This window comes from Schistocerca nitens, chromosome 7, assembly GCF_023898315.1.
Source record: "Schistocerca nitens isolate TAMUIC-IGC-003100 chromosome 7, iqSchNite1.1, whole genome shotgun sequence".
Classification (NCBI taxonomy): Eukaryota; Metazoa; Arthropoda; class Insecta; order Orthoptera; family Acrididae; genus Schistocerca; species Schistocerca nitens.
The window spans coordinates 179,399,619-179,471,707 of NC_064620.1; positions in this window are offsets into that span (position 1 = coordinate 179,399,619).

Genomic DNA, 72,089 nt, shown 5'->3' on the forward strand with positions numbered 1-72,089 from the left:
AATACATTGTTTGTTCTCTATCAAAATCTTCCATTTGTATATATATATATATATATATATATATATATATATATATATATATATATATATCAGTTCATGATATCCAGTATTACAAATTTACTCTTTCTGGCGGACACACGTCCAGATCGTCCGCTCTGAAACTTCTGCCATCTCTCTCCCCAGATCCACCACTGCTGGCGGCTCACCTCCAACTGCGCAACGCTACGCGCTGTTAACAGCCAACTGCCCAACACTACAATAGCAAATTCCAACAATGCAAACCAGCCACAGACTGCACACAGCACAGTCAGCGATTTTCATACAGAGCGGTAAGTGACGTTACCAACGTAAAAACCTGAACAGCCTACTTACAAACAGTGTAATGCACTCTAAGAGGCATCTGTCTCGGAGCTGTCCTTGAAGTAACCGATTTGTGACAGTTCGTTGCGTCACTGCGATGCTGGCTGCCGCTCAAATTGCTGCTGCAGATATAGTACGATCCGTCACAGACATACGCTGAACACGATTATGTTCCCTGTCATTAGTGCCACGTGGCCGTTCGGAACCCGGACTCCTTGCGAGTATACGTTCTTGTGACCTCCGCTGCCAAAAATCATTTACAATGGTTACATTCCAGGCAAGTCTTTCTGCAATATTGCAGAAGAAACATCCCTCTTCTCGTAGCCCTATCACGTGAAATTGTTCAAACTCAATCAGGTGTTGATTATGGCGTCCTTGCCCTTAAAGTCATTCTTGACTAACACCATCTCACCACGTCCATTCTCTAACGTTACAGCATGTATTTAAAGCAAACCTGATTTCATCCTCACAGTGGTACTACGAGAGGCACTTATGTGACTGGCTTGAGACTTGAAAGACATCATCTTTCTGGTGTAGAAGAACATCTAATAACTCTCGTTAATGTCCCACAACTCCTTCTTGATGTTGCGATTTTTTCCAGCAGTGTATACACGGTGTGCACATGAAGCTCCCTGATTTCCAGATGCAATTAAAAACTATGAGGCGTAGATACTTGTGGTTTGTAGTATCACGTAATGCAATTCAAAACGTTTTGCAAAGGTTTTATGCTAAACAATTCCTTTCAATTTGTTTCAGATCCTAAACAGTTACTAGAAATGACTACGTCTTATGAGAGAGCCCATTGCATGGCGTGGTACGCGAAAAATCAATCATTCATTAATATTCAAAGAAATTTGCGACATAAATTTCATAGGGAGAAACCAGATGTCAGAACGATTAAGGCTGAGTATGACTTTCAGTGGAAAAAGTTTAGATGAACCAACGTTTGTAGGTCTTACATCCTTAAGCGAAGTTTATTGGTTCAAATGGCTTTGAGCACTATGGGATTTAACATCTTAGGTCATCAGTCCCCTAGAACTTAGAACTACTTAAACCTAACTAACCTAGGGATATCACATACATCCATGCCCCAGGCAGGATCGAACCTGTGATCGTAGCGGTCGCACGGTACCAGACTGAAGCGCCTAGAACCGCTCGGCCACCGAGCCGGCGCGAAGTATATTGTAAGAACTATACGTTAGACGGCACATCACAGTTTTCAGAGTCAAAATTGGGAATTTTCTTCTCACCTGCAAGATACCGATCTCCAGTGACTATCCCAAAGTCAGCTTTCCTCTATTCGGCAGACAATAGCCACTTTTTGCTATCTTTTCTCTTCACTCCGTAAAACATCTGCTGAGTTAACGTCACAGGATTTCCTAACTATTGTCCATCTGCAAGGCGGAACTGTCGGGAATCATAAAGGCTCTTCTTGAGCGTGGACACAACTTGAACGCTTCCTCTCACTGTCCTTTCTCAGAAGAGCGCAGCAGGGTTCTTGACTGTTTCCGCTCTCAGCTCAGTCTGTCTTCTCCAAGTGCTTCCAGACATCCTCTTACTCCCATTTAGAACGCAAATCTATTTTAGTTTACTACAGGAACTGTTAATCGCTCTCAAAGTTAATATCAGTTCCATACTCTGATTATAACTAATTATTCAAGTCGAGGGTGGGTCTCTACTACGAACTTACAAGAATTTGCCTATTGTGTAGACAGTTCCGAAAAACTGTCGTGTAAGGGCACACATTCCATAAAATTTAAAATTTTTGCTTAGGGAGTGGCGTCCAGTGTGCAAGTGCATCGAGAAAATTTGATTCCCAAGTGACGCTGGGTTTATATACTCGCAAGATACACACTTTGGGATGTATGTTGCAAATTTTATGTGTTTATTTACTTATTCATTACCTAGCAAACAACCGCTCACTTATCCATCAGTGTTGGTTGCGAATTTAACTTTAACGTTCCACAAACGTTCTATCTCCTGCTTCATATTCCTCAAATTTTGTCACTGAACCTTAATTTATCTGCTTCCATAGCAAAACTATACAACTGTAATGACATTTCGTTGATTAGCTTCACCAGTGGCTTGCACCATACACTCACACATTCAGTGCTTTGACGAAGACAATGGTAATCTAAAATGCATTCCCCAAACACTATGCTGATTAACTCATTCACTCCTTCATTCTAAATGATACGTGTGACATTAATTAACTACGAAATAGTACCAGAGATCAAATTTGATAAAATGAAAAGATGGACCACACAAAATTCATATAAAACAGAAATGTCATCACAGTTCATTACGAAAATATGACATCGTAATCTACAAAAAAATCATATACAATACATGGTTAGAATTATGAAACCTGAGTCATAACAATCAGTCATAAGACTAAATAACGTTTTCACAATAAATTTTCCAGTAAGTGCAACTTCATGAGTAGGTGCGATAATCATTTTTGTATGACATGACCTATGCTACTGTTCATGATTAAAGTACACGTCCACAAATATAAATTTTAGCTACTCATTTATCATCCAGTGAAGCTCATACACAACTTTGTGTCCTTCCTTTAAATAACATCATTACTATCCTCATATATGCTAATACATCTGAAACACTTGTTTACACTTGTCTTTCAAAAGTTGTCTCGTAAAACACTAACAAGAATTTATGCCGGTTCGAGGCACAACTAGTCTGTCACACGAGATATCACTGTCAGTGTTCAAATATGAGAGGGCTTCAATGAATCGGCGATCACTCTTCATTCACAGACTGTTCAGCTTATCATTCTGGATGGTATTCAGATTGGAACGAGGTAATCCAGTTGCGATGGAGTATCGTTCACACTGTACCTGTTGAAACGCGTATGTACTCGATGGCAGCGATGGCGAGGCATGGTAAAATCTGTGACCAGAGAGCCTAGTCTGCGCTTGACCGCGCGAGAGTTCAGTGAGTCGCGAGTTTGTAGTTGTTGGAGAGTAGTAGCGCATGCGAGATGACGTAGTCTGCGGTAGTAGCGCGCGAGAGAGAGTCGTAGTTGTGTGTGAGGAGTCGGCGGGCGTCGACATGGCACTCTGGTCAAGATTCACGACAAGGTATATTTTTTAAATAACGTAATGAAGCAGCATTGCGCACATTTGATAATGTAATGTAAATTAACTGTAACTAATTTGTTCAAGAATCGCCCGAATAATAATTTTTGTTTTCAAACCAAGCATTTTAACAAAAGAAACATTTTATTGAAAGAAATATTTCCCTTGGTATTCCTTAAAGAAAAGTTTCCCTTAAATTTAAAATTTTTGCAATGCATTTCCTTCGAGCTATGGCGAAAAATAAGAGCAGATGCAGTTTTACTGAGGTAAGAGTTTGAGTTTAATTATTGAACAGGGCCTAAAGATCGACATTTCGGTCTATTTGCATTTTTATTGTGACTGAGATATTATTATCACTGAACTGACTTTCATTTTTGTGAGGAACTTATACTTGGGTCATATTACTATTATATTTTCATTTAATTGTCATTGTCATTAAATTTAATTGCTGTGAGGTTACACTTGGTTCTATTTCTATTCACATTTAAAATATTGACATTAAAATTTTTACGGGGAGGTTACACTTAGCACGATTATAATTGTCATTCAAATTTTTGTCACTTTTCAAATTTTTTTTTGTGGGGAGGTTACACTTGGCGACATCCGGTCCAGGATCGTATTTCGTTGAGAATCTTCTGAAACGTAGCCAGATATCTGCTCTTATTTGCTTAAATATAATTAGCATTTGGCGCAACGCTTTTACTAATTTTGTGAATTTCTTTCCTCAGATCATCGGCAATTCTTTGCTCTGTTGTATTTTTGTTTGTTGCTTTTGCATTGTGCTTATGTTATTTGTGAATAATTGTGTCTATTGTAAAAATGCCGCGAAAGACTGTGAATAGTGTATCGCGAGGTATTATGAATGAAACTACCGACTTAAACAACTTCACCGATAGTACTTGCGACACGCAATATAATGATGACAATCCACCGTTTACTGACAATCATCGTAGTGATGAACAGACGAATTCAATTGTGTCGTCTGTTAACTTAACGACAATTGATGATGCAGGGCGTCCTATTGTAATGAGCGCTGCCCAGCTTAACTCACCCGGTTTGGAAAATTCAAATAACGTACAGACAATTTTTTTTAATGAAAATGGACAATGTACTGAAAGTACGACGGAACTATTTAATTCCGAAATAGTGTCTGACAGTGTACATCCGACTGATAAACCTTTTTGTAAATTACAGAATGACCAAATGGTCACACAAAACGCGACAGTTGCAAATACACCGTCAAACAGTACAGAGAATGGAGTAGGTAATGTTACCTTGGAACAAATTATGGCAATATTGCTACAAAATAGCGAAGATAATAAACAATTTAAATAAAGTTTCAGACAACAGAGCGAAGATAATAAACAATTTAATGAAAATTTCAAACAACTTAGTGAACAGGTCAAACAACAGAACGGAAAACATGACAAGCTTAATGAAAAATTAGACAATAATTCCAGACAGCTTAGTGAACAAATTAGAGCCATTGCCACGCAGTGTCACGATACTAAGGAACAGTTACGCGAGGAAATTGAGGCTTGTTCAAGAAAAAGCAGCGAAGAAATTAGGTCTGTTGCTCAAGAATTAAGGGAAATGCAAACAGCTACAACAGAAACACTTCGAGACGAAATTAGCGGAGTCGCTAAACAATGCTCTGAAAAGGCTACACAATTACGCGACGAGTTTAATTAAAGCAATGACAGCAGAACTTTCGCGTACAATGGATGAAAAGATCGACGCGAAATTCGACCAACAGAACTCTCAAATTAACGAACGTCTTAGTCTTCACATACAAAACAGTGATACGCGTTTCCGCAAATTTATTCAGGATCAAAATAAAGTCAAACGTCAAGTCATGGAAACAATCACTGCTCAGAGACAAGAAGACAAACGTAAAATGTTTGATAAGGCAAAAACGTATGTAGACAACAATATTGCTACAGTGTCCGACGAAATTAATACCATCAAACAGTCGAACACAGAATTACGTGACGAAATTTCCGATCTTAAATCGAAAACAGACACATACACAACAGATTTTCAGACAGTGACCGACAGACTTGAACAATTAGAACTAACACAGGATTCCGATGACATCAAAGCTGACGTTAAAAAACTGAACGAAACTACACGTAAATTGCAAAAACAGATTAATAGTACTGACACTAAAAACGATGATTAGGTTAAAATACTGACTAAAAAATATGATGAACTGGCCAGTCGTACTGACGTTATCGAAAGTACTAATGACAATAAATCAGACGATACTTCACCGGTTTCATTTAACCAAACACCGGAATTTCAAAATTTACAGCAGACAATTAATGAGACCGATTCATCTAATAACACCTTACGTAGAAAATTGTCAAGTTTACAACAAAAAGTAACAGAGATGAAAAATATTTCAGTTAATAACACATCACAGCAGACGCCACTTTTCGAACATTTGCCAGACTCACGCAGTGCGTATAATTTAGGTAATCAACAGAGAGTATATGACTTAGATTCTGAACAGACGCATACAAATAGATTTTCTTACAATCCTGATCCTGTTCCATCATACAGAGACGATAATTTTGATTACAAACATTTTCTCTCAGTAAGAAAATTTAAAGTGTTTAAAAATGACAGAACACAGATTCATCCGCTAGATTGGATACAACAATTTAGCTTTGCTGTTCCACCGACTTGGCCCATAACACATAAACTTGAGTTTATTTGTAGTTTTTTGGAAGGCGAACCGGCAACTCGTATGAGACCGATCGCGAGACAATGTTACTCGGTAGAAGAATTTCAGAATGCTTTTCTATCAGCGTATTGGTCGAAGACGACACAGCGCGGAATTAAAGATCAATTAATTAGTTTACCAAATTATGAGAACTCAAATTTTCCCAGTGTGACGCAATTTTTTGAGCACATGGTGCAACAAAACCAGTACCTAAGTGAACCGTACAGTGAATCTGCACTCATTCAATTATGTATTTCTAAATTGCCACGATCATTACGTGTGTCTCTTTTGACGGGTCAGCAAAAAGAAAATATTTCGGCATTCAGGGATCTGCTGCAGCTTTTAGAAGTGCAGCAAACAGACTATTCCTTCGTAAACAAAAATTTTTCATATGACAACCAAGGCCAGCAAACTTACAGTAATTACGATCAACCACGTAATTTCAATAGTAAAAGGAGTAGACGCTTTAGGAATGACAACCAACCGAACTGTAATAACAGACAAAATTCTAATTATCAATACCGTCAAAATTATGAGCAACAGGAAGCATATTTTGGTAACAATAGACGTTTTCCACCACAACAGCATGAAAGCCAACCGGTTAGCATACCTAACCAACAATGTAATGCACAAGGTCAACAAGGCTTTAATGTTTCGCCGCATGGACGTATAGTCCCTGGTACAACAAATACACTCCTGGAAATGGAAAAAAGAACACATTGACACCGGTGTGTCAGACCCACCATACTTGCTCCGGAGACTGCGAGAGGGCTGTACAAGCAATGATCACACGCACGGCACAGCGGACACACCAGGAAACGGGGTGTTGGCCGTCGAATGGCGCTAGCTGCGCAGCATTTGTGCACCGCCGCCGTCAGTGTCAGCCAGTTTGCCGTGGCATACGGAGCTCCATCGCAGTCTTTAACACTGGTAGCATGCCGCGACAGCGTGGACGTGAACCGTATGTGCAGTTGACGGACTTTGAGCGAGGGCGTATAGTGGGCATGCGGGAGGCCGGGTGGACGTACCGCCGAATTGCTCAACACGTGGGGCGTGAGGTCTCCACAGTACATCGATGGCGAGGACCATTCGCAACCGTCTCCATGAAGCTGGGCTACGGTCCCGCACACCGTTAGGCCGTCTTCCGCTCACGCCCCAACATCGTGCAGCCCGCCTCCAGTGGAGTCGCGACAGGCGTGAATGGAGGGACGAATGGAGACGTGTCGTCTTCAGCGATGAGAGTCGCTTCTGCCTTGGTGCCAATGATGGTCGTATGCGTGTTTGGCGCCGTGCAGGTGAGCGCCACAATCAGGACTGCATACGACCGAGGCACACAGGGCCAACACCCGGCATCATGGTGTGGGGAGCGATCTCCTACACTGGCCGTACACCACTGGTGATCGTCGAGGGGACACTGAATAGTGCACGGTACATCCAAACCGTCATCGAACCCATCGTTCTACCATTCCTAGACCGGCAAGGGAACTTGCTGTTCCAACGGGACAATGCACGTCCGCATGTATCCCGTGCCACCCAACGTGCTCTAGAAGGTGTAAGTCAACTACCCTGGCCAGCAAGATCTCCGGATCTGTCCCCCATTGAGCATGTTTGGGACTGGATGAAGCGTCGTCTCACGCGGTCTGCACGTCCAGCACGAACGCTGGTCCAACTGAGGCGCCAGGTGGAAATGGCATGGCAAGCCGTTCCACAGGACTACATCCAGCATCTCTACGATCGTCTCCATGGGAGAATAGCAGCCTGCATTGCTGCGAAAGGTGGATATATACTGTACTAGTGCCGACATTGTGCATGCTCTGTTGCCTGTGTCTATGTGCCTGTGGTTCTGTCAGTGTGATCATGTGATGTATCTGACCCCAGGAATGTGTCAATAAAGTTTCCCCTTCCTGGGACAATGAATTCACGGTGTTCTTATTTCAATTTCCAGGAGTGTAGTAACGCACGGCAGCAAAGGAACAACTACGTACAGAAAACACAGTATTTCAATTCCTATCGCAACGCACCGTATAGGAATGACTATTACGACAGACGTAAAAATAATGAGGACAATTTTCAGCGTACATCTAATAACAGTCGGTCTTACCAACAGCAAAATCATCCGCAAGAACATATTCTCATGAATGAACCCGACAGTAGGTATCATCCAGAGCGTAACACGTCTGGAAGAAGTAATAGAACAGTTCAGATAGTAGAAATGCCACAACATCCTCCTGACAATAATAACACGTCAGATAGAATTTGACTAGATACAGTACAGGTCGTATCTTTCAATAACACAAGCACTACTTTAGACACGCAAAACGTTATTCACGAAAATGTTATTACTTTTGACGACATCCGAGACACTCTTTTACAGGAAAGACCAGTTGTTCAGAAAACTATTTCACACCCTGTCATTGAAATTAAAATTGGTTCATCGAAATATTCAGCAGTAATCGATTCCGGATCAACTATGTCAGTTATAAATGAGGAAACTTTTAACGAGTGTAACAAAGAGAATACGTATCCCACATTACCTTTAGGCAAAACGAAAGTGAAAGGAGCAGTATCGAGTAAAGGAGTAGACGTTAAATTACAGACGCATTTATCATTTTGTTTTGCAGGTCATACTTTTCACTCAAATTTTTGGATTGTTCCTTTATTGACAACAGACGTTATTTTAGGTACTAATTTTCTCGTACAACACGACGCAATTATTGATTTTCAAAATTCCTATTTAATCTTGAAGGATGAAAGTGTGCAATTGGCTTTAGAATTTCAGGACTCATTATCGGCAGAAGAGGAAACAATTAATTGTACACAGGTCATTTCCGTGTTACGTAACATAGACTGTAATTCCGCATTGTTCACAAACACGTACGTACATAACTATAATACTCCAGACGAAGCTGACTACGACGTAATGCAGATGATTTCCGATAAAGTTAAGCAAAGCAGTGCAGATACAGACGACGAGCGCACGCAATTACACGAAATTCTTTTACAGCAAGCTCCAGTTTTTGACAACATTCCTGGTACTATGTCCGGATTTATGTATGAATTTCAAGTTAAAGAGCACGATACATTTAAAGCAAAGCATTATCCCATTCCATATATCCACCGAGAACAGGTTAAAAAAGAATTGCAAGATATGCTCGATCAAGGAATTATTGAACCAGCAGTTAGTCCGTACATAAACCCGCTACATATTGTTAAGAAAAAAGATGGCTCACTTCGCCTCGTACTTGATTCACGGCACATTAATGACATTATTATTAATGAAACAGATTGACCACAGACTTTAGAGGAACTGCTACAAAAATTTCACGGTACAGCTATTTATTCCACATTAGATTTGAAATCGGGATTTTGGCAAATTCAGCTTCATCCGAATTGCAGAAAATACACAGCATTTCTCTGTTTTGGCGACTGTTATCAATTTTGTAAATTACCGTTCGGGTTAACTATTTCCTCTGCAGCTTATATTGGCGGTTTGAACACAATACTTCCGACAGAACTTACGGACAGAATTACGACATACGTAGATGACATTCTTATCGCAGAAGCTAACTGGTCTGAACACAATATGATTCTTAAACAACTGTTACAAACTTTTCGTACACAAGGACTCACAGTTACTCTCAGTAAATCGCATTTTGGTAAAACTTCTATAAAATTTCTTGGACACGTAATTTCAGCAGAAGGCATTGCGCCTGATCCGGAAAAACTTCAGGCTCTACGTGACATTACTGTTCCTACGACAAAGAAACAATTACGCAGTTTTTTGGGCTTAATTTTTTTCGCAAATTTATTCATAACTCTGCTTTAGACACACCTAGATTACGCCAATTAACAGGTAAAAACACTATTTGGTCATGGGATAAGCAAGCACATTCTGAATTTGTGAACCTGAAACATGCTTTGTTGAATGCTCCACTTTTATCGCACCCAGATCTTTCTAGAAATTTTTCCATTGCCACCGACAGTTCCAACACCGCTTTAGGGGTACATATTTTTCAGGAAATTGAAGAAGATGGCTCAACAGTAATTAAAAACATTGCATTTGCAAGTCTCATTTTGTCACCTGCTGAACGAAATTATTCCGTTACAGAACTTGAAACATTATGTGTTGTTTGGGCATTTATGAGATTTCGGCACTTTCTTTATGGCAGACATACCACCGTTTACACAGACCACAGAGCGATACAATTTTTACTTTCGGCTAAATTCACTCACGACAGATTAAGCAGATGGAACTTTATTTACAAGAATTTAATTTTACGATTGTTCACATTCCCGGCACACAAAATGTTGTAGCAGATGCATTATCTCGTTCTCTCAGCAACAATCAGCAAGACGTCGCAACCAACTTCTGCAAAGCAAATTTCAGCATTATGTACATTCAGCAAGTTGCATTTGAAAATTTTATTTCGTCGTCATTACAGGACATAGCAAAAGAGCAAAACAAAGACAACGTGTGGAAAGAAATTAAACACCTTTGGCAAGATAAGAATAATGTTACGATTAGAAACCACTGCACTGTACACAATGACATTCTGTTTCGCCGCTCTCATCCAGACAGCAACAATTGGTTATTATGCATTCCTGACGAACTGGTTAATAAATTAATATGGTTTACACATTTAAGTTACGCACATTACGGAGCCAGAAAATGTTTTCTTATACTGAGACAGAACTGTTATTTTACCAACATGGGAAAACGTATACGACGAGTTTTAGCGTTATGTAAAATTTGCCAGAAAGCTAAGTCAGACACAACTTCACATATTCCTCCATTATATCCCATTATACCTGTTAAATTAAGACATATGGCCGCAGTAGACATTTTTGGTCCAATTCCCAGAACTAATAGAGTTTTTTGCTACATCTTTGTCGCTGTTGAACTCACTTCAAAATTTGTTACTTTCACTCCGTTACGCAAAGCTACTGCTAAAACTGTTTCGAAAGCATTTGTAAAACATTTTCTGTTTCATGTAGGGCATGTGTTGAAAGTAATTTCCGACAATGGATCACAGTTTCGATCTGCTATATGAACACGTATGTTACGAGCTAGAAACATTTCTCCGGTCTATATATCCAGGTACCATGCTTCTTCGAACCCTTGTGAACGATTAATGAAAGAAATTGGTAAACTGTGTAGAATCTACTGCCACAAAGGACATATTAACTGGGACACACACATAATCTCATTCCAAGATGTAATTAATTCCATTCCAAATGAATCCACTATGCTATCTCCGTCTGTGATACTGAAAAACGTTGAACCACCAAACAAAATTAAAGAATTAGTAAACTTTCCTACATCTCGTCGATTACGACACCACGAAATAATTGACATTGCGCTGAACAACATCAAACGTGCCGCAGAGCGCCGGAGAAGAAAGCAAAAACAGGTTTGTACGCGCCGAGACTTTCACATTGGACAGAAGATATTAATACGTACACACTATTTATCCAGCAGAATAAAAGGTAGGTGCAGTAAATTTGAACTTCTATACGCAGGTCCATATCGGATTCGCAGCATTCCTCATCCCAATGTTGTACACGTCGAAACTTTGAGAACCAGAAAATCGAAAGGAAACCAACACATATCCAATATTAAACCCTTTATTGAATGAAGACACCTTATGATGTAACTTGCTATGATGCCATTTACTAATTTTTATGATCACTTATGCAATTATATTCACGTGACTAATAATTGATGATTATCGTATTTTTTCTTGGGAAGTGCCCGGCAAGGTAAGGTTAGCAGGTCGCTCTTCTTGTCGTTACACATCAGACCGTGCATATTTTCCAGAGGAACTTACACATTTTATGACCACTTATGCAATTATATTTATGTGACTAATTATTGATGACTATCGTATTTTTTCTTGGCAAGTGCCCGGCAAGGTAAGGTTAGCAGGTCGCTCTTCTTGTCGTTACACATCAGACCGTGCATATTTTTCCAGATGAACTTACGCATTTTATGAATAATTATGCAATTCTATGTAGTGACGTATTACTTTTATCAAATTCTCTCTCCATTAAAGTCTTTAATTCTTGCCTCTATTAACTACACTACATACAAGCTGAACACAACGAACGTCACATTTTGTCTTTTTTATGTACGATTGTTTTCATGTTTTGTTTGTATGCACTGTGAAATAGTTAAGGTATAGCAAACACAAGTTGACTTTGACATTTTTTTTTGCCCTATGATATCTCAACATCGTGACTGTTTTACATTTTTCTTTTTTTGCTGCTGCATTGTGATATTCTCTGTACATTTTTGCCTTTGAACACTGTCTATACTTTTGACATATTACGTTTTCTGTCATGTTATGCTGTATGCTTAATTATGTCACCATTAACCAGTCTTTATTTAGTGGGTATATGATTTAAATGCAAGACATTAATCTTTGTTCATCAATTTCAGAAAGAAATGATGCGTAAAGGAAATAAATTAAACAGAAATGGGAATTTCAACTACGAAATAGACGAAAGAAGATACAAAAACCTTATGAGGAAGAGTAAATTGATCAGAATTAACAAGCATTAACAAGAATATACTATACACATCGTAGAATAGCAGTCTTAACTAATTTTTTCTTTCAGAATACAAGGCGATTGATGCAGGCTGTCAGACAGAACTACACATCTTAGTTTTAGTGATGAAATATGCTAGAGATAAGGAATAGTTGTGTAATGAATAATGAAGTGATTTTTTTGCAGATGATAATGATTGCTGATGAAGAGTAATTGTGAAGAATATGCTACTATGACTAATGAAGTTTTTCTTTACAGATGATGATAATAATGAAGTTATGATAATATGGATAATGAAGTTTTTCTTTACAGATGAGGATGATGTTGAAGTTTATGTATTTATGCTATGTAGTTATTTAAGTATTTGTTGCAGTTTGTTTTGACAGTATGTTTTATATCGTATGGTATGATGACTGAAGGTTTTGGAAAGGACAGCTATGGAACACATTTTTATACACATTTCACTACCTGTTAATTCGAAGTTCACTACTTTTCAGCACAGTCTGCGTTTCTTCTTTCAGCTCAATAATCCATTTTGTATTTTTTTTTTCTTTTCAGGAGAAGCTTTTCATGATACTTACTAAACCTGTTACTTATTATACCTGTCCTAGTACTTGCATTTTTATTTTTTACCCATTTGTGTCTATCATTTATAAATGTGATCACATATACTTCCTTGTTTCATAACCTTGCTACAGCTGACTCATGACGAATGACGTTACACATTTTTCATTTACAGGAACAACCCAGAAGCAAATTTTTTGTTTTTTATTTCTTTTTCACTTCTTGCTTTCCCTTATAATTACCCAAAGCAATGCATTGCTAGCACAAAAACAAAAAAAAATGTATTACCAGTCCCAAATAATGCTACTAGTTTAAGAGAATTCTGAATAATACTGATCAGCTCTGAATAGTATGTCACTTCAGTAATGACTTCTTAATGATACAAAAAAAATTATAAAATAATGCTTTGTAACTGGCGAATAACTGCCACTGTTTATTGTAATGAGACTACTTATAATGCCCATGATTATTAATGCTATGACTGTAATTAACTGATTTTTTAATAATGACTTCTTAATGATGTGTATCACCTGTTTCAAATAATGCTACTCCTTTAAGAGAGTTCTGAATAATACTCAATGATGAACAATGTTTTATACTATTCAATACTTGCTGGCCATTAAGTGACGATAATTAATGTAACTAAATGAACTATGTTATTAATTATGCCATTAATTAGCTCCTGTTTTCAATGATGACTTTTGATGTTTTGGTAACTGGCCAATGAGTGCCAATAATTTGTATAACTCAATGAATTATGTTAATGCTATGCCAATAATTGACTCTCCTTTTCAATGATGACTTTTGATGAACATTATTCTGTCGTACTAAATATGCTTAGTGACTGGCCAAGGACTGCCACTGTTTATTGTAATACGATTACCCATGATGCCAATAATTTAATTTTATGAACATTATCCTGTAATACTAAATACATGGTACAGAAATGTTCAATAACTGGGCTATGAATGCCGCAAACTACTAATGTAATCAAGACTAGTCTGTGACTTAATGTCCTTCACCTTCTGACCTAACTACCTGGAATCACTGTAATATCCATTTGTCCTGTCCATCCTCATAATCATGGAGCACTACATTTGGTTTTTGCACTAATTCTACGCTGGTATGCCTTGTAAGAGCGTGGTGTTGACACGACATGCTGTCCACCACCGTGAGCGATGAAGACGTTATTATGGTCCCACTGTTTGGTGTACCTGATGTACTGCCAAAATGATAACAGGAAATATTACTACGACATTTCAGTGTCTTGGATACGCTGATAAATACTTCTGGGAAAAGATCTGCAAATTGTCTCACTTGGTGTTGTACTCCTGTGGAAAGATATGGACTTTCAGTGCAGCTGCGTGCAACCTAAGTGCTACAACCATGATGCAATCCTTCCTATCCCTTCCCTAATTCTTGTAAAATGAAAAAGTCATATACAGTGCGTGTGCACTTCCTTTCTTTTGTTAATAAGATCAGTTATCCTGAAATTACTAAAGACTTATATAGTGCATGTGCACTTTATCACACTCCTTGATTTGTTTGTTTGTTGTAGAAAAATACTAGAGAGTACTACAGTCCGTGTGCACTTTTGTCATTTGTCAATATAATTTGTACTCATTAGGTTTCTTTGTCGTTAAAATATTAGAGAGTTTTTCAGTGCATGTGCACTTTATGCCATTGGTACTCATTACGTATATATTTTGTGACTTTCTGATATGCTCTGTCCTACAGTGCGTGTGTATTTTTGCCGTTTATTAATATTTTCTGATTTGATGATATATTCTCAACTGCACTGCATGTACACTTATGTCACTTGTCAAAATGATTTTTTACCTTTATGTTTATTTGTTATGAAAATGCTAAAGAGTTTTTCAGTGCATGTGCACTTATGTTATATGTTAATATGTTTTCTACTGAACTTCAGTGCCTGTGCACTTTTCTCATTTTTTCAATGTGATTTGTACTCATTCTGTATACTTTTTGTGATTTCCTGATATGTTCAATACTTCAGTGCGTATGCAGTTATGTCATTTGTTACTCATTGTATATACATTTCGTCATTTGCTGATATGTTCTCAACTGCAGTGCATGTGCACTCATGTCACTTGTCAACATGATTTTTTGCCATTCTGTTTATTTATTCTGAAAATGCTAAAGAATTTTTTCAGTGCGTGTGCACTTTGTTATCTATCAAATAATTTGTATATACATTTTTCTGATTTGCTGATATGTTTTGTACTTATATTTTGTCTTTGTCTGAAATGTTTTGTACTCGGTGCATGTGCACCACATTTAATTCATGTACTACATCTGTATATATGCTGTAATTGTAAATTTAATTAGTTAAGAAAAAATTTTGCCGCGCTTGGCAAGTCCAAATGACTCACCATCGCTGCCAAATTTTTGCCCCCCCAGTGGAGGGTTATGAAACGCGTATGTACTCGATGGCAGCGATGGCGAGGCATGGTAAAATCTGTGACCAGAGAGCCTAGTCTGCGCTTGACCGCGCGAGAGTTCAGTGAGTCGCGAGTTTGTAGTTGTTGGAGAGTAGCAGCGCATGCCAGATGACGTAGTCTGCGGTAGTAGCGCGCGAGAGAGAGTCGTAGTTGTGTGTGAGGAGTCGGCGGGCGTCGACATGGCACTCTGGTCAAGATTCACGACAAGGTATATTTTTAAATAACGTAATGAAGCAGCATTGCGCACATTTGATAATGTAATGTAAATTAACTGTAACTAATATGTTCAAGAATCGCCCGAATAATAATTTTTGTTTTCAAACCAAGCATTTTAACAAAAGAAACATTTTATTGAAAGAAATATTTCCCTTGGTATTCCTTAAAGAAAAGTTTCCCTTAAATTTAAAATTTTTGCAATGCATTTCCTTCGAGCTATGGCGAAAAATAAGAGCAGATGCAGTTTTACTGAGGTAAGAGTTTGAGTTTAATTATTGAACAGGGCCTAAAGATCGACATTTCGGTCTATTTGCATTTTTATTGTGACTGAGATATTATTATCACTGAACTGACTTTCATTTTTGTGTGGAACTTATACTTGGGTCAGATTGCTATTATATTTTCATTTAATTGTCATTGTCTTTAAATTTAATTGCTGTGAGGTTACACTAGGTTCTATTTCTATTCACATTTAAAATATTGACATTAAAATTTTTACGGGGAGGTTACACTTAGCACGATTATAATTGTCATTCAAATTTTTGTCACTTTTCAAATTTTTTTTTGTGGGGAGGTTACACTGTTCTCCAAAGTTAATTGTGTACACACTTATTATTCAAGTTCAGATTCTCTAAATGTAAGTGACTTTGATTGTGATCTGCAAGTTCACGTCTTTAATCAGGTCATGGATGGGTGGTTAAATGTTTGTCTTAGAGGGACTAAACATGTCATTAGCTGTCTTTTCATTGATGAAGGGTTAGTGACCTTCGGAATTTTAGCTCTGATGGCCATGATTAGCGTATTTAGTGTACAGTCAACAGGTTAGGTAGGAGGTCTTTTGTCACAGCAGACAGCATATCAGCGTGCGACGTTTTTACCGCAACGCGCACTTGTGGCTCCTGCTGCTGCCTTTAGCTTCCTGCGGAGTCGACAAGGGGTTGGGCGTCTCGGCAGTGCTTGCGACTAGCGGTCTGTGCGTGACAGCAGTCACGTGCCGGATGGCCGTGTTCGACGCAGTGATTTTCACTTCCACGAAGTCCAAGGCCAGTTAAGCAAACAGAGTTACCTCTCGTCAACGAATATCCTCCTATTTCTTGTTCTCGTGTGGCTTGTGCGATTTGGGGCTACAAACAATAATCAGATACACAATTTTCATGAGACAAATGCAAAATTTTTCCATCATTCTACTCGCAAATATTCATATTTCATAAATACAACTCGCATACTCTGTTTTTTTAAAATTCATCACAAAAATTACTAATCACATCCCAATTAAATATATTTTTCAACAAAATGAAACTAAATACCTTTGCAAAATTTATTGTTGTTTACTTAGAATTTATTTTTTTACACAAAAATTAAGCTGCTTATATTTACAAGCATCAATTAATGAAACTATACTTGTTGCTTCAAAAGTTTTGTCTTGACACAGAAATGATGCTGATAATATTCCATAAGTTCAAAATTTTTCTTATGACATGAAGTTAAATATTTAAATATTGAAGTTACATGTGTCTCCTTCATTGTTCTTTTTATATCAGTCATACATTCACATTCATCAGACATTGCGTAGGATTCAGTTGGTATGGAAACTGGGATATATTTTCGTTATTAGTTGACATGCACTAAGGTAGACCCGACAAATCCTTCGGTAGCTAGTGGGTCTCTTGCTATTACCCATGCTAGTTGCAAATTCGGTCACCTCAAGTCTGTTGTGTCCACCTACAATTCCTGAGTTACTTACTCTTAACCTTCTGCTACATTGAAACGGTCGTCTATTAACTCAACTACTGACAATCAACGTCCCTTTTTATTGATTCAATATGGACCCTTCATGGCTGGAAATCACAAATGTGCAACAAAAGCAAACATACCATTTGTCCCAAAATACACATGAAAATCATCCTTTATAATTACTGCTATTATCTATTATTTTATTTTAACTGTGTCTTTTACCTTATCTATTTTTATTCTTGTTTTACTCTCACTGTGTTCCATCGTTATTTATTGTATGTTTCCATAGGAATTGATCGAGGAAAGCCTCCATTTTGTAATTCCTCCTCTTTCAATTTATTTTAATTTTGGTTCTGTGAGTGAATAATCGTCTCTGACGGCTCACATCACGTCAGCAGTAGCTGGGGATACGTAAAAATGTCACATCTTATTCTCATTAACTCAAAACAAAAATAGTCATTTAAATCGACGTATTGCCCGAAACATCTTCTAATCTTACACAAGATCATGTAACTTACATTCACATAACTCAGCAGTCTGGTTTGGGCCTGCTAAATTTCATAAAACAGGCATCCCCAAGGACCACCTTCATCATTACTGTCGAGTGTAGCATTGTCATTTCGATCGTCGCAACTATCGTTCACTCCAATCACGAACACACTCGACCGTCCCCTCACTTATGACACCTCTTCATACTCGCTTGTCTCATCTTCCTTTCCAGATACATTAACAGTGCAGAAAAACTTACCCGCAAGATATGCATTTCACGGTACTAACACCTCTTCCTCTTTCTGAGTTCAACATCTCACTCATTATAGAGTGTTGCTGACTCAGTTTTTCAGGATAGCAGATGGGAAGTTGTGGTACAGAAAATCACCAGTGTGTGTGTGTTTGTGTGTGTAGTGAGTGAAGTGTTATGAAACAATATGTGTATAGTGTGTGCAGTGACTGATAGTGAGATATGAGTGAACAGTGTGGCATTACATTATTTAATAAGTTATTTGTAAAAAAAATGTATACCAGGAATAAATCTAATGATTATCTCTAACTAGAAGTCTGTATACGTATGTGTATACGAATTAGCTTATTTTCAATTGATCTAATCTTGTAAATACTTTGACATGTCCTATATTCATGTCAAAAAGATATCTACGGATCAATAAAGCTACTACTACTACTAATATTAAATTACAGCTGACGAACTCAGTTTATTCGTCTCAGCGACGCTCTTCCATACATCTTCCCTTTCGTTGTTACCTTTAGAATCTATTTGAGCTCTATAAGTTGTTCTAGCACACCTGCAAATTCTCCTAGCGACACGTCACCCTGTCATCTTGTTCTTCGGCTGGCAAAACAGGAGCTTCGCTTTCCGTGACATAATCTATTTTTATAGTGAGACCTAGTGTCGCGATTTGCCTTACGTTTTCCGTACTTTAGTTTTAGAATTACGGCCAGGCTTACTTGTAGTTAATTCCGCCTCATCCTCGATCCTTCCGCCAGTCAAATATTCTTCCTTTCTAACGAATAACAGACCTGATAAATAGGCTTCCGTAATGGTTTGTTTCTGTATGTATCGTAAGTTAACTTCTTCTCCATTTAAGTTTATCTTTGCTAATCCCGTCTTCAAATCCAGTGTTGCCCGATACCGCTTAAGGAAATCCAATTCCGATATGGTTTTCACTGTCAAATTCTTTGTGATCAAAATGTTAGAGGTCAGTATCTTCGACTGACATTAAAAATCTACCCATACCTGTCGTTTAATATAGGAACGTTTCCCGTGCGCTGCATCCTGAGTCCTCGTTCCTTGCATCTTGAGAGACAGCCACCATTTCTTCTCATCACGCGTAGCATGTAATCCCGGGTCCAGCACCGAGACATGGCTGCACGAGTCGAATATGCACTTAATCTCTTTTCCTCTTATTACTATGTCCGAGGTCGGATATGTCATTATTTCTGTCTTGTTATGTCTTACTTTCCCTCCCTCTGTTAATGCCCTTCTCACCTCCGCACAATTCACAAAGCTGTTGATAATGTAACTATTAGTTATTGGGATTCCTAATCGTATCACACTCATAAACCCTACATGTCATGCCGTGGCTCCACGTTTCTTAAATTCTGGTATCATTTCGGTTCTCTGACTTCGATTATTTCTACTCGCCCTAATGGTCCGTAATATTTTCTGTCATACCACCTTTCGTCGTTTCCTTTTGCATCGTATCTACCGTTATCTCTGTAGTTATTTGTCGTATCGTACATCCGGTTATATTTTCTATCGTTACTCCTATCTTCTGTTCCGTTACTCGCTTCCCGACATTGGTGGTTGCTCTTCCTACCCTACATATTCCAATTTCTCTGCGGAGAAGGTCTCGCTCCCCAATGCAGATTATCTGCTTGCCGGCGAACAGGTTGAAAATTTGGTTGTACAATGTGCACTGGCCTGTTGGCTTCTCCACTCCTGTCATACCCTAATTAACGCAACAACTCCTGGAATCCCTTTACGTCATCCACATACCTACCAGAAATCTGAATTTCCTTCTGATTTCATTCAGTAGCCTACTCACACAAGTCTGTAGCAGTTCGGAAGGCGGATACGGCACTATCTTCCCTGTCATGTCTTAAGTATTACAATGGATCTGACCGCCTCGATCCTACGGTATTTTTGGTCATCGTTGAGTTATTTTAACTTCTTCTTGTTTTTCTTTTGACCAGTACACCTCGAGAAATGCACTTGTAAACTCGAAGAACGTGCTACATTGATTTGCTGTTGTTCTCATATTTGTAGCAGCACCTCCTCTAAAATGTTTGCATAAAGGAACGGATTTTCATTGCGTGCGTCCAAGATCTCAGCATCATTTTGCACAAGTCTTCTATTCATAATGAAAATGATTCTCATCACCCGGAAACAGTGGAAATTTGTGTATCATCATAAAGTGTTTTCGATACTCTTCCTCATCTGCATCGCAGGATCCGGTATCTATAGGTACATTAGTAATTTTTGTCGTATCGGAGCGCGATGGATATCCCCTAATTATACATACTCTTTCGTTAATTCGCGAATTTCTTGTTCTTCCCTGTCCCTGTGAACCACCTCCGTTCTTTTTCGTTATCGCTTGCAGAATATTTTCTGCTCTCTTTTTGTTTAGTCAACGCATGTAATGTTTCTCAGTTTCTCCGATTTATCGTTTCTTGTGCGCTTTTGAACTGTATTAGATCTCCGCATGTTCACTAACACCTATCGGTACTGTCTGGTCAGAAGCGGTCTCATAGCTATTTGCTAATAGTTGCACGACGATAGCTAACACTCCCACCTGATTTACCACTCTGTCCACGGTCTCCGAAACAGTCTCCACCACCTTTTGCGAGTTAGCATAATCTGCTCTTCACGAATTAATCTTTTCAATGACTTTAATGTTAACACCCACTCTCGAATTTACATTTACTTCTTCCCTTCGTTTCGCGTTCTGTAATGTGATCATTCATTTTCTTATCTATGGCACCGATCTGATCATACAACGTTTTTATTAACTTATCGACTTGTTTCTAGTTTCCCTTCTCTCATCGTTTAACTCGTGCCTCATTCTTGTCTTACCTTAAAAGTTTCTTTGCACTTATCAAGTAAATCTGCATTGTCTTTAAATCGTCGTTCATTCGTCATTCGTTCATTCTGTTCTTCAATGTTCTCTTCGATACACTTAAATTATTCGTTAGTCTTCTCATGACTTTTCTTTATCTAATCCTCATTCTGCATAAACTGCTGAAGCAAAAAGGTCCGTACTTCAAATGCTGTAGGTGGCGGTGGTGTTAGTTAACGACTAGCATTACTCTGTTCTATTCTTTTTGGTCCTGTAACAAAATTTCGTAAGCCTCTGTGCCTCCTGTTTCTATGTTCTATACTTCTTTATGGATGGTTACCTGATCTCGTTCTTCAAACATATTGCATTCCTCTTAATTAATCTCTTCCATCGGTTTGCAGTTCTTTGTACCCTGAATACTCTCCCTTGGTACTTCAATCTCTAAATTTCCGTTACACTGATCTGATTTATCTGTAATTTCTGTTTCTATGTAGTTCACTCACTCGGGCTCTTTCCTCACTCGCGTAATTATTGACATGTTGTTGTTGTTGTGGTCTTCAGTCCTGAGACTGGTTTGATGCAGCTCTCCATGCTACTCTATCCTGTGCAAGCTTCTTCATCTCCCAGTACCTACTGCAACCTACATCCTTCTGAATCTGCTTAGTGTATTGATCTCTTGGTCTCCCTCTACGATTTTTACCCTCCACGCTGCCCTCCAATGCTAAATTTGTGATCCCTTGATGCCTCAAAACATGTCCTACCAACCGATCCCTTCTTCTAGTCAAGATGTGCCACAAACTTCTCTTCTCCCCAATCCTATTCAATACCTCCTCATTAGTTACGTGATCTACCCACCTTATCTTCAGCATTCTTCTGTAGCACCACATTTCGAAAGCTTCTATTCTTTTCTTGTCCAAACTGGTTATCGTCCATGTTTCACTTCCATACATGGCTACACTCCATACAAATACTTTCAGAAACGACTTCCTGACACTTAAATCTATACTCGATGTTAACAAATTTCTCTTCTTCAGAAACGCTTTCCTTGCCATTGCCAGTCTACATTTTATATCCTCTCTACTTCGACCATCATCAGTTATTTTACTCCCTAAATAGCAAAACTCCTTTACTACTTTAAGTGACTCATTTCCTAATCTAATCCCCTCAGCATCACCCGATTTAATTTGACTACATTCCATTATCCTCGTTTTGCTTTTGTTGATGTTCATCTTATATCCTCCTTTCAAGACACTGTCCATTCCGTTCAACTGCTCTTCCAAGTCCTTTGCTGTCTCTGACAGAATTACAATGTCATCGGCAAACCTCAAAGTTTTTACTTCTTCTCCATGAATTTTAATACCTACTCCGAATTTTTCTTTTGTTTCCTTTACTGCTTGCTCAATATACAGATTGAATAACATCGGGGAGAGGCTACAACCCTGTCTCACTCCTTTCCCAACCACTGCTTCCCTTTAATGCCCCTCGACTCTTATAACTGCCATCTGGTTTCTGTACAAATTGTAAATAGCCTTTCGCTCCCTGTATTTTACCCCTGCCACCTTCAGAATTTGAAAGAGAGTATTCCAGTTAACGTTGTCAAAAGCTTTCTCTAAGTCTACAAATGCTAGAAACGTAGGTTTGCCTTTTCTTAATCTTTCTTCTAAGATAAGTCGTAAGGTTAGTATTGCCTCACGTGTTCCAACATTTCTACGGAATCCCAACTGATCTTCCCCGAGGTCCGCTTCTACCAGTTTTTCCATTCGTCTGTAAAGAATTCGCGTTAGTATTTTGCAGCTGTGACTTATTAAACTGATAGTTCGGTAATTTTCACATCTGTCAACACCTGCTTTCTTTGGGATTGGAATTATTATATTCTTCTTGAAGTCTGTGGGTATTTCGCCTGTCTCATACATCTTGCTTACCAGATGGTAGAGTTTTGTCATGACTGGCTCTCCCAAGGCCATCAGTAATTCTAACGGAATGTTGTCTACTCCCGGGGCCTTGTTTCGACGCAGGTCTTTCAGTGCTCTGTCAAACTCTTCACGCAGTATCTTATCTCCCATTTCATCTTCATCTACATCCCCTTCCATTTCCATAATACTGTCCTCAAGTACATCGCCCTTGTATAAACCCTCTATATACTCCTTCCACCTTTCTGCCTTCCCTTCTTTGCTTAGAACTGGGTTGCCATCTGAGCTCTTGATATTCATACAAGTGGTTCTCTTCTCTCCAAAGGTCTCTTTAATTTTCCTGTAGGCAGTATCTATCTTACCCCTAGTGAGACAAGCCTCTACATCCTTACATTTGTCCTCTAGCCATCCCTGCTTAGCCATTTTGCACTTCCTGTCGATCTCATTTTTGAGACGTTTGTATTCCCTTTTGCCTGCTTCATTTACTGCATTTTTATATTTTCTCCTTTCATCAATTAAATTCAATATATCTTCTGTTACCCAAGGATTTCTATTAGCCCTCGTCTTTTTACCTACTTGATCCTCTGCTGCCTTCACTACTTCATCCCTCAGAGCTACCCATTCTTCTTCTACTGTATTTCTTTCCCCCATTCCTGTCAATTGTTCCCTTATGCTCTCCCTGAAACTCTCTACAACCTCTGGTTCTTTCAGTTTATCCAGGTCCCATCTCCTTAAATTCCCACCTTTTTGCAGTTTCTTCAGTTTCAATCTGCAGCTCATAACCAATAGATTGTGGTCAGAATCCACATCTGCCCCTGGAAATGTCTTACAATTTAAAACCTGGTTCCTAAATCTCTGTCTTACCATTATATAATCTATCTGATACCTATTAGTATCTCCAGGATTCTTCCAGGTATACAACCTTCTTTTATGATTCTTGAACCAAGTGTTAGCTATGATTAAGTTATGCTCTGTGCAAAATTCTACAAGGCGGGTTCCTCTTTCATTTCTTCCCCCCAATCCATATTCACCTACTATGTTTCCTTCTCTCCCTTTTCCTACTGACGAATTCCAGTCACCCATGACTATTAAATTTTCGTCTCCCTTCACTACCTGAATAATTTCTTTTATCTCGTCATACATTTCATCAATTTCTTCATCATCTGCAGAGCTAGTTGGCATATAAACTTGTACTACTGTAGTAGGCGTGGGATTTGTGTCTATCTTGGCGACAATAATGCGTTCACTATGCTGTTTGTAGTAGCTAACCCGCACTCCTATTTGTTTATTCATTGTTAAACCTACTCCTGCATTACCCCTATTTGATTTTGTATTTATAAACCTGTAATCACCTGACCAAAAGTCTTGTTCCTCCTGCCACCGAACTTCACTAATTCCCACTATATCTAACTTTAACCTATCCATTTCCCTTTTTAAATTTTCTAACCTACCTGCCCGATTAAGGGATCTGACATTCCACGCTCCGATCCGTAGAATGCCAGTTTTCTTTCTCCTGATAACGACGTCCTCTTGAGTAGTCCCCGCACGGAGATCCGAATGGGGGACTATTTTACCTCCGGAATATTTTACCCAAGAGGACGCCATCATCATTTAATCATACAGTAAAGCTGCATGTCCTCGGGAAAAATTACGGCTGTAGTTTCCCCTTGCTTTCAGCCGTTCGCAGTACCAGCACAGCAAGGCCGTTTTGGTTAACGTTACAAGGCCAGATCAGTCAATCATCCAGACTGTTGCCCCTGCAACTACTGAAAAGACCGCTGCCCCTCTTCAGGAACCACATGTTTGTCTGGCCTCTCAACAGATACCCCTCCGTTGTGGTTGCACCTACGGTACGGCCATCTGTATCGCTGAGGCACGCAAGCCTCCCCACCAACGGCAAGGTCCATGGTTCATGGGGGAAGAATTATTGACATACCCCAACGGAAAACTGCAAATCCCAAACATTTCTGTCATTCATAACACAACCTGACACAATTTGCTTCAATATTCGTGCGTACGCTTACCTTCATTCTCTATGTTACACATAACACACATACACAGATCAAAATTTCGCCTGCAAAATCTCAATGATGAGTCTTCTTCTCCGCAACAATAAACAAATACATAACCAACCTCTTCGGTTCCTCGCTAGAAACATAACATAAAATGATTATGTGCTAGCCTTTAGTATTTAATAATTTTAAAGGTGAGATTGTATAACTTTCAATCAGATTTTTACTTTTGCAAATACAACTGTGATGTTGGGAGTTCCCAGTGAAAATATCCTAGGCAAGTTGTGTTTGGAAGCATAGGAGAAGATGATGTTCCATCAATGTAGAATACATAGTTTATGGAATCAGGGGAAAACTGATATTAAACCGCAGAAATACTGAGTGATAGTCGTGGAATTGATTAGGACAGAATAGAATTACGCAGGGTAGAAGGTTATTGAACGTAGTTCGTCACACCTTTGGATGCAAACTGTTCACGAGTTTGCTAAGACAAATCTTCAGAATGAGGCTCTGAGATCGTCATTATAAACTGACTTGGAGTTCCCTACACCATAGTAGTGGCTCGGTCTGAATGTATCTGTTGGCGGTTGAAGTAATGCGACTTCAGTCAGTAGCGACCCCCAGTGGCCCTCTCCTGCAGCTAAGTGCTGTGTGGCTGAATATTTTCTAAATTTATCAATGGAATGGTTGTGAAGGGGAGCCTGTCTTTGAGCAGTAGTTGTGTCGATCCATCTGTTTTCTCTCTGTGCAAGAGCTTCTGACAAGGAAACCTCAATTTGCCACGTTTTTCGAGACCGGATTAATTGATTGGCTAGGCTCTTAATCTTCTGAGCTCCAAAAATGGTCCTCAGAGGGCTGAGCTATGTTTTATGTGATTAAATGATGTTTTCCCTTTTACTACACACTGAAAAAGTCGTTTCTCGCTATTCCTATTTCTCTCATTGGCCAATGAGGCAGCTTCAAGGGAAGCTCTGTCAGGCTGTCACTATAAGAAGTTCAGGTGAATCTATGTCTGTCAATATTACACCCTCTTGTAAGAACAACGCGTTCGACGACATCTCACGGCTTCCAAAGGCGTAGCTGTGAGTTTTCTTTTCACGCGCAGAAAAATGATCTCCAGCACCCATCCCAAAGTCGACTACTCTGCCTTTAGCGGATGATAGCACCTTTTTTAATAACATTTCTCCTCACTCCAACTCATAAAACATTTGGCTGAGCGAACGTCACAAGATGTCCTAACTGTGTGGGGCATTGTTGGTAGCCACAAAGGTACTTGCTGGGCCTGGAGGCCACAATGAATGGTTCCTCTCTCTGCCCTCTCTCAAAAGAGCTCAGCGGAGTCACAGACTGTTCTGGCTCTAGGATGCAACCATGTCATCCCTTGTGCTTCCAAATATCCCCTTATTCCCAACTAGCATACAAATCTGTTTTAGATTACTGGAACTGTCAGTCGCTTGCTCATTCTGATTGTAATTAATTATCCTGGTCGAGGGTTGTCTTTGCTGTGAATTTACATGAATCTCGATATGTTGTGTGACAGTCCCAAAACACTCTCCCTTAACACTACACTAGGCTTGTTTATCTTGCTCTAGATTACTGGTGTGCATTCTGGGATCTTAATTCGATAGCACTGACTGAGGACATCGAAACAGTTCAAAGAAGGGCAGCTCGTTCTGTATTATCGCAAAATAGGGAAGATAGTTTCATCGATATGATAAGCAAGCTGGGGTGACAATCATTAAAATGAATGCATATTTCCTTGTGAGGAGATATTTTCACGACATTTCGATCAACAACTGAATGTGAAAATATTTCTTTGTCACCTGCCTACATATAGAACAATGAACATCGTAATAAAATAAGAGAAATCAGAGATCCTACAGAAAGATTTAAGTGTTCATTTTTTCCCATATGCTGTTACAGAGTGGAACGGTGGAGATATAGTCTGAAGGTGTTTTGAGGGACCCTTTGCCAGGCACTTAAGTGTGACTTGCAGAATAGTCATGCAGATGTAGATATAGCTATGGGGTCAGTCTATGCCAAGTAAAATAAAATAAGTATGCCGCAAAGTACAAGAATCCCCAAACTCAATAATACGTCAGATATCACCAAACAAATGAAGCAAAAGTCTTTCATTTTATAAGCAAAATGAATTAAAGATTGCATGAAACTAAAGTTCATTACCTTCTCACAAGCAGTACAAAGGAAACCTTAAGTAACCAGAGAATGAAAATCAGAGATCTCCCTGTCCACCAGATTACAGAAAACAATATGAAATTGTGTTGCTTGAGACCTTCCCGAGGGACTAATTGTACTTATAAATATGGTTCTCGGGCGAGACGTCGGATGTCGTTGTGAAAGCTGCACAATATTTCGTCTGCGCAACTGACCGATATCTTCAGGTGCGGCGAACACTTTGCGCCCGAGAACAATACTTACAGTATGAAATTGGTTGGTAAAACTTCAAATTAAATACTGTGATTAGTCTAGGCAGAATTAAAACCATGCCTACATATTCGTTCAAAAACGAGCGCTTCCTGTCACTGTTCTTTCTCAGAAGAGCTCAGCAGGGTCCCAGACTTTTTTTTTTACTAAACATCATCTTCTAAGCAGCTTTCAGAACGAACAAATAGGTATATGTTGCCCACCTCAATACATCCATGATATCTGTGATACACATGCACTTTCACTGTAAAATTTACATAGCAGTTGTCTCCGTATTTGGAGTGCTTGTTTTTCTCAGAGGATCCATGATTCCCTTCCTAATATCACGTGGGCTCCCGGCTTACGCCCGAACTGACGAGTTCCAAACTGTTCCACAAAATTATTTTACCATGCAGGACTTTTGGCTGATCAGCCTCCAGGGCAGAATGTAGGCATCGCAATTTGCTGTTCCTGCTAACGGTAATAATACGTGCCGCAATCTGCTGCTTCCTGGCAGTACTAAGTTTGTTTCCCAACAGGTTTAGGAAACATCGGCCCACATATAGAAACCACTGGCCTACGAAAAGATGATCGACCCAGGCCACCACCTATTTACGTGCATTCAGGACAGACCAGCCCATTCTCTCCAAACTGGAGAATATCCCCCAACACGAGAAACCGGAAACCCAGCGCTGATGTTCACAACGGCGACCAGTACGAGCTGGTACCACGCAAGCTACACTCTGAAATTTTAACAGAGTGTATTTTCATCCTGTCCCCACTTCTTGTCACTAATTTTTACATACTCCATTCCTCGCCGAAACTGCAGGGAACCTCATAATTTCTTACTGCTCCAACATTACATCAAAGCAACATACCACCTCATCTCAGACTCTTTGAATCCCTTCTTCTCCGATTTTCCCACAGTCCATGATTCTCTGCCTAACAATTCTGTACTCCAAACGTACAATCTCAGAAATGTTTTTCCCAAATTAAGGACTGTGTTTACTAGTAGAGCTCTCTGGCCAGGAATGCCCTCTTTACCTGTGCAAGTCTGGCTTTTTTGTCCTTCGTCACACACTATCCGTCAAAAGCGTCTGGACACCTATTACTGGACATCAGTATGGCATCTGTCCATCCTTCACCTTTAGGATGCCAAGAAATCTGCTGGCTACACTTTTAATGAGGTGTGTGAATGTTTATGGAGGAATGGTAGTCTATTCATCCTCAAGCACCGAAACCTGAGAAGGTAGTGATTTTGGACACTGGAGTCTGGAACATTCCAGAGGTTCTCCATTGGGTTTAAGTCGGACTTCTGGGCAAATCATTGTCTCACCGACACTGATTTATGACAGGGTGCATTGTCATGCTGCTGAAAAAATCATCACCTGGACAATATTCCTATAATGTACTCAGTACACACGCCATTTAGCGTTTTCTTAAGCGCGATGTCTTCACATCCTCCGTACTCCACTGTTGGCACTACACGTGATGGCACTTAACATTCCCCAGACATCCGCCAAATTCGATCCCATCCAACGGATTGTCGTAGGATATAGTGTGATTCATGATCCCAAATCACACTTTTCCACTCAAATACTGTCGATTGGCGTCTCTCTTTACACCATCTCAAGCATCGCTTGGCACTGACTATAGAAATGCTTGGCTTATGAGCAGCTGCGCGGTCATTGTACAACATACTTTTTCATACCCTAAGCGTAGCCATGGTGACAGACCTGCTGGCAGCAATCTAATATTCACGAGTGATTCCTTCCACTGATTTCATGTGATTTTCTACAACCATCTTCCGCCACACTCGATGGTCCCAGTCCGTCAGCACATGAGGTGAGCCTGCCCTTGACTCATTGTCGTTCCTTCGCGATACCACTCGAAAATCACATGGTACTTTTGCAGCTATATTGGGGTTTAAATGTCCTTTATGGATCTGTTACTCAAATGATATCCAGTGATTAGGTGACGTTCGAAGTCACTAAGCATTTCAGCCGATCCATTATTCTGTGAGTGCTTCTCTACTAACAATAACTCCACACATTCTTTTATAGCGGCGGGTCCACCTACCGTGACATCTAGTGGTCAATTCCGCATGACAATGGACGTGCAGATACTTTTGCTTCCAAGGTAGCTGTACTCCCTAACTTCGTCTACTTCTCGGTTACTAACTTTGATCTTATTGTTGCTACTCCTCATTATTTTCGTCCTTTTAGAGTTCTGTAACTCAATTGGTGTCTTGATTTTTCAGAAGTCTTGCTTCCGTTATCAAGCAGAACGTCAGAACTGCCTTTCCCTAATGCCAAACTGATCATCATTTAACAGATTTTCAGTTTTCTCTTCTATTCCTCTGTATATTGTTCTTGTCAGAAACTTGGATGCTTGAGGCGTTGTGCCGTGCCGATTGTCCGATGGTTCTCTCACTTATCCGCCCTTGTTACTTTCCATATTATGTGACTGAAATTTTTCCGAAAGCCTGATGGTATATCTCCAGTCTCACAGATTCTATACACCCACTTGAATAATAGTCCTGTTGCCACTTCCACCAATGAGTTTAGAAATTCCGAAAGAATGTTATCTATCCTTCTTCCTTTATTTTATCGCAGGTTTTACAAAACTGTGTTAAAGTCTGACTCTAATACTGGATCCCCATGCGTTTTTCGTGTGGGCTCCTATCTCTTCTTCTATCACAACATCAGACATTTCATCTCCCTCACAAATGCCTTGGATGTATTCTTTCCGTCTACCTCTATGTTTTACCGTGGGCTTCCTCAAGCACAATGTAGACTCCTTTGTTTTTAATTTCACCGAAGGTGACTTTTCTTTTACATTTCATAACACTTTTCGAGCGTTCATTCCACCTTGCTTCCTGAAAGTTCTATTTATTTTATTCCTAAGTGAATTATATTGCTGTATTCCTCTCTTTCCATGAACGTTATTGTACATCCTTTTTGCATCGATTAGCTGAGGTATTTAATTTGTTGTCCAAAGTTTCTTCGCCGTTACCTTCGTTGTACATATGGCAGTAGCATTGAATTCAGAATCAGGACAAACAGGAATGCGAGAAAGAGCGTCCTTTACATTAAATACATGGATATTACGTTACATCATCTTTTACATCAAATACATGGATATTACATTACATCGTCTTTTAGATAAAATACATGAACATTTCATTACATCGTCTTTTAGATCAAATACATGGATATTACATTATGTCGTCTTTTAGATCAAATTTATAGTTCAGTTCTTTACGACGCTTCACAGTTGTTATTGTTCCTACGTACAAAAAAACATCTTCAACCGCACGTTGACAATAACATTACATTTCACAAGTCTTTTCTATGATTTTGCAGTTACATTTTTGCTGAAAACAAGAAAGTTTTACAAGAACGTCGTATATTTTAGTGTATCGACCCAGGCTGTATGGCTGCAAGGGTATGTGGAGAAGTACGTGGGAGAAATTCTTCCTAATAGTTGCTTATGCTCTCCACTTCCTCCCTCTTTTAATCCAGGATCTATTTGATAATGTCCTTACTGGGTTTCATAGTTGTCTCATCATGGGCAAGATAGGTATGTAACAAATGAAATTCTCAGAGATTAGTACTTATTCTAGCTTAACACTAACATATGCTCAAACATGGGTAGTGTTCTATGAACATGGGTGTTGTTTTTTATATTTTGTTTTGTAACGTGGGACGTAAATCATGAGCTGTAGTGGTAAGACTTTATTTAGTAGGTCAGGAAATCGAGTGTCTACGCCTCTTTGCACTATGGTGAGCGTCCATTTGAACGTAGATTTTTGCTTCCTATTCAAATTGCCCTCCAGCTTCACGCTGTCAGTCAATAATGTGCCAGTTACAAGCAACCGTAGGCGCAACAGTGAGTCTGGCGGCATGCTACGCGCCGATTGGAGTCCGGTAGTCCTGCTAACACCGCCGGATAGCGATGTCGCGCGCCGATCAATACATTTCCGTGAAGTGTTTTGTGCAGCGTTCTTAGCGTTTACGAAACTACTGCATCTACTTCCACTCGTCGTACACCTTGGCTGTGAGAAGGGACCACAAGGTCACTGCACGAAGGTAAGTACTGCACTTTATTATTTAGCTTGCCAACGGCACACTGTGCTATACTTCCCACAAACAGTCGTGCCGTAACAGGCTTTCTAGATTTACCAATTCTTCTTTATTTCTAAAGAGAAAGCTTGTGGTATAATAGTGTTCCTATGCGTATATCTCACATGTCAATGACACTGAATAAATCACTGTCGTTGGGTAACTATACAGTGTGTCGTTGATTTTCTTTCTGTCCCAAAAAAAAAAAAAACACCTCATGAGACCACTGGCAAGTTTTTAATAGTTTATGCCCACGTTCGTTCTTTGCTCCTGTATTCTTTTTCCAAACTCTATCGGAGTACATATTGCTCAAAATATTTCATTATAGAAGTTGGTAGGTGAATGTGATCACAGAACATACGTGCCTCTAGTACTACAGTCTCGCAATCGCGATACTATCCGACATCTCACAGGGCATAAGAGAACACGTTTTCGTGAACAACCGCACTTCCCCAACTTAGGATCGTGCCACAGACGCACTTACACATTGAAATGACACTACTAAAAATGAATGGACAAAAAGTGCTTATGGAAATTGTCTCCAAATGTGGCAAAATCCGTTCATTTACTACCCGCGAGCCACTGTGAGTGGAAGAACTTCATCTTTACGTCACCCAAGATTGCAACAACACATGGTACACATAAAGAACAAGTAGAAAGAAACAAGAAAAAACATATAAATAAATAAATAACCATACTAAAATTCATTCATAAATAGAAAAATTAAAATGTTAGGCAGTACGAACAACAGATTGCTAATGAAGCTCGGTCGCTATACACTATACTGCCTTCTGAGTCCATGTCTGTGCTTGTTCATGTCCAATTGTGTGCATCACTGCTTTACTGGCATCGAACGCGACCCAAGTCCTTTCTTACTCCCTCACAAAACCCTTCCAACTCGGATTGGACAAAATATCGTAAACATAAGAGAAAATCAGTGCATACATTGCTCTAAAGTCAGCATAGATTCTTGGCACTCTCATGCCGAAGATAAGACCAATTATTAAAACTTTATGGTGTTACTGAGTGTCAAGTAGTGTACTTCTTGGCAATATTCTGTAACGTAGATCGTAAGTCGTAGTGCTTCTCTTCGCCGACTGAAGTCTCGTAGCATCTCGATGAACGCCGCCTGTAGAGAATTAAGGTTGTTTCGGTATTGTCCAATTTCTCTGCCCGTCAGTTTCCTGTAACTTAACCTCGTACATATTTCTTTTACTTTATTCTAGAAGAGATGGTATTAAGTATGCCTCATAACATGTTTACGAATCGTACCTTAGCAGCGTACTTGCACTCAAACGTGTGTATAAATTTGAAAAATTATTTTTATATCAGTAAGATCACACTAGTTTTTTTTATTCCTAAACTCTAAACTTTGGATGCACTTTACTTAGATCTGGTTGTCGTGCGTATGGTGTACAACACGCTAAACTTTCATTAGCAAATGGTTCAAATGGCTCTGAGCGCTATGGGACTTAACTGCTGTGGTCATCAGTCCCCTAGAGCTTAGAGCTACTTAAACCTAACTAACCTAAGGACGTCACAAACACCCATGCCCGAGGCAGGATTCGCACCTGCGACCACAGCGGTCGCGCGGTTCCACACTGTAGCGCCTAGAAACGCTCGGCCACTCCGGCCGGCTTTCATTAGCAGCCAGAGATCATATCATCATTGGAGTATTAAAAAAATTTAATATCATTTTGCTCGGTATATTCATAAATAAAGCCTAGTGGTGTGGACACGTCAAAAAAGTATTATCTCTGCATCATGGCATGTACTTGCGTGACCGTATACTTATGTACCTTAGGGTGTCCAATATTTTCTGTACCTTACCCTGTACCTTATAATCTTGAAACACAAGTGGCAAAAAAAGACTTACATCTACTTTGTTCCGAGGTTTGTGCTAATTGTTCGCCCCATAATCCTTTGTACATAAACTTAAAACTAAAATACCACGATGATCAGAAACTTTTCAGTCAACCTTCCAAGTACATCCTATGTTAACAATGCTAGTCATCAATTGACGTGTATGTCCTAGCTTGCTTGTGTATTGAGTCCACAATCACTGACAAATGTAAACAGAAGTAGTGAAATGCTCCGATTCACGTAGCTGCATAGGAAGATATACCTACTTCAAAATAATCGTATTTCTTATTTTTACCATAGTTTACTTATTTCACTCGTGTACATAGATAGATATAAAGTGTGATACTTAAACATGGTGGAATTTCCTCAAGTCTCTGTGTGCATAGAGTCCTTTGATTTTATCATTGTGAGGATACGCAAGTAAATAACATCCGTCATGCGGAATATGTACAATAATACACGGACCAGTATATCTTATTTGCCACTTAGCGTTTTTCTTGGCTGACAGAGAAGATTTCACATGGGTCTTAAGTAATACTTTTTCTCTAACCATAAATCTGGTAACACCATGTAGCTGTTTGTTAAAATGTTTCTTACGTCGTTGAGCTTGTTCTGTAATAGAGATCAATATCTGTCTTACCTTTTCATTTAAATCTCCAGGTTGTCTTGGAACAGATGGGATGGGGTTTACCCCTTTCATTGTTTTCTTTCCTATTGTTTATTAATTCCGACGGTGTAACTGTTGTCTCGTAAATCGAAAGATTATTTACTACCTGTTCAAAAACGTTTAAGTATTCAATCCATTTATATTGTTTGTTGGCTACATACGTCCTCATAAGCCTCTTCAATTCACAAAAAACTCTCTCTATTGGGTTGTATTGCGGGCTATATTTGGATATCAAAATTTGTTTCACCTGCTGCTCTTTTAGAAATTGTTTCCAAGCATGGCATGTATAATTGGTTGCATTATCTGATAAGATCGCCTGCGGTTTCCCAACAGACGGAAAGTAGTAATTTAGCATACGTATAATAATAGGCTTAGCTGCGGTTGGTTTTGTGGCAAACACCAATTACATATTTCACCCCTCCTCTTGCAGAGGGTAAAGGACCCATAGCATCTATGCATACCAGCTCTAGAGGGTTGTTTGGTAAAATAGGATATTACTCTGTCTCGCAGCTCAGATTGACAGGCTTAGCCTTTTGACAAACAATACAAGTTTTCAAAATTTGTTGTGTGCGTCGAAGCATATTGGGAAAATAGCAGTACACATTCAACCTTTTACAGCACTTGCGGCACAGTAGTGTCCCCAAGTGAAATGAGTATGCCAAATTATACTTATTTCGCACGCTTCGGGTACACAAATGCACCACACATCGCTGCTTAGGTTTATCCTATAGAATAACACATCTTTATACAACTTTCAATGCTGTCGCACAGGCGCAGGTGGGTTATTGTTCAATTGAAATCTGACTTTCTTCCACCGCTCATCTTCTTCCTGCAATTTCGCCATGTTGTTACACACATCCAAAAAACATTTTCTAAATTTAATGTCTTTTATGAGCATAACCTTAAATTCTGTGTTTTGTTCTATCAACTCTTCAAACTCGGGTAATCTTTGGGTAACTGTGACAGTGCAACGGCGACTACGCTGTCTCCGCCCTTCACATATACAATTTCAATATCATAAGACTGCGAAAACAAAGTCCACCGCGCAAGGAGATTATGTAATAACTTACATGTGAGTAAAAAGCTTAACGCCTGGTGTTCACTGTAGACTCGTATAGGTTTGCCAAATAGGTAATAATTAAATTTCTTGAATGCCCACACAATAGAAAGGGCTCCCAACTCTGTGGTGGAATATCTGCGTTCACATTCTGATAGTGTGCGGCTAGCAAAACCAATGACCCCAACACTGTCTGTGCCCTCACTTTCGTCTAGCTGAAATAGACAGACTCGTAATCCCGAAAATGAAGCATGTGCCGCTATACAAAAATCTTTGCTCATGTTAGGATATCCTAAAATATTAGAGTTTACCGCCGTGCGGTTAAAGGCGCTGCAGTCTGGAACCGCAAGACCGCTACGGTCGCAGGTTCGAATCCTGCCTCGGGCATGGATGTTTGTGATGTCCTTAGGTTAGTAAGGTTTAACTAGTTCTAAGTTCTAGGGGACTAATGACCTCAGCAGTTGAGTCCCATAGTGCTCAGAGCCATTTGAACCATATTAGAGTTTACCAAAGCATGTTTTATACTATCAAAATCTCCTTGGCACCGTTGCGTCCAGTTCCACTGGTTGTACTTCTTTAATAGATCTAATAATGCAGGGCTATTGAGCAATTGGTTCGGAACGAACCGGCCGAAAAATTAAAACAAGCCTACGAATGCCTTTAGCTGTCGCTTTGTGCAAAAGGGGCTGGGAAATTTTTTATCGCTACTAGTTTCTCAGGGTCAGGCTTTATCCCAGCGGGCGAAATAATGTGACCGAGAAATTTGATGTCTTTTCTTACAAATTTAGATTTCTTAAGGTTCGCTGTAACACCAGCTGCTGAAAACCTCTGTAACATCCTGTCTAAAATTTCTATATGTTCATCCCAAGAAAGTGTCGCTATTAAGATGTTGTCTATACACTGTGAGTTTGTCTAAGAGGTCAGACTCTAACACGGTGTCGAGTGCAGTGATGAAAGCACCAGCACTCACGTTTAACCCGAAGGGCAAAACGCAATACTGGCAGGACCTGCCAGCAAATATGTATGCTGTGTATTTCCTACTTTCAGGTGATATGGGAATTTGTCAGTGCGAATTACGGAGGTCGACACCAGTTAAAAATTGTAAACCGTGGAGCCGCTGCAATTGTTCTTCTAGGTTTTCAGGTCGGGTGATTACTGGAACAATAATCTTATTGATTTCCCTGGCATCGAGAACAAGTCTCACCGATTTATCCGCTTTCTTTACTGCAAGCAACGGACTGCAATATGGCGATAAGGAGGTCTCTATAATATTCCATACAAGTATCCTTACCTCCTGGGCCACTGCCTCTCTTTGTGGCCACGGTATGGAATAAGTTTTTTTGCAGAACGTGTCGGGGGGGGGGGGGGGGCGGACATCCATGCGATATTGGTACGTTCTAATAACTCCAGGTTTCTTGTCGAACACGCGTATATAACGTAACAATACACTTCTGAGGTCGTCCTTTTGTTGCTGAGAGATTCCTGTTCATTCTTATATTTTATCCTCCTTTCACTACTAGAAAAATTGCCTGAAAAACAATATCTTCAATTTGTATATCGACCATGGTTTGTACCTTAATTAATTTAGAATGTCCACCTATGGCTCCTAATATCCGGCAGTTCAGCACTGGATAGGTCGGTAAAGTTTTGTGGCTGTCAATCTCTTTAAACAGTGCCTTCGACATAACACTAATTTTTGCGCCAGTATCCACAAGGATATGAGTGGGTATTTTTCCTACCATAGCCTGTATGCTAGCTTGTACTATACCATCCTCTTCATACAACTGTGGTTCTCCCTCATTGGTTAACAAGTCACGCATGTCCGTTTCATCTTGATATCTTCGCAAGTTGTTACCATAGTAGCATGGATCGCCCCCACGACTATTCATGGCCAACATTGGGGAGCATAATGAGGCCAAGTTTAGTTTAACGCCCCATTGTTACTGTTAGTAGGTGTTCCGTTCCTCACTTCTATAATATTCACCCCCGACGTGTTGTTACTGCATTGCACATTGCGATCATGATTTTGCCCTGAGTTTACAGGCGTAATGTTACTTTGAGCTTGGGACTGATACTGTTGATTGCTAATCGGGTACTGCCACAGCACATTTCGTGGGTTAGCCGTGTTGTTGCTAAATTGAGGCTGAAAATGACTGTGAGCGTCACCCCACTCATTTCCGTTATTGTTCCTATTCCACTTTCGCTTCCGGTTACCGGAATAGCCAGAGTAGCTTCTGTCCCCATATTTTCTTTTTCTTTTAAATCCTGGATTAAAAATGTTGATGATAGTTGTTATTGAAACTGCCTCCAGAATTCGGGCCTGGCATATGCGCTGCTGCGGCGGAATCGACAAAAGCCGTTCGTGTCTTATCCGCGCACGCTACATTGTTGACGCCGTGCTGCGGCTGGCGCTGCGGAGGCTGGTTGCCAGCGCTGCTATGGAAATTATTTTGATTTGTGTGGCTTTGTCTTGCGTCTTCACTAATTAAGTTAATAGAGTCCAAGACAAATAGAAAATACTCCAAATCGCTTTCGGGTACTTGTACTAGATTTTTCACGAATATTTAGCGGTAGTTTAGCTTTCAGAATGCGTAGACTACTGTTTAATTGCAGATGTGTTTTGTGTAGTGTATACTGGCTCCAGTGTATACTGTTTAGTTGCAGATGTGTTTTGTGTAGTGTATACTTGCTCCATTGTGTTACTTATTGCTTTTCGTAGCTCTGTTTCTTGAGTACGGTTTATGTGTGTGTCTTTTTCTTCTAAAAAGTCCTGGAATTGTGCATTTTAGTGAGGGTTTTTGCATCACTGTCTAGCTTGTTCATTTGGTCTGTTACATTCCCTATCTGTGCTGTGACATTTTCTATCTGTGTATTCATTTGGACTGTTACATTCTCTCTCTGTTCTGTGACATTTTCTGTCTACGTTGTGACATTTTATGCCTGTGCATTCATTTGGGCTGTTACATTCCCTATCTGTGCTGTGACATTTTCTATCTGTGTATTCATTTGGACTGTTACATTCCCTACCTGTGTTGTTATTATTCTTAACATCTGCATAATGCCTGGCTCTGCTAGACCTGGTACATCTGCGGAATCCGGAATAGTTTCTAGAGTCGACATATTTTCGTCTGTCGCTTGCGACTGAGTACCACTAGTCGCTGCGACTGCGGTATCTGTATTTGCAATGTTTTCAATCTCTGTTTCAGGTATAGGTTGAGCAACTGATTCCTCATCTGACGAATTATCCATCGTTTTAGTTTTTGATCTTAATTTCACCATAGCTGTATGTACTTGTAAACCAGGGTGCAGCCGAACTTCACTACTATTGCGGCTCGTACTACACGTAAACAAATCACAGATGACGTCGCGCTCTTTCGCGTAATTCAATGTAGTAAAATATGTCTCTGGTAAAACAGTAGACTGATAAATGACTTACGCTCGCATTCAATGAAAATGATCCGCCTTTTTGTGACGTATTCACGCATATTTTACTAACGGCAATCTACAAATCGTCTAAAAAAATTGAAATTTTGAAAAAAAAAATGTGTGGTACGGTGTGGGTGTCGGAAAAATGCTATTCAGTCCCACATTTACGGTCAACTAAAAGCGTAGTAGTGCTGTTGCTCTTACCTGACGTATTTCTTTTGCCGGTCGTTTTCTTAATAGTCGGTTGAAAATTTGATGTTCCAGAAGTTCCTCCTTTTTTTCAAAATTTTTATTTTATGTATATACGTGAATTTCATGGGCTGATTTCATTAGTAAATCTGGTGATCTCATACGCAGTTAGCGTAACATGTAACAGAAACAATTGGTTATAGACGCAATAATGGATGGGAAAAATTACTTAAATATTTCCACTTAAAATTTGTACTAAATTTTTCTGAAAATTGACTAACGTCATGGCATTCGGTCGCCATTTGTAACGCGTCCTCTTATATTATTATGTTTTGCTATTGTTATTGTTGGAAAACTCTTTATTCAGTCGGTCGTCGAAATTTTGAAATAAAAGTTATTGTGGATGCCGCTTAACAAATATTTCGCGTGAACCGCTGTTGCGACACAGGCAAAGATCAATTGTGGAAACTAAGCCACTGAGTATTACAAATAATGCTATTAAAGAATACGGCCGACTGACTACAAATACATTCGCGAATGTGTGGTCAAAAAATAAATAAATAAATAAATAAAATAAAATAAAACAAAAAATAAGCGTTAATACTGTGTAGGAAATGAGTCTTAAATATAGTTACGCTTGTACGCACTCAAATGTATGCGAACATTCGAACGGGATAGAGGCACGTACATTTTGAGTGCAATCATCCCCCGTGGCCTGGATAAAAAGAATTACAGTTAAATGCATTTATTCATCTTAGAACGTAAATGCGTGGACTTAGAAATTAAATGAAAATAAATACTGCAGGTTCTGAATTTCGCGGCAAATATACTGAAATTGACGGTAGCGGCCACGAAAGAATAAAGATGAACACATTTACGTACGTCTATTGTTGAGCAGCGTCGCCGTGAAGATCGTTCCTCCATCTAAATTCTTTGCATAAAATTAAAATAATAGTAATAATTTTCCAGAATTTTAGGAGCTGGGACCCATGGTATCACAAAAGACGAAATCGCTCTTCTTCCAGATCACTTTCATTATTTAACCCAATTTTATGAGTAAGAAATGGCACAGCACGTCTTAACGCTAGGACAGGATAACGGCGAAAGGTAACTTATTCTAAAACTAATAAACGAAGAGCGTAAAGCTTCTTTTGTTCAGCAAATGCTTTACGCATTAATCTCTGGTAGTTGAACTAGTGTCTATTCATAAAAAATTATATAATTACTTTATAGACGAAACAGATAATGGTGTAAATTTTTCAAGCCACAGACAAAAGCGAGTGTCTCCTTTTCAAAAATGGTTCAAATGGCTCTGAGCACTATGGGACTCAACTGCTGAGGTTATTAGTCCCCTAGAACTTAGAACTAGTTAAACCTAACTAACCTAAGGACATCACAAACATCCATGCCCGAGGCAGGATTCGAACCTGCGACCGTAGCGGTCTTACGGTTCCAGACTGCAGCGCCTTTAACCGCACGGCCACTTCGGCCGGCTCTCCTTTTCCATCTGGGAATATTTACACTGAGTCTTTGTCAATAACTGCAAGTCAAACCAATCGGCCTGTCCTGTGAACCAAATTTGTTGCGAGACCACAGCTTCGATTCCACACTAGGAAGCGTAGACTGTCAAAAAAACTGGCTTAGTTGGATCGAAAGGAACAAGGCATTGGTCACTCAACAGGGCATTTATAAGTTTCTGTAATGCATCCAGACACTCTTTGGTCCAAACAAAAGGCACATTCTTCCGGCGCAAACGATGCAGCGAAGCCGCAATCAGGACTGCGTTGGATGTAAACTGTATACAACATGTCAGCCTCCTGAGAACTGACCGCAATTGCAACTGGTTCCACGGGGCAGGGAGGCCCTGTATATCAGCAGATGTAAGTGAAGGGGAGGAACACCTTGGCTATTAACCACTGACTATTAACAGACTGAAAAGAGGCACATTTGTCAAGGCGACAGTTAAGATCTGCAGTTGAAAGTACTTGGAAAAGTGTACGAACTTTACTGATATGACCCTTCGTTGTACGTCCTGACATCACAAGTAATTTGAGCAGAATGGAACTGTTGCAGTAAACTGTTCTAAGTAGCGTCGGAATACGGCAGGCGCGGAAGCACTGCCAAAGGATAAACGCAACAATTTGAAGTCACTCTTCGAATAACAGTGGCCTGCACCAAGCATTTCCACTAATTCATCAGGATGAGGCAACAGATATCTATCAATTATCGTTTGTGAACTCACAGTGGATTTAATGTCAACAAAGAGGAAGTCTTCAAACAGGCTTTGGTAAGATTACAGAGGGAGAAGCCCGTTGACTAGCCTGGATGGGAGCAATAACACCATTGTTACGCCATTTTCAAGTTAACTTGGAACTTTGTCTCTAAGTGCATGAACAACGGGATGCACCCAGTAAAACTTAGGCTGCGCATTGTGCTTCATTGTAACGTGCGCGCCGGCCGTTGTGACCGAGCGGTTCTAGGCACTTCAGTCTGGAACCGCGCTGCTGCTATGGTCGCAGATTCGAATCCTGCCTCGGGCATGGATATGTTTGATGTCCTTAGGTTAATTAGGTTTAAGTAGTTCTATGTCTAAGGGACTGATGACCTCAGATGTTAAGTCCCATAGTGCTTAGGGCCATTTGAACCATTTTTTTGTAACGTGCGCCACAAAATTATTTGCTCTGCCAATTCATATAATAAATCAGAAATCTCCGCAATCAGTTGAATAACACTGTCTTTTGGGTTCAAAGCAGATACAGAAAGTACATTTTTGTGAATACAAAGACCAAACAAATCAAATTAATGTAACTCAAAAGTATTTTCACAATCCCGCGAAAGCAAAATAGCAAATGTCACTAATCTGGTGTGAGAGAAGAACGCGTCAGGAAAACTACATGTACAAAGCACTGAAACGTCCCGACCGCTATATGCATTAAGTTGTGGGCCAGATTTTGACAACTGCGGTGAACCCAGCTATTCATGTTCAAGCAATGTTACGGAAGCGCCAGTGTCTAACTTAACACACAACATCCGGCAATGACTAAGTTCACAAACGGTTTGACTGTTACTGAACAGCACTTTGGTGAAGGCACATCCTGAATTTGGTCGTTACTAGTACTGGTAGCCGGTTTAGAGAAAAACTACATCCACTGTGTGAGCAGGTGCTCTGTGCTTACGAGACCGAACGTGGGTAGAGTTCTTTTTCTGTTGCAAGCACACGGACTGCACATGACCTGCCCTTCCACAAGCAAAGCAAGTCGCGTTCCGCGAAGGCCCATGTTGTTTTTTGCGCATGGAAAAGCACAGGGGACACGATTTCACAGCAGACACGCACGTTGTTGACACTTGCTTATTCTGGACACGGCGCGGTGGCCTATTAGCGCACTGCGGTCGATCGCACAGCCGTATCTGTTTGTCACTTTGCGGTACACTGCAAATGGGAGCTGCCTCAATGTTTTCCGTGACATTATCACACGAGTCCTGATGTTCAATAATCTGTAACACTTGTTTCAAAGTAGGATCAGAATGTTTGAGAATTTGTTCAGGAATCCTACTGTTTGGCATATTGTACACATTGCATCGCTACAGTACTGCAGATGGCTACATCTACATCTGTATCTGCATCCATACTCCGCAAGCCACCCGACGGTATGTGGCGGAGGGTACCTTGAGTACTTCTATCGGTTCTCCCGTCTATTCCAGACTCGTATTGTTCATGGAAAGGAATATTGTCGGTATGCCTCTGTGTGGGCTCTATTCTCTCTGATTTTATCCTCATAGTCGCTTCGCGAGATATACGTAGGAGGGAGCAATATACTGCTTGACTCTTCGGTGAAGGTATGTTCACGAAACTTCAACAAAAGCCCGTACCGAGCTACTGAGAGACTCTCGCACAGTCTCACAAGGTGCGACATCGTCCCGAAAAAACAGTGACCCGTACATGTAATAAGTTTTGTTAACAGATGGCTGCAGTACATTAGGACTTTGTTTTTATGAATCAGATCTGATGATGGTCATTAAAAACCGAAACCGGTAATCTGTTAACAAAATGTTTGTGACCATAGACGTAAATTAAAGGAAACTTCTCTCAGAGTCTTCCACTGGAGTTTATCTATCATCTCCGCAACGCTTTCGCGATTACTAAATGATCCTGTAGCGAAGCGCGCTTCTCTCAGTTGGATCTTCTCTATCTCTTCTATCAACCCTATCTGTTACGGATCCCACACCGGTGAGCAGTATTCAAACAGTGGGCGAACAAGTGTACTGCAATCTACTTCCTTTGTTTTCGGATTGCATTTCCTTAGGATTCTTCCAGTGAATCTCAGTCTGGCATCTGCTTTACCGACGATTAATTTTATATGGTCATTCCATTTTAAATCACTCCTAATGCCTACTCCCAGATAATTTATGGAATTAACTGCTTACAGTTGCTACATTGGAACAACACTGTCGTGTCTAACCCCGAAGTCCAGTAACCTTTTGATGGAATGTCTGTTCTGACATTTTCGGCACACGAAAGAACTTGTAACGAACTGCAGCACCTGTACCTGATCCTCGTAATACTTAGTGAGGGCGGAAACAAAATCTTCGAAAACTTCTGAGTGAGTCGATGAACACCTCTGCCGGCTGTTTCACAGTACCTTGCACTTGATATGTGGGACAATGAACTGAGTGTATTACTCGTTCCAGTTCTCTTTTTGTTTATCGGAAGCACAGAATGGCGGAATGCATGGAGCCGACGTTGTGGATGTGGCTGGCTGTTGTGACGAAGTTGATGCAGCAGCGGTTTGTGCATTAATGAAATGCTGAACAGCCATCATGAAATGCGACATTTAGTGGTTCTGAAACTGAATAAAATGCATTAGATCAAAGTCAGCAGCAACCGGTGGCGTAGGCACAGGTGGTGTAGGAGGCGGGTTGGAGACCTTTTTAATGAGAGGAGAATGGAGATAAATATTAGTGACACTCTGAGACGGAGTGACGTAGAGCGAAGGCAGCGTTGGTTCTGTAATCTGCGGCACCAGATATTGTGTTGTCTACAGTGGGAGTCAGCACAGACACAAACAAGGAAGGAGACAAATTCCGATGGCTGGTAGCAGACATTCAAAATGACCTGCACACTAAACTTTACGACTAATGTAGCACTTTATTTCTACAAAGTGAGAGAACCATTATTGAACTAGCTGTACACTGAAGTGCCAAAGAAAATTGTATAAGCATGCGAATTCAAATACATTGATATGTAACGGACTAACGACTAATGAAGAAAATCTTTCAACGTGACAAAGTGCAACCCTTCCGCAAATTGTGCAGAATTGCAATGCTGGGACATCCACAAGCGTCAGCGTGTGAACCATTCAACGAAACAAACGAAACATCATCAATATGTGCTCTCGGAACCGAAGGCCTACTCGTGTACCGTTGATCACTGCACGACACAAAGCTTTACACCTCGCCTAGTCCGCGTGGGGTAGCCGCGCGGTTTGAGGCGTCTTATGACGGTTTGCGCGGCTTTCCCCGTTGGAGGTTCGAGTCCCCCCCCCAGGCATGGGTGTGTGTGTATTGTCAATAGCGTAAGTTAAAGTTAGATTAAGTAGTGGGTAAGCTTCGGGATCGATGACCTAAGCAATTTGGTCCCATAAGATCTTACCACAAATTTACAAAATTTCCCTCGTCTTGGCCCGACACTGGACTGTTAATGATTGGAAACTATTGCTTGGCCGCTCGAGTGTCGTTTCAAATTGTATTGAGGGTATGGACGTGTTCCGGTATGGAGACAGCCTCGTGAATCCATGTACCCTGCATGTCAGCAGGGGACTGTTCAAGCTGGTGGAGGCTCTGTAATTAAGTGGGGCGTGTGCAGATGGAGTGATGTGGGTTCCTGATACGTCTACACACAACAATGACAGGTGACACGTAAGCAAGCATCAGTCTGATCAGCTGTAGCCATTCATGTCCATTGTGCTTTCCGACGAACTTGTGCCATTTCAGCAGGACAATGCGACAAAAAAATGGCTCTGAGCTCTATGAGACTTAACTTCTGAGATCAACAGTCCCCTGAAACTTAGTACATAAACCTAACTAACCTAAGGACATCACACACATCCATGCCCGAGGCAGGATTCGAACCTGCGAGCGTAGCGGTAGCGCGGTTCCAGACTGTAGCGCCTAGAACCGCTCTGCCACTCCGGCCGGCCACAATGCGACACCCCACACGACCAGAATTGCTACAAAGTTGTTCCAGGAACACTCTTCTAAATTTTAACACTACGGTTGGCCACCATATTCCCCAGACATGAACGTTATTAAGCACATCTGGAATGCCTTGTTCAGAAGAGATCTTCACCCCCTGTACTCTTATGTATTTATGGACAGCCCTGCAGGATTCAAGATGTCAGTTTCCTCCAGCACTACTTCAGACATTAGTTGAGTCCATTCCACGTCGTGTTGCGGCACTTCTGAGTGTTCTCGCGGGCACTACACATCATTAGGCAGGTGTACCAGTTTCTTTGGCACTTCAGAGAATCTGCTTCAGTGTCTCCTACGTGCAGTTACTCATATCGATTATCACTACTTGCAGAATGAATGCTGAGTATCGTCTGCCTATTACTCACTACTGATGCTTTTGAAGTCTTCGACCGAAATGGGCCGCTAACTATAGGCCGCTGCTTAAGTCAGTATTGACAGGGGGCGCTGGACTCTTGCTGGAGCTGTGGCACTGACCGCTCTTTCAACTGGCGCGCGGGTCAGCGCCCTTTTTGACACCGTTTCGTGGCGCTGCATTGGTCGGTGTGCAGTCGATGCCTTACTGCTGCACAGAGAGTGCACAAAAAACACATCAGGCAAATGGGAAACTTCTGTCTGTTCTAGCGTCTTATCACCAAACTGAAGGGCTTAGTGACCTTGGGAACCACATGTAATAGCCACATTACCCTAAAGGCACGTCTTCTTGCAGTAGAGGCAGGATCACCAGCAGGAAGCGCAGATATATCTCGCCTGTGAATCATCGTGGAACGATGACTCGTCTCGCGAGGCGGTTGCCAATAATCCCCGACCACACATTGAGGCTGAACCAATGCTTATGGTTCACTGTCACCATACCATGACCATGAAGATTCTCCATAGCCCACAAGTGGGAGCTGTGAAGGTTGACAATGTAAGCCCTTGTCGAGATAGCCTCATCTCCCATCCTCTGTATGAACGAGCGACGGAACAGTCACTGCGGGGGCAAGTCCATAGGTAATAAGGCCTGGGCCTGAACGTGTTGTAAGTGATGCAGATAGGAGCACTTGCAGTGAAAAATGTCCTATACAGTCCTCTGGCTTACCTCACGTTGGCGGGCCTTCTACGTGGCGCTAATAACGGTGTCACTGTCAAACGTGTTTCATTTCCCCCTTCAAGAGGATGTACCTACCTGAAAACGCATTTCTGGCTATATGTTCATATGACCTTTATTGCTCCTTATACTGTGTTGGATCGTTTCATGCAGTCACTGTCAAACATCATATATTTCCATCTTCAGGAAGTTTTACCTTCCTCGAATGCATTTTTCGCCGTATGTGTATATGACCATTTTTGGTCCTTGCCCCTGTAAATTGTTTCACGAAGTTTTCTTCCACATTTAGCAGTTGGCCTGTATGGTCGTCCATAGCAATGTTACTACGAGGAATATTCAGAAAGTAACGTCCGATAGCCCAGCCAGCTAGCCGCATGGTCGAACGCGCTACTTCCCGAGCGGGTAGGCGTGTCGGTCCCCAGCACGAATCCGCCCGGAGGAATAGTGTCGAGGTCCGGTGTGCCAGCCAGCCTGAGGATGGTTTTTAAGGCGGTTTTCCATCTGCCTCGGCGAATGTGGGCTATTCCCCTTATTCCGTCTCAGTTTCATTGGCGATTGCTGCGCAAATGCTGTGGCCTGTTGTGGTGTTGTGAACACTGAGGGATACGGCGGGACGAAGCCTCTCCGTCATTTCTAGGTCCCCGATCCGATACCTACATACACACATACCGATAGGTGGCGGAATGGAAACCACAGTGAAAATCAAAAAGGTTTTATTTGCAACACTTAGCTACACACTCCAGGTACATCCCTACATAGTCACCGCTCCGACTAAGACATTTGTAATAGCATTGTACCAACTTTCCAATACTTTCATCATAGACAGCTGTCACCTGTGCTTGCTGCCAATTCTCTGCTCTGATTTGCAGCTTTTTGTCTGAGCAAGAATGCTGTATTCATAAACATCGGTTCATGTGAACACAGATAAAATACAGAGGATGACGAGTCCGGACTGTACAATGGGTGCTCGAATATTTCCCATAGAAAACGCCGCAGGAGCGTCCTCATTGACCCTACAACTCTCATTGAAGAATAAAATGCATGACATTTACGTTGTGTGGGCTGCATGAAATAAGGCGAAATCTCTCACTGACTCTCGTACTTCGCAGGAGGCGCTATTATTCTAGGCACTTTTACGTGCTCACTATGCGCTGGTAAATGAAAAGAGGGCGTGACGCGATCGGAGGGCATTCTAGAGACACTGCCCAACATATCTACGCAAAGTTTCATTGGATTTTCACTGTGATATCCATCTCGCGATCGATCCGAATAGCCCCCCAAATCGTGTGGAACACCTTGATGATTTCAATTCTGTGCATTTTTTAATCCCATAGATTGATTAAACCGTAAGTCGTGTAGTAAAATTTAAACAATTAACGAACAATCCTTCAGATCTACTTTACAGTCCAAATCCGTAGCTGAGTGGTCAGTGTGGCCTGCTGCCAGGCGGTGCATCTGGATTGAATTCCTGGTTGTGTCAGGGATTTGTTCTTGATGAGAGGACTGGACAGGGGTCCACTCAGACCCGTTGTGCCAACTTAGAAGCTACCGAATGCAAAGCTCTTGAAAGCCGACAGCGGTCGGGAGAGTGGTGTGCTACGTCCACGCCCCTCGATTCCGCACCCAAATGACGCCATTGGCTGGGGACGATACGGCGGTCGGTCAGTGGCGATCGGTTCGTCTGAAACAGAAACAGCGGAGCTTTGCTTTGCTTCGTGTTTGCTCCCTTATAGGTTTTTAATCCAAAGTTTACTATAAACTGCTGCTTTGTTGGTAAATCAGGAGGGGTTTGCTTACATCAGGAAGTACGTGCTCCACGACCGCCTTAATGAGAGCCAAGAAAGAAGGATTGGCAGCGCTGGTCGTAAATTTTTAATCTGCAGATCGATTTCAGCTGCTATGCAGCTATCTTCAGAGCCACAGGAATAAAAGAACAGAATGAGAATCAGACATATAAATACAAATTAAAATCAGATCTCAAATACCTCAGTCTGTAAAACATAAATTTACGTACCAACTATATCCAAGTGATCGTTGTCATTAAAAATAAGAACAGTTAGACTAAGCTTGCTGCGAACATTTCCATGCAGCTAACCTCGGTAGGTGATGTCAGTAGTAACTTGCGCCTTCTTTGTTATAGTCATTTGTATACTACATTTTTAAACAATATTTAAAAAATAAATAAAATGCGGTTGCCTTACGTAAAATTACACTGGTGTCCGTAAATATAAAATACATGCAGTAATTATGTTATGACCAAAAGGAAGAATCCTCATATACAGGGTGCGCATTAATAAAACCGAAAAACTGCGGGGACGGATTCTTGGCTGGAAATGGAGGATAAAAGGACCTGTGATTATGAGTCCAGGAACGACAAGAAAACGTCCGGGAACACAGTACAGAACAGCAACGCATCCACGTCAACAACAGCTGTTCAAAGCGGCCGCCTTGCTGTTGCAGGTGATACGGATGGTAGTGGTTACCATGCAGGATGCACATAATCGGACTTTAGCTTCACCATGTTGGCGGGCCTGCTTAGGCCGGTATTACACTATCGAATTTCTTTGTCAAAAATCTTTGTCAAAGATATTTGATGGTGTAGTAGTGAACTTTGTCAAATGTCGTCCAATATTTCATCAAATCTAAGGCCTCGCTGTTGATTTGATCAAAGAAGTCGCTTGTCTTCTGTTCACTGCAATGTTACATGTTACCACATGGAGCGCTAGCATCGCTGCAGCGTTCTGTCGTCTGTAGTGTTTTTATAAATATTGCCGGTAAATACAATTTGTGTGTGCCGACAACTACAACATTAGTAGAGATGTATGAAGTGATGAGGCGCTTTACAACGTGAGGCACCCTGAATACAAAAATAGATTAAGAAGATTGGAGACTTGACCTGACCTGACCTAACCTAGCCTAACCTAACCCTCTCCTGTAGCAAGGAATAGAGTGTTACAGTGAGCCTGTCTTCTGCAGATGTAGCAGTTCTTAAGTGAATATTGTGCTTTGTGATATGAGGAAACACTTCGCTGAGCACGTACAGAAATGTATGCTCATCCATTCTTAAGTAATTGATGTACGACTTGACGTCCTCCACTATAATCTCACGTAACAAGTTTTGTTGAATGCTTTTATCGTGTCGTCGTAAAACCCACGGCTTCACCCAGATATGTTTCCTTTTTTTCCCCCGCTTCTCTTCCGCATGTGCACACAGAGCAATTGTGGTACATGCAACTGCTGCGGATAATAACAAGTGGTTGTTGTCAGCCATCTTGAACTTTGACGAAAAATATGATGACACTGTAATACCCCTTCTAGCGCTACGGCAAAGATCTTTGTCAAATATATTTGACGGAATATTTGATCACATCTTTGATCAAATCTTTGACAAAGAAATTTGATGTTGTAATACCGGCCTTACCCAGAGCTTGCAGTAGGGATCGTCACAACATCCTGTACAATCCGGACTTCTAAACCTGATGTATGCACAGTCCGCCTTCTCCCTCCAGATCGTCTGTCTGAAAGGATCCACGATCACATAAACGCCCAAAAAGGGTTTGAAATGTTGTCTGATTTGGTTGGTGTCTATGAGGGTACTTGGTTTGGTATTGCTGTGCTGCCTCTTCGACCGTTTCCATCTGCTTGGCCGTACACAAACACTGTTTCGGCTTGTTCCCGACATGAATACCGGACCATTCTGCTGCTTATAATACATTGCGTTAAGCACACAGTCTCTAACACGCAACGAACACACGGCACGTCGTCAGCGGAACTGTTATTCGTCAGCGCCATCTACGAAGGCAACGATGCATTTCCGACCACATGTTCTCAGGACTTTTTTTCCACCGTTTCCAGCCAGGAATCCGTCCCTGCAGTTTGTCAGTTTTATTAAATTTTACTCTGAAGGTGGCGCAAATTGGAATACTAAACAACATTTGTTTTTGTATAAAACCTAAATCAATACTAATAGTAAGAAGTTACACAAAACAGCAACGTATCTTATATTACGAAACCTCCCCCCCCCCCCCCCCACTCCCCAACATGGTTTTTCCTCTCCTTCCTCCCTTTTCCTTCCCATCATCTGTCCAGGTTCGTCTGCTCTCGGCTGTGGTATGTCATATTTGTGCCAACTTTTTAGTGCAGTGTTCCAGTGAGTGTTCAGTGTTGTGCGTCTTTCCAAAGTGTTGCGAACAGAAATCATGCTGTCGCTCGGTGTGAATTTTATATCTCTTGCGAACAGAAACCAGACTGTCGCCGTGTTTGTTAATTGTCTGTCTATTATTTTACCTGTCTGCTTCCTGTGTATATTATTAGCATCATCAACCCTTTGTTTTACGTTTTAAGTTCCACACTTTTCCGCCATTTTACCATTTAAGTCACCGATTTTATCGCCTGCTTTTATTGTTTATTATCTTCATCTTTTTAAAACAAATTCTGTAGGCTGAAGAGCGGCGTACGAAGCTGCTGCCAGCCCGCCCCCTTCAGGGGGAATCGAAACTCAATACAGAAAGAAAAAAATGTATATATATTACGAAAAGTAACTTATTTTGTTGTGAAGTATGAACTAGTGTTACGATCTCAAGTAATAGGACGTACAATTGACTCATAAAAAGTTAGTACGATGATTATTTTTTAAATATTTTTTAAAAATGTAGTATACAAATGACTATAATAAAAAGGACCCTAGTTGCTATTGCCGTCGCATACCGGGGTTACCTACATGGAAACGCAAGCATCAAGCTCAGTGTAAATGTTTATTAACTGTACTGGCAACGTGGTAGCATATGCGATTTTGTTTACAATGAGTGACCATAACTTCAATATAATTGATATCTAAATGTATGTTTTACAAACCGAGGCTTTTGTGATCTGGTATTAATCAGTGTTTTAATGCCTGGTACTCATTATGTTCGTTTATTCATGAAGCTGAAATCGATCTGCATTAAACACATTAAAAATTTGCCTTAAAAAATTGAAGCCAACAACATTCTCATAAAAAAAAATTCTGGTATATTCAGCCAAAGAAACTGAAGTAACTATGCTGCACTTCCTTCTTTCTGGAACCAGGAGCAAGTTCAAATTAGGAGAAATAGGCCTAAATGTGGCACGGCTTCCGGCTATTTATGCACTCTACGTAACATTTGTTAACGCCGGGAGTCAACAGCCAGTCTCTGCACGGAGCTTCGATCCTCGGCAGTATTTTGTGCAAATACGGTCAGAGCACCATATAGGTTTGTTAGCGAGGCACACAGTCAGATGGCGGAGTAGGGAGATAAAAATGACCATTAGTAGGGAGCACCCATTTGTGCGCCGCGAGGCGTGAAGTTGTGCGGGGGAATAGGGTGGGTGTCGGACCCTCTGCAGAGCCAGAAGCAGAGCCGCAGTGGCAGGGGGAAGGGCTGGGGAGAGGACAGGACGGATCGACCGCCAGGCGGCCAGCCGTCTATGCCCGCCGCCTAACAAGCAAAACACGCCAGCCAGCGCTAGGGGCCCGGCCGGCCGGCGCCCCAGCGATGAGAAATGCGGGAGCGCGCGCGGCCAGGAAATCACCAATCACCGGCCGCTAACTCGGTTAGGGCCGCGGGGGCCAGCTGCTCTAGATACTCCCCATTAAAAACAGACTGGGCTGCCCCTGCCGCCAGCACTCGCCCCGGTGATTCAGAGGGGGCGCTGAGCCGCTGCGACACCAGGGCAGGGAGCGACGCCGCCGCGCTGGCCGAGCCGCCAGGAAAAGTCGCAGTCAAGCCCGCCGAACTGTACAGGTTCTTCGCTGTCCCACTGTCTTTTAATTATCAGTCGCTCATTCTGCGGTTGCGATTAGAACCTCGCTCTCATGACTCTTCTCTCTTTCTCCATTTTATTTCCTCCTTTTAGTTTTTTCAACATTCAGGCTGGATCGAACCTCAGCCCACCTTTTCATGAACAACTAGCTGACTACATCTACATCTACATGTCTACTCTGCAATTCACATTTAAGTGCTTGGTAGAGGGTTCATCGAATCACAATCAGCCGCCCGGTGTGGCCGTGCGGTTCTAGGCGCTTCAGTCTGGAACCGCTTGACCGCTACGGTCGCAGGTTCGAATCCTGCCTCGGACATGGATGTGTGTGATGTCCTTAGGTTGGTTAGGTTTAAGTAGTTCTGAGTTCTAGGGGACTGATGACCACAGATGTTAAGTCCCATAGTGCTCAGAGCCATTTGAACCACAATCATACTATCTCTACTTTAATGACTTCCATCCCAGCTCCCGTATCATATCTGCCACACTCTCTCCCCTATTACGTGATAATACAAAACGAGCTGCCCTTTTTTGCACCCTTTAGATGTCCTCCGTCAATCCCACCTGGTAAGGATCCCACACCGCACAGCAATATTCTAACAGAGGACGAACGAGTGTAGTGTAGGCTGTCTCTTTAGTAGACTTGTTGTATCTTGTAAGTGTACTGCCGATGAAACTCAACCTTCCCCACAATATTAGCTATGTGGTCTTTCCAACTGAAGTTGTTCGTAATTTTAACACCCAGGTACTTAGTTGAATTGACAGCCTTGAGAATTGTACTATTTATCGAGTAATCGAATTCCAACGGATTTCTTTTGGAACTCATGTGGATCACCTCACACTTTTCGTTATTTAGCGTCAACTGCCACCTGCCACACCATACAGCAATCTTTTCTAAATCGCTTTGCAACTGATACTGGTCTTCGGATGACCTTACTAGACGGTAAATTACAGCATCATCTGCGAACAACCTAAGAGAACTGCTCAGATTGTCACCCAGGTCATTTATATAGGTCAGGGACAGCAGAGGTCCCAGGACGCTTCCCTGGGGAACACCTGAGTCACACAACTGAGACGATACCCCATAGGCCCGCAGCTTGATTAGAAGTCGCTTGTGAGGAACGGTGTCAAAAGCTTTCCTGAAATCTAGAAATACGGAATCAACTTGAGATCCCCTGTCGATAGCGGCCATTACTTCGTGCGTTGCACAAGAACGATGTTTTCTGAAACCATGCTGATTACGTATCAATAGATCGTTCCCTTCGAGGTGATTCATAATGTTTGAATACAGTGTATGCTCCAAAACCCTACTGCAAACCGACGTCAATGATATAGGTCTGTAGTTCGATGGATTACTCCTACTACCCCTCTTAAACACTGGTGCGACCTGCGCAATTTTCCAATCTGTAGGTACAGATCTATCGGTGAGCGAGCGGTTGTATTTGATTGCTAAGTAGGGAGCTATTGCATCAGCGTAATCTGAAAGGAACCAAATCGGTATACAATCTGGACCTGAAGACTTGCCCGTATCAAGAGATTTGAGTTGCTTCGCAACCCCTAAGGTATCTACTTCTAAGAAACTCATGCTAGCAGCTGATCATGTTTCAAATTCTGGAATATTCCATTCGTCTTCCCTGGTGAAGAAATTTCGGAAAACTGCGTTCAACAACTCCGCTTTAGCGGCACAGTCGTCGGTAACAGTACCATCGGCACTGCGCATGCGTCATTTGACGGGTATATACTTACTCTGATTGAGCCGTGGTAAAAATTGCTGTTTTGAAGAGCGCGCCGCTGTGCGTTGTGCGAAGCAGTCACCCTCCGTTTCTGGCGGTGGCGCCCCTGTGGCATTCGCAGGTTTGGTGTCTCCCTCTGATGGGAAAGGGGAAAGGTTGCCTGTTCCCGTGCATTTAAGGGGCGCTATGAGCTCGCCAGTTGGTGAGTCTGGGGTCAGTCGGAGTCAGTCGGGTCAGTCTGGGTCAGTCTCTCGTCCCCCGCTTGCTAGTCTGTCTCTCGTCCGCATTTTTTAGTTAGTTAGTGTCTGTCTGTCGTTCGGAGCTGCCTCTGTCATGTTTGTCGGATTCGGTGGCTTAACGAATTTATTGCTTGGAGTGTAACGGCCTAATTCCTGAAATATGTTTTTATCTTGCCTATCATCTTGAGAGGCGGTATATGTGTACTGTAGAGCATGTTAACTCGTTTGGCCGACCTTGTATAATTTTATATAAGATTGCATTTCATGCGCTTTTATTTAAATGGTCATTTTAGTATATAAAGTTGCCATCCCTCCACCGTAAGACTTTTCTTAGAACTTAAATCAAGTTGCACTGAAAGGGTACAGTACCGCCCAACATTGAAAATAGGTACGAAATACTTCATTATTTTTCTCAGAACAACACATTTTTTTTGTAAAGTAACTCAATTTCAATTAATACAGCGAAGCCGGATACCAGTGTGGGAAAGAATGACAATTTATTTATTTAATTGATCACATGTGCACTCCCTCAAAATAAATCCCTACATCCAGTTTGGTGAGATCTGTGAAATGAATGAATGTATGGTCATCTGCTAACCACAGATAGTGAATGGGAATATATGATCATCTTTAAGTCGATCCTTTGGCTACCTTTGGTGAGACCAAAGAGATGAAAATTTTACCAGAGCTTTGAGCGCCTGAAATGTGGCTGACCAATAAGGTAGCAAGGTGCTTCTCCCACTTCGACAGAGGTGCGAGAGAACCTGCCGCTGGACTTTCTGCTGTAAAGACCTGTTTTTTGTTGTGCTCCGTAATGAAAGAGTGGAGGCATGGTATGCATGTGGAATATTTAAGGGTAGTTAGAATTAATAATTTCTCTATCTCAGGAACTTTTGTGGGGAGAATTAAATGTCAGGCAGGTAATTTTTAAGGGGATTGTAGTAAACCAACGGTCACAATGAAACCACGTGTAGTTATAAGTTGAGATACTTCCGTGTGCTTAAGTTAAGCTGAATTACTAGCGTGTGTACAATAAGCTGAAATATTTAAGAAATAGCGTGTGTATCATAAGTTGAAATATTTAAGAAATATCATTCCGTGTGACGCTAGATTTAAACTCTGAGAGAGAATCAAGGTGAGTCGGCCGTCTATCCAGCAACGCCACTTGGCTTGCATTGCACAGGAAGACGTGCGTTTATCTCCAGAGTTCACAGTAGGAAAGTAGAATTACAAAGTGGGGCAGTGTCGTGTGAAACTGGGATCAATATTAATTGAAGTGGGAAAGCGGAATGTGATAATGTTGTAACCGTTCTTTGTGTAGTATTTCATATTGTTGTGTGGTGTATGTCATGTAATTTGGGTATGTGTGGTTTGCATGGGGGAGTAGCAAGGTAGTTTCGAAAGATTTGTGGGTTATGCTTGTTCCTTCTGTATCGCTCGATCTGGAGGAAAGTTTCGTGAGGATGATTGTGAGAGTCGAAGCGTGAGATATAATAAAAGATCCACCATCCTATCCAGAAAGTGCACTGTTGCGGTAAATAGATTACGAGACCATAATATAGAGATTCACTAATGTAAAGCCATGCCCACTGGGCGGAATTTCTCATGTGATATTGTTGTAGGTTGTAGAATTTGTGTGTTTAGGAATAAATCAGATAGTGAAAAGAAAGAGATTGGTGGCCTTTTTCATTAAATTGTATGTTGTCATAATGTCCCGAATTTATATAAAAGCCGTTAAATAAAAGACAAAAAGTAAATGTGGTATTGCCAGTGCGTAGTGTACAGTCAGAGTTCTATAAATCACTGATAGTCAGATGCGTGTTTCCGTTGCGTATTATTCATACAGGAGGATAATTTGTAACTAAATAGTAAGATACGAGAATTCATGTTGCTCGATAAATTAAGGAAGAATCCACTCGCTTGGCAAACCACTCATCTTGCAGGCCTGACTGCTTGATGCCACAGTATGAGAAAGGCAAGTGGGTGCCTCTCAGCACCTTCAGTGGCAAATTAATCTTTAATTTTAGTGTTTGTCGATTTACATCCCTCGTACGGGGTGCATAGTTTGTGTGCTTGTGTGAATTGTTAAAACTTTTACCTTAAGGTAATCTGGTGTGTTGCAGATTTGTACCAATGTAGTCTTCCAGAGGTTGTTATGAGCAGTCGTGACTACAGCCGTGTCAAAAGGGAGTGGCAAGGTTCTCAGTCTGAAATCTCATACACTCAAAAAATGTGTTCCTTTCTGCCTCTGAATAAATTGTAACTTGATGCTTATAATTTTAAATCTGTTTCTTTAAAAAAAAGCTTTTAGGAATAAAATTCCCATTTGTTAAAAGCAATTTGATTTTGATTTCATCAGTTACACCCTGGCAACTACTTCTACTCTCCCATAGTGTGATTAAATGTGTTAATGTTCTTGATGAATCGCCAGTAAATAAAGTAAATTTTTAAGTATATTCTTTGAAAATAAATCCACGGTTCACTCATATTAGTCCAACTCCTCCCAACTCCCTCTCTCTACCCATTTCCCCTTTGAGCCCCTTCTGTTCATCTCCCCCACATCCTCTCTCTCTGTCCACCATCTCCGTCCCCCACTCTCTGTCCGTGTCCTTCTGCTCCTCTCTCTATTCATCTGCTCAGCTAGTCCTTCCGTTTTCACCTCGACGGTATCACGCTCGCCCCAGTAGTTGGTTGGTGGTAGAGTACTTCATTCCAGATTATACCTAATGTGTGTACCAAATTTAGATGACATCGTTCCAGAGGCTTAGGACGAGGTTGCTGCCTGTGGCTTTGCCCATGTACACCCCTGTCAGCTACACTACTGGCCATTAAAATTGCTACACCACGAAGAAGACGTGCTACAGACGCGATATTTAACCGACAGGAAGAAGGTGCTGTGATATGCAAATGATTAGCTTTTCAGGGCATTCACTCAAGGTTGGCGCCGGTGGCGACACCTACAACGTCCTGACATGAGGAAACTTTCCAACCGATTTCTCATACACAAACAGCAGTTGACCGGCGTTGCCTGGTGAAACGTTGTTTAAAATGGCTCTGAGCACTATGTGACTTAACTTCTGAGGTCATCAGTCGCCTAGAACTTAGAACTAATTAAACCTAACTAACCTAAGGACATCACACACATCCATGCCCGAGGCAGGATTCGAACCTGCGACCGTAGCGGTCGCTCGGCTCCAGACTGTAGCGCCTAGAACCGCACGGCCACTGCGGCCGGCGAAACGTTGTTGTGATGCCTCGTGTAAGGTGGAGAAATGCGTACCATCACGTTTCCGCCTTGATAAAGGTGGGATTGTAGCCCATCGCGATTGCGGTTTATCGTATCGTGACATTACTGCTCGCGCCAATGACTGTTAGCAGAACATGGAATCGGTGGCTTCAGGAGGGTAATACAGAACGCCGTGCTTGATCTCAACGGCCTCGTATCACTAGCAGTCGAGATAACAGGCATCTTATCCGCATGGCTGTAACGGATCGTGCAGCCACGTCTCGATCACTGAGTCAACAGAAGGGGACGTTTGCAAGACAACAACCTTCTGCACGAGCAGTTCGACGACGTTTGCAGCAGCATGGATTATCAGCTCGGATACCGTGGCTGCAGTTACCCTTGACGCTGCACCACAGACAGGAGCGCCTGCGATGGTGTACTCAACGACGAACCTGGGTGCGTCGTGATGGTATGGGGTGCCATTGGTTACACGTCTCGGTCACCACTTGTTCGCATTGACGGCACTTTGAACAGTGGACGTTACATTTAAGATGTTTTACGACCCGTGGCTCTACCCTTCATTCGATCCCTGAGAAACCCTACATTTCAGCAGGATAATGCACGACCGCATGTTGCAGTTCCTGTACGGGCCTTTCTGGATACAGAAAATGTTCGACTGCTGCCCTGGCAAGCACATTCTCCAGATCTCTCACCAATTGCAAACATCTGGTCAATGGTGGCCGAGCAACTGGCTCGTCAGAATACGCCAGTCACTACTCTTGATGAACTGTGGTATCGTGTTGGAGCTGCATGTGCAGCTGTACCTGTACACGGCACCCAAGCTCTGTTTGAGTCAATGTCCAAGCGTATCAAGGCCGTTATTACAGCCAGAGGTGGTTGTTCTGGGTACTGATTTCTCAGGATCTATGCACCCAAATTGCGTGAAAATGTAATCACATATCAGTTTTAGTATAATATATTTGTCCAATGAATACCCGTTTATCATCTGCATTTCTTCTTGGTGTACCATTTTTAATGGCCACTAGTGTATATTTGACATGTATTTAACGTAATAAAAATGAAAATACACAATTTCAGAGACTCTTCTGGTCTCATGCAGATATGATTTTATGTATGTAGACTGAAGTGGCGAGTGAAAATTGGCACCAAAGCTAGGAATAAAAGCGAGGTCTCCATTTACCTTCGATACTGAGGTGCTAATCCAGAACATGGAGAGCCTCGGCAATTGTGTTTGTATGAAAGGGGGAATTTAGACCGGGACGACAGTAAGAATTTGGATCGAGGAGGGAGGCGTGTCAGTCCGTGAAGTTGTGTGAACCTCTGTGTCAAGTTGGCTTAGTGGCTAATGCACCTGCCTTCTAAGAAAGAGACCTTGGTTCCGGCCTTAGCACAACTTTTGACTCGCCACTTCAATCTATATACATAAAATATACGAGGGTTGGTACTTAAGTAGTGGCAACTGTTTATTCACAACCGGTTGCAAGGGGTAACATGTTTGCGCCTGTTACTGTCCTTCAAAGTAATCACCAGCGTTGTATAGAACCCGTTGCGAGTGATGTGGAAGGCCTAGTATACCGTTAGCAGAACCTGTTCTGTTGATGGTGCGAATGGAGAGGTTTACTGCCTGTCGAATCTCTGGAACAGTTCATTTCTCCCAAGCTGCGCCTTTTGTTAAAATATTTACAGTCTATGGCTTAAAAAATAACATTTGATCGTAATTTGAAATTAGTTTTGTACACTCTCGTCGCCAGTTTTGTAAAGGTCTCGTCGCTACTGCTGTGGAAGCCGAGTTTGCGAAATGGCTTGTGGTGTAGTACACCGCTGAGACAATTTCTCCCAGCCGTTATTGCACAGCTATGCCCCAGGGCCAGGTAACAGGATAGAAGAACGTAGGTGCTACAACACTCCAATAAATTAGTAACAAAGTCACACAAATGAGTTAAAAAGGTTTACATATCTTTGTCACCTGTTGAATGATTAAGACTGCAACACTGCATGTAATGTGACACAAAAAGGCCCTCAATGGTTAAGTAAGCATATTCGTAGGTGGACTTCACAGTACGTAGCAAATGCAATTTCACAACAGCTTTCTGTTCACTTCTAAGATTTCACTAAACGACGTGGCCGGTCTAAGTCAGCCCTGGACGATGATCTATAACCAAGTGGTCGAGAGCTGCTCTTCTGTCATCCGAGTAGTCTTTTTCCATTGTCGTCCGGTCACTGGCGGATTGTAATCGGCCGGCCATTGGCCGAGGCGTGGGCGGCACTGGTGGAATTCACGCAAGTGACGAGTATGTGTGGCAACGGCACCAGCTCGCATCTCTACGCCTGTGGTGCTTTTGCCTTGCCTGCGTCTTGTTCGAAGACACAGCAATTGGAGGTTTACAGTTTTATGGGCTGATCTATCTACATCTACATGGATACTCTGCAAATCACATTCAAGTGCCTGGCAGAGGGTTCATCGAACCACCTTCACAATTCTCTGTTATTCCAATCTCGTACAGCGCGCGAAAAGAACAAACACCTATGTATTTCCATACGAACTCTGATTTTCCTTATTTTATCGTGGTGATCGTTTCTCCCTATGTAGGTCGGTGTCAACAAAATATTTTCGCATTCGGGGGAGAAAGTTGGTGATTGGAATTTCGTGAGAAGTTTCCGTCGCAACGAAAAAACGCCTTTCTTTTAATGATCTACAGCCCATATCCTGTATCATTTCTGTGTCACTCAGTCTTATCTTTCGCGATAATACAAAACGTACTGCCCTTCTTCGAACTTTTTTAATGTATTACGGTATACTGGTAATTGCTTTTTTTTTAAACTTATGGACCGTCTGACAGCAACTAATGTACTCCGTCAGTCCTATCTTGTAAGAGTCCAGCACCGCGCAGCAGTACTCTACACGAGGACGGACAAGAGTAGTGTAGGCAGTCTCAGTAGATCTGTTACATTTTCTAAGTGTCCTGCCAAAAAAACGCAGTCTTTGGTTAGCTTTCCCCACAACATTTTGTATGTGTTCCTTCCAAATTAAGTTGTTCGTAATTGTAATACCTAGATATTTAATCGAATTTACGGCTTTTAGATTAGACTGATTTATTGTGTAACCGAAGTTTAACGAATTCGTTTTAACACTCATGTGGATGACCTCACACTTTTTTGTTATTTAGGGTCAACTGCTAATGTCCGCACCATTCAGATATCTTTTCTAAATCGTTTCGAAATTTTTCATCTTCTGATGACTTTATTAGTCAATAAACGACAGCGTCATCTGCAAACAAGCGAAGACGGCTGCTCAGATTGTCTCGCAAATCGTTTATATAGATAAGGAACAGTAAAGGGCCTATAACACCACCTTGGGGAATGCCAGAAATCACTTCTGTTTTACTCGATGACTTTCCATCAATTACTACGAACTGTGACCTCTCTGACAGGAAATCACAAATCCAGTCACATAACTGAGACGATATTCCATAAGCACCCAATTTCACTACAAGCCGCTTGTGTGGTACAGTGTCAAAAGCCTTCCGGAAATCCAGAAATACGGAATCGATCTGAAAGCCCTTATCCATAGCACTCAACACTTCATGTGAATAAAGATCTAGTTGTGTTTCACGGGAACGATGTTTTCTAAACCCATGTTGACTGTGTGTCAAGAGACAGTTTTCTTCGAGGTATTTCATAATGTTTGAACACAATAAATGTTCCAAAATCCTGCTGCATATCGACGTTAACGATATGGGCCTGTAATTTAGTGGGTTACCCCTACTACCTTTCTTGAATATTGATGTGACCTGTGCAGCTTTCCAGTCTTTGGGTACGGTTATTTCGTCGAGCGAACGGCTGTAAATGATTGTTGAGTATGGAGGTAATGCATCAACATAGTTCGAAAGGAACCTAATTGGTATACCGTGTGGACCAGAAGACTTGCTTTTATTAAGTGATTTAATTTGCTTCACTACTCCGAGGATATTTACTTCTACGTTACTCATGTTGGCAGCTGTTCTCGTTTCGAATTCTGGAATATTTACTTCGTCTTCTATAAACAATTATAACTTGACAAAAGGCTGTTTCATTGTTAATGATATTGGTGATATCGAAACTGTTGTTTGTTGCTGATCTCAGAAATTGTTTCCCTTTGAGTATATAGTCGTCTTTTTTGTGGTAGTAGAGTCTGTCAAATGGTTAATGATGCGTACTTAAGACCATGGCCCAGTCTTTTCACGTGTTTGATTTTGGTTAAGCCACACTCTGAAAGGTCAGATTGGACTAATATTAGGAGACGACACGACATCTTAGTAATCGTAAGACTCTAGTGATTATAGACTCGATGTATGTAGACCTCTTATCACCATCTTTGGCGCTACCAGTAAATAGTGATCAGCTGTTCGGTCCCCTCTGTGTGTTAGGAATCTGTTCACAACGTTCACGCCGATTACAGTTTTAATATGAATGAGTACACTCCCTAGCACAGATTTTATAGATAGACGGCGCAGTTTATATTGCGAGTGATAACATGTAACTCGGTACGAACGTGAGTCGTTTACGTCTTTACGATATATGGTTTTTCGTAATGAGTCACTTCACTGTGCCATGGTATACATTTATTTTAAATGCATTATTCGTGGTATTATATGAATGCGTGATGTCTGTGCTTTCGGACATGCCCGAAAGAACAGACATGGAGCAGAATCCGTAGCTGTGATACATTATATGTAACTTGAATGTGGAGGGGGAATTGGAGGGGGAAGGGGAAGGGAAGGAAAGGAAAGGAAAGGAAAGGGAAGGCTTTACTGCTGTCAGCTATATCGGGACATTATGCGGAACCAGGCCAACGAGTGAAAATGTGGGAATGTTGGTCGGCCGTGAGGCATGCCGTCATATCCCGGGAAGTTTTGTCACTGTCTTCCTTATGGCGCAGTGGGTATCACTTTTGCCTAATAAGCAGGAGATCCTAGGTTCGAATCCCTGTCCGCTACACATTTTAACTCGTTGCTGCTGATTCCGTGTAATGTTCCACTGCTGCTGACATCACTAATCACTTCTTTTTCCGTTCCTTTCTCCCCCCCCCCCCCTTCCATCTTCAATTTACATTCATGGTTTTTTCGCATGACGATACTGAATTTATAATTCGCCCAATATGATGCTGGTAATACTTTTATGTGAATATGTAACATTCCATTACGTATGTGTTCTTGCTACATTTAGATCGGTTAACAGATTAGTGTCAGTATAAGCCTGTAACTTTACTTATGTATTATTTTATTTGAAATATGTGAACCTGATGTTGTTCAGACGAATGAAACTGGTTGTGTATAATTTTACTAGCAGTTCAAGGCAGTCATACGACGTTTTTCAGGGTCACAGGTTTGTTTCGTCTGTGGGAAAGTGTTCAAATGGTTGGTTCAAATGGCTCTGAGCACTATGGGACTTAACTTCTGAGGTCAGCTGTCCCCTAGAACTCAGAACTACTTAAACCTAACTAACCTAAGGACATCACACACATCCATGCCCAAGACAGGATTCGAACCTGCGACCGAAGCGGTCGCGCGGTTCCAGACTGTAGCGCCTAGAACCGCTCGGCCACCCCGGCCGGCGTGGGAAAGTGTCACTGAGATGCTGCAGAAACTGAAATGGAATGTATAGACAGATGCAGCGCGATTGGGAAAATTCCACTTAGGTTTGTTAAGACAAGATAAATTAATTAGAGGCAATTCGACATTCTCCCTACTCTTTGTGCATGGGTAGAACAGGAAAAAGCCCTAATAACTTGTGGAATGGGGTGTACAATCTGTCATAAACAGTGATTTGTGTAGTGTGTATGTGAGTGTAGACGTTAGTGTTAAAGACGTAAAGCTCTAGTCGCTTCTTCCCTTCCATTTTTGCCTTGATTGAAATTTTTCTCGTTAAGCTCCTGAGTGGCGGCGGCCACTTAAGGTCGTTGGAGTAATGAAATCTGGAACGAGAGCTTTCATTTTCTTTAGACACAAACTGGGTGACGAGGCTGGAGCACTTTATTGTGGGACGCTGTGCCGCAGCACGGTTACCTGCCTCGCAAATCGTTTTAGTGTAGTGTTGTAACGCCCCCTCAAAACAAAATATTTTAGATAATATGAATATGATTCTGATTTAGTGTAACCTCCCTGCAAAATTCTTTTCACATTATCCTCCACACAAAATTCTTTCTGATTTAATCTAACCTCAAAATTCATTCACATTTAGCGTAACCTCAAAACAGAAAAATTCCTAAACCTCTCAACAGTAAAAATTATAATTATGTCGTTCACATTCAGTGTAACGTCCCAATAAAAAAAATAAATTCAGTAACCTGGTAATAAAACAATGTAACTAACCTCTCAATTAAATTGTCACTCACTTATGGCATTTCAATAATTCACTGTGAATTTAACCTGGTAAATTTTGAACGACAGCAGTGCTGCGTCATGGCTCTGAAAGATCATTCTGAATAAAAAAAGGAAAAATTCTTACCTTAGTGAAGCCACCGGATGTATCTGCTCTTACAATAAATTTTTCCGGCACAGCTCTGTGCAATGCTGGCCGACCTATCTGTCATTTATGAAAGGAAGCAACTGATTTTTCTATTGCAATAATCGCGATGATCATGGATGGGAGAAATTAGTAAATTCTTTAAATTGAAATGAATGGTTGTTAAAAGTTACTTTTTATGAGAAAGATTATTATTACGAGATTTTTAAAACATTTACATGGGACTTACATTAATACTCAGGCTCCGACATCGCTGCACCGCGACCGGCCCAGCCAACACGATACACCATACCAGACCAGAGCAGACTCCCGACTAGCAACAACTACACAGTTCCTACTGCAGTCAACACTGCTCTCTGGTCAGAGATTTTCTTATACCTTGCATATCGCAAGAGCAATAAACCTCTTACATAACCCTCCACTGGGGGGGGGCAAAAATTTTTCTAAAATCTACTTCATTAACTAAGTTGACAGCCATACACATATATATATATATAAGTGCAGAACATGAAGTGAAATAGAGTGCACATGCACTGAGTACAGAACATATCAAGAAATGACAAAATGTATACGCAATGAGTACAAAACATATTAACAATTGACATAAAGTGAACACGCACTGTATATATCTCTACCATTTTACAATAACTAGGAAAGGAAAGGGAAGGATTGCATCATGGTTGTAGCACAGTAGGTTGCATTTAGCTGCACTGAAAGTCCGTATCTTTCTACAGAAGCACAACACTAAGTGAGACAATCTGAAGTTCTCTTCCCTGAAGTATTAATCAGTATAGCCAAGACACTGAAATGTCGTATTAATATTCAATGTTATCATTTTGGTAGTACATTAGGTACACCAAACAGTGGGACCATAATAACATCTCCATCGTTCAAGCTGGTGGACAGCATGATGTGTCAACACCACACTCCTGCAGAATTGATACTTTTTCACCAACGTAGAAATAGTGCAAAATCCAAATATAGTGCTCCATGATCATTAGGATGGACAGGACAAATGGATATTGCATTTAGGTCAGAAGGTGAAGGACATTAAGTCTTATACTAGTCATCATAGAGAATTACACTAGTCTATCAACAGATTTGCGTAATTGTTGGCACTCATTGCCTAGTTACTAAACATTTCTGTACTATGTATGGAGTATTACAGAACAGTATTCATAAGTCATCTGATTACACTAAATATTGGCACTCATTGGCCAGTTACAAATCATATTTATGCATTGTTCAGAAGTCATCATTCAAAACAGGAGTTAATTAATGGCATAGTATTTACATAATTCATCTAATTATAGTAATCATTGGCACTCATTGGCCAGTTACAAACCATTTTTATGCATAATTCAGAAGTCATCATTCAAAACAGGAGTTAATTAATGGCATAGTATTTACATAATTCATCTAATTATAGTAATCATTGGCACTCATTGGCCAGTTACAAACCATTTTTATGCATAATTCAGAAGTCATCATTCAAAACAGGAGTTAATTAATGGCATAGTATTTACATAATTCATCTAATTATAGTAATCATTGGCACTCATTGGCCAGTTACAAACCATTTTTATGCATAATTCAGAAGTCATAATTCAAAACAAGTGTTAATGAGTGTAGCATTAAGCTACTGGTATTCATATATGATAGCATGTAAGTGATATAAGACAAATTTAAAAATATAAAAAAAAACAGTGGCATTCATTGGCCAGTTACAAAGTATTCATATAGATTTATAAAACATTATTCAGTATTATTCAGAAGTCATCATTCAAAATGAGAGTTAATTATTGGCATAGCATTTATAGAGTATAACAAAAATATTATTTACAGAAATTATTGACATAGTGTTTATGTATTATTACAAAACATCATTCAGTATTACTCAGAACTCATCATTCAAGTGACATAGGACAGATTTAAAATGCAACACACTATAACTATTACTCAAGGTCTGTGGTTAGAAAACATCATTCAGTATTACTCAGAACTCATCATGACATAAGACATATTTAAAATGTAACACACTATAACTATTATTAAAGGTCTTTTTTTTGTGCTAGCAATGCATTGCGTTGGGATCGATAATTAATTACTGGGGCATGAAAATATTTGCTTTTGACTTATTACTGCAAATAAGGATTAGTAACGTCATTCGTCATGAGTCAGCTGTAGCAAGGTTATGAAACAAGTAGAGTGTATGTGATCACATTCATGAATGACACACACAAATGGGTAAAAAAATGCAAGTACTACAACAGGTTTAATAACTAACTGCTTATAGCACATTAATTTCATGAATAGCTTCTCCTGTAAAAAATACAAAATGTATTATTCAGCTGAAAGAAGAATCGCATATTATGCTGAAAAGTAGTGAACTTCGAATTAACAGGTAATGAAACGTGTACTCAATATGTATGTACTCTAGCTGTCCTTTCCAAAACATTCAGTCATTATACCATGCGACATAAGATATACTGTCAAAACGAACTGCAACAAATACTTAAACAACTACATAGCATCTAATAACTGATATATAAACTTCATCATTATTCTCATCTGCAGAGAAAAACTTAAAAGTGGTGCGTTAAGGGCCATATAAACTTCATCACTATCATCACCTGCAAAGAAAAACTTCATTATTCAAATTAGCATATTCTTCATATAACAATTCATCATCATTCATTATCATCTGCAAAAAGACACTTCATTATTCATTATTCATATTAACATTTACTTCATATAACTATTCATGGTATAGAGTTTCTTATTTCTAGCATATTTCATCACTAAAACTAAGATGTGTAGTTCTTGTCTGACAGCCTGCATCAATCGCCCCGTATTCTGAAAGAAAAAAAATTAGTTAAGACTGCTATCATACGATGTGTATAGTATATTCTTGTTAATGCTTGTTAATTCTGATCCATTTACTCTTCACCACTAGGTACTCCATTTTCTTTCGTTCATTCCGAAGGTCAAATTCCCATTTCATAGTAATCCACTGTGGTTTGTTTAATTTATTTCTTTTACACGTTATTGCTTTCTGAAAATGATGAATAGGGATTAATATCTTGCATTTAAATCATATGCCCATTAAATAACAACTTGTTTCTAGTGATATAATTAAGCATGCAGCATAGCATGACAGAAAACGTATTATGTCAAAAACATAGATAGTTTTCAAGTGCAAAAAAATGTACACAGAGTATCATAATGTAGTAGTAAAAATGCAAAATAGTCACGATGTTGAGATATCATAAGGCAAAATGTCAAAGTCAACTGGTGTTTGTTATATCTTAAAGATTTCGTAGTGCATACAAACAAAACAGGAAAACAATCATATATACACGAAAATGAAAAATGTGCACGGTCTGATGTGTAACGACAAGAAAAGCGACCTGCTAACCTTACCTTGCCGGGAACTTGCCAAGAAAAAAATACGATAATCATCAGTAAGTAGTCATGTAAATATAATTGCATAAGTGGCCATAAAATATGTAAGTTTATCTGGAAAAATGTGCACGGTCTGATGTGTAACGACAAGAAAAGCGACCTGCTAACCTTACCTTGCCGGGCACTTGCCAAGAAAAAATATGATAATCATAAGTAAATAGTCACATAGATAGAATTGCATAAGTGGTCATATAAAAATCAGGAAATGGCATTACAGTGTGATAAATCATAAAGTATATTCATTCAATAAAGGGTTTAATATTGGAGACATGGTGATTGCCCTTGCTTTTTCTGGTTCTCAAAGTTTCGACGTGTACTACATTATGGTGAGGAATGCTGCGAATTCGATATGGACCTGCGTATAGAAGTTCAAATTTACTACTTCTACTCTTTCCTCTGTTGGATAAATGATGTGTGCGTACTAATATCTTCTGTCCAATGTGAAAGTCACGGCGTGTACAAACCTGTTTTTGCTGTCTTCTCCGGCGCTCTGCGGCACGTTTGATGTTGTTGAGTGCAATGTCAATTATTTATTGTTGTCGTAGTCGACGAGAGGTAGGAAAGGATACTAATTCTTTCATTTTGTTAGGAGGTTCAACATTTTTCAGTATAACAGTCGTAGATAGCATAGTGGATTCATTTGGTATGGAGTTAATTACATCCGGGAATGACAGTATGTGTGTATCCCAATCAATATGTTTTTTATGGCAGTATATTCTACATAGTTTACCAATTCTTTCATTAGTCGTTCACAAGGGTTCGAAGAAGCGTGATACCTGGATATATAGATCGGAGAAGTGTTTCTTGTTGGTAACATACGTTTCCATATAGCAGATCGAAACTGTGGTCCATTGTCAGAAATTCCTTTCAACACATGCCCTACATGAAATAGAAAATGTTTTACAAATGCTTTGGAAACAGATTTAGCAATAGCTTTGCGTAACGGAGTGAAGGTTACAAATTTTGAAGTGTGTTGAACAACGTCAAAGGTGTAGCAAAAACCTCTATTAGTTCTGGGAATCGGACCAAAAATGTCTACAGCGGCCATGTATCTCAATTTAACAGGTACAATGGGATGTAACGCAGGAATATGTGAAGTCGTGTCTGACTTAGCTTTCTGGCAGATTTTACATGACACTAAGACTCGTCGAATACGTTTCTCCATGTTGGCAAAATAACAGTTCTGTCTCAGTATAAGAAAACATTTTCTGGCTCCGTAATGTGCGTAACTTAAATGAGTATACCAAATGAATTTGTTAACCAGTTCGTCAGGAATGCATAGTAACCAGTTGTTGCTGTCAGGGTGAGAGCGGCGAAACAGAATACTATTGCGTACAGTGTAATGGTTTCTGATGGTAACATTATTCCTATCTTGCCTAAGGTGTTTAATTTCTTTCCATACGTTGTCTTTACTCTGCTCTTGTGCTATGTCTCGTAATGATGCCGAAATGAAAATTTCAAATGCAACTTGTTGAATATACATGACGCTGAAATTTGCTTGGCAGAAGTTGGTTGCGATGTCTTGCTGATTGTTGCTGAGAGAACGGGATAGTGCGTCTGCTACAATATTTTGCGTACCGGGAATGTGAACAATTCATCATCATCATCATCATCATCATCATCATCATCATCATCATTTAAGACTGATTGTGCCTTTCAGCGTTCAGTCTGGAGCATAGCCCCCCTTATAAAATTCCTCCATGATCCCCTATTCAGTGCTAACATTCGTGCCTCTTCTGATGTTAAACCTATTACTTCAAAATCATTCTTAACCGAATCCAGGTACCTTCTCCTTGGTCTGCCCCGACTCCTCCTGCCCTCTACTGCTGAACCCATGAGTCTCTTGGGTAACCTTGCTTCTCCCATGCGTGTAACATGACCCCACCATCTAAGCCTGTTCGCCCTGACTGCTACATCTATAGAGTTCATTCCCAGTTTTTCTTTGATTTCCTCATTGTGGACACCCTCCTGCCATTGTTCCCATCTACTAGTACCTGCAATCATCCTAGCTACTTTCATATCCGTAACCTCAACCTTATTGATAAGGTAACCTGAATCCACCCAGCTTTCGCTCCCATACAACAAAGTTGGTCGAAAGATTGAACGGTGCACAGATAACTTAGTCTTGGTACTGACTTCCTTCTTGCAGAAGAGAGTAGATCGTAGCTGAGCGCTCACTGCATTAGCCTTGCTACACCTCGCTTCCAGTTCTTTCACTATGTTGCCATCCTGTGAGAATATGCATCCTAAGTACTTGAAACCGTCCACCTGTTCTAACTTTGTTCCTCCTATTTGGCACTCAATCCGTTTATATTTCTTTCCCACTGACATTACTTTCGTTTTGGAGATGCTAATCTTCATACCATAGTCCTTACATTTCTGATCTAGCTCTGAAATATTACTCTGCAAACTTTCAATCGAATCTGCCATCACAACTAAGTCATCCGCATATGCAAGACCGCTTATTTTGTGTTCACATATCTTAATCTCACCCAGCCAGTCTATTGTTTTCAACATATGATCCATAAATAATATGAACAACAGTGGAGACAGGTTTCAGCCTTGTCTTACCCCTGAAACTACTCTGAACCATGAACTCAGTTTACGGCCAACTCTTAACTGCTGCCTGACTATCCATGTAAAGACCTTTAATTGCTTGCAAAAGTTTGCCTCCTATTCCATAATCTCGTAGAACAGACAATAACTTCCTCCTAGGGACCCGGTCATATGCCTTTTCTAGATCTATAAAGCATAGATACAATTCCCTGTTCCACTCATAACACTTCTCTATTATTTGTCTTAAGCTAAAGATCTGGTCCTGACAACCTCTAAGAGGCCTAAACCCACACTGATTTTCATCCAATTGCTCCTCAACCAATACTCGCACTTTCCTTTCAACAATACCTGAGAAGATTTTACCCACAACGCTGATTAAAGAGATACCTCTGTAGTTGTTACAATCTTTTCTGTTTCCATGTTTAAAGATTGGTGTGATTACTGCTTTTGTCCAGTCTGATGGAACTTGTCCCGACTCCCAGGCCATTACAATTATCCTGTGTAGCCATTTAAGACCTGACATTCCACTGTATTTGATGAGTTCCGACTTAATTTCATCCACCCCAGCTGCTTTATTGCACTGCAATCTACTGACCATTTTCTCCACTTCCTCAAACGTGATCCTATTTCCATCATCATTCCTATCCCATTCTACCTCGAAATCTGAAACATTACTGATCGTATTTTCACCTACATTGAGCAACTCTTCAAAATATTCCCTCCATCTGCCCAAGGCATCCACAGGATTCACCAGCATTTTTCGTGACCTGTCCAAAATACTTGTCATTTCCTTCTTACCTCCCTTTCGAAGACTGCTAATTACACTCCAGAATGGTTTTCCAGCAGCTTGACCCAATGTCTCCAACCTGTTTCCAAAGTCTTCCCAAGATTTCTTCTTGGATGCTGCAATTGAACAATTGTAAAATTAAATTCCTGTAAATAGAGTTTCCATCTGCTTAACCTGTCATGTGTAAATTTTGATGAAAGTAAAAACTGTATAGCTCTATGATCTGTGTAAACGGTAGTGTCTTCCATAAAGAAAATGCCTGAATCTCGTAAATGCTCATACAACACATGATGTTTCAAGTTCTGTGACAGAATAATTGCGTTCAGCAGGTGACAGAATGCGACTCGCAAAGGCGATGTTTTTAATTACTGTAGAACCATCTTCTTCAATTTACTGAAAAATGTGTACGTCTAAAGCGGTGTTAGAACTGTCGGTGGCAATGGAAAAATTTCTGGTAAGATCTGGGTGCGATAAAAGTGGTGCATTCAACAAAGCTTGTTTCAGATTGACAAATTCAGAATGTGCTTGGCTATCCCATGACCAAATAGCGTTTTTACCCGTCAATTGACATAATCTAGGGTTGTCTAAAGCAGAGTAATGAATAAATTTACGAAAAAAGTTAATTAAACCCAAAAAGCTGCGTAGTCGTTTCTTCGTCGTAGCTACAGTAGTGTCACGTAAGGCTTGAAGTTTTTCCGGGTCAGGCGCAATGCCTTCTGCTGAAATTACATGTCCAAGAAATTTTATAGAAGTTTTGCCAAAGTGTGATTTGCTAAGATTAACTGTGAGTTCTTGTGCACGAAAAGTTTGTAACAGTTGTTTAAGAATCAAATTGTGTTCAGACCAGTTAGCTTCCGCAATAAGAATGTCATCTACATACGTTGTGATTCTGGCTTTTAATTCTGTCGAAAGTACAGTATTCAAACCGCGAATAAATGCTGCTGAAGAAATACTTAAACCGAACGGTAATTTGCAAAATTGATAACAATCACCAAAATAGAGAAAAGCCGTATACTTTCTGCAGTTCGGATGGAGCTGAATTTGCCAAAATCCCGATTTCAAATCTAATGTGGAATAAATAGCAGTACCATGAAATTTCCGTAGAAGTTCTTCTTGTGTTTGAGGGCGATCTGTTTCATTAATAATAATGTCATTGATGTGACGCGAATCAAGTACGAGGCGAAGTGAACCATCCTTTTTCTTAACAATATGGAGCGGGTTTATGTACGGACTAACTGCCGGTTCAATAATTCCTTGGTCAAGCATAGCTTGCAATTCTTTCTTATCTTGTTCTGTGTGGATATACGGAATGGGATAATGTTTGGCTTTAAACGTGTCGTGCTGTTTAACTTGAAATTCATACATAAATCCGGACATAGTACCAGGGACGTTGTCAAAAACTGGAGCATGCAGAAAAAGAATTTTGCGTAGCTCTGAACGTTCGTCGTCTGTATTTGCACTGCTCTGTTTAATTTTATCAGTAATCATC